This window comes from Rattus norvegicus, chromosome 3 (assembly GCF_036323735.1).
Source record: "Rattus norvegicus strain BN/NHsdMcwi chromosome 3, GRCr8, whole genome shotgun sequence".
Classification (NCBI taxonomy): domain Eukaryota; kingdom Metazoa; phylum Chordata; class Mammalia; order Rodentia; family Muridae; genus Rattus; species Rattus norvegicus.
The window spans coordinates 185,284,738-185,356,826 of record NC_086021.1 but is presented as its reverse complement, the minus strand read 5'-3'; the positions used below and the strand labels follow the sequence as shown (position 1 = coordinate 185,356,826).

At 39.8% G+C, this 72,089-nt stretch overlaps 2 protein-coding genes and 1 long non-coding RNA gene across 3 annotated transcripts in view; 1 reads left to right on the top strand and 2 right to left on the bottom strand.

Annotated features, from left to right (window-relative positions):
- The window catches only part of LOC134486511 (uncharacterized), a 5,958-nt gene extending 1,826 nt beyond the window's left edge, over positions 1-4,132 (top strand). The window contains exon 2 of the long non-coding RNA XR_010065559.1: positions 1-4,132. This exon is cut by the window's left edge and continues 654 nt beyond it. This is a non-coding gene — a long non-coding RNA (uncharacterized LOC134486511).
- A 29,873-nt stretch (positions 4,133-34,005) lies between these two features.
- LOC102551102 (zinc finger protein 120-like) lies at positions 34,006-40,137 on the bottom strand. The gene is made up of 4 exons (XM_063285224.1): positions 40,117-40,137; positions 36,983-37,109; positions 36,732-36,792; positions 34,006-34,851 (listed from the first exon to the last, which is right to left on the bottom strand). Exons 1-4 carry the CDS (start codon positions 40,135-40,137, stop codon positions 34,629-34,631), a joined length of 432 nt encoding a protein of 143 aa, XP_063141294.1. The 3' UTR covers positions 34,006-34,628.
- Positions 40,138-54,868: 14,731 nt separating this feature from the next.
- Zfp873l2 (zinc finger protein 873 like 2) lies at positions 54,869-61,999 on the bottom strand. Its single transcript, XM_063285223.1, has 4 exons — positions 61,967-61,999; positions 60,893-61,019; positions 60,630-60,690; positions 54,869-54,896 (listed from the first exon to the last, which is right to left on the bottom strand). The coding sequence occupies exons 1-4, from the start codon at positions 61,997-61,999 to the stop codon at positions 54,869-54,871; spliced, it is 249 nt and encodes an 82-aa protein (XP_063141293.1).
- Between the last annotated feature and the right edge of the window lie 10,090 nt (positions 62,000-72,089).

Here is a 72,089-nt window from a genome sequence, read left to right as displayed (position 1 = left end):
TTCAAGTTATTGGATATGGTTAAAAGGGTATAATATTGGTAACAGAAAGTTGACATAAAGCTAGTAATCTGGATGGAGTCATTTTAGATAGCGTGTGACATGGGCCAACCTAGGGAAACAGGTCTAAATTGAGGTAATGTTTTTATGGAATTCTTATGCTAGAAACCAGGCTTCTAAAAGAATTTAGGACATTGTCCCTGGTTGAGGTGTTGGAGGCCACACCTTTGTGAGTCCAAATGTAAGAATTGACAGTCAAACTTTGTAACATAATAGATAGACCTGTGGTGCCTTGGAGACTAGATTGTTTGTTGGAGGTTGAGTTTTGCTTTCCAAAGCTGTGGCTTGCCCAGAAGTTATCTGTATTTTAATGCTAATTCCACTGCCCCAAAAACAGCTGCCTAATAAGTTTTACTTTCCAAAGTTGTGGCTTGCGCAGAAGTTATCTGTATTTTAATGTTAATTTCCACTGCCGGGAGAACAGCTGCCTAGTCACGTACTCAGAATTCAGGTGACCTTGTGGCTGTGTTCTGGTGTTACAAAGAGAACTTAAAGATTGTGATTTAGGATTGCCAGTGTTACATTGACTAACTCAAACTTATTTTTAATTAAGGAAAAATCAAACAGGTAGAGATTGTTACAGGATTTATAAGGATTGATGAGGTTTTAGAACTTGTGAGAGCATTACAGCCAGTTTCCTTACTCCAACTGCCATTTCAAGACAGATTTAGAGGATTGATTTTATACAATTTGTTTTCGTCATAACAATTGTGAGTTTTCATTTCGTGAGCTTGCTTATAGTTTCAGAGAGCCCATAAAGTGATATCATTAAGAATGGTTAACAGCCTCATATTAGGTAATTTTGTTGCTTCTTCAGTGTAAGAAGTTAGAACTTAAATCTTTCTATGTATATGGAAATGTTTACTACAAACCTTTGCTCTCAAAATGAGCTTTAATATTTGGGGAGTAGCTGTTACCCTACTCCAGAAAAGAATATTTGAAGCTAATTTTAAGCTTCTAAAGATATGTTAATTGGCTAAGTACCTCACCTTACCAGAGGACTTAGGTCTTTGTTATGCACATTGGAGATAAAGCTTCAGCTGTGTTAGTACAGAGTTGTGGACTAGAGTCATGGAAGTATTTTAAATAGAAACCTGGTAAAACATATCTTATTCCAAACAACAATTAATTGGTTACTACTAAATACTGATATTTGGCCTATCACATATACAAATTTTTCAGACAAAATTGATAATTTTATTCTTTACATGTTTTTGTATTTCCTGTATATTTGTACGTACAACCCATAGGAAATGCGCTTACTGTATTTATAGGTGGTTCATCTAATGAAAAGGCTACATGTATGATTGGATCACTTGTTTATTCTCTTGAGTTTCTGTTGCTTCAGCACAGATTATTAGATTACGTCCTGTAGCCACTGTTTTTAAATCAAGCTTTCTATTCATATACTGATAGCCAATGTGTGGCTTGTGGTTTACAATTGATTTCAATTACTTAATGCTTTATTAGAGACAGGTTTTCTACTTGAAATCAGTGAGTGACGATTTCAATGTGAATTGTCTGACAACTCATTGTCCTTTCAGTGCTCTGGCTCAGACAACTAAACAAAACCATAGACGCTGCTCTTTAAAAATGGTAATAGAGTTGATAACACACCCTCACGAAAAGAGGAAGACTCCATTTGTTTACTTTCAACTCCCAGCCTCACCCTGCCAGCTCAGAGATTTCTAGTAAGACTAAATCTGGACAATATTTACAAGATTTGACATTTCTAATTAATGCTTATGTTTAGGTAAATAAAGTTTGTGAGGTGCTAGAAAAATGGCTTAGTGGTTAAGAGCACTATATACTGTTCCTTTATAGGACATTTAAAAACTCAAACTGGATTTTCTGGGCTCCTTAACAAGGGAGGACAAGATTCCAGACAGATTATAGGCCTTACATAGGAACAATTAGTCAAAAAATCTCATTCTTTATATATTCAATACAATTATGCTAGAGACAATAATTTGGTATACAAGTCAATTTATAAATACAAGTGCTCAGTGTCCTCAACTTAATCCTCGAGGACTTACCTTAATAAATAATATCTTTACTATATCTTTATAAATAAAAAGGGGGAGTTATCCCTGTATGCTAAATAATGCTCCTTTTATTTCAATTTTAAAATATTTCAATTTTAAAAATTTGGATGCCAAAGTTTATGGCACCCTACAACTAGGCATACTTCTGCCTAGGTGAAATAGAGAGATCCACTTATTGACATGTTCCTGTCCAGATATTTTATATGGGGAAGAGGGAATGTTTGTGTTTTTTCTACAGGATGCTACAGGAGTGTGCCAGCTGCCTGAGTGTCTGGTGAGACATGCTGATCCTGGGAGCATGAAGATTCAGCTCTCGTGGTTCGGGTCCCTGGAGTCATTCCTCTGCCCTGAGAGGAAGATAGAAGATTTCCCTTCATCCTTTGTCATCACAGAGACTTTGCCGTTGCTGCAGTCAGTGTTACCGCCACGTGTTCCCGTCCCATTGTGGCCTACGCTCAGACTCTGTACACTGCTGTTTCCTGGAGAAGACTGAACTCTAGCTGTTACCCCTGTCCTTTCATTTCCCTGGTGACTTTTGCTGCCTTAACTGGTAACTGGTGTTGTCATTTTACAGACTATAGCTTCACAGAAAGCTACCTGTGTAAAGCTACAGTGACTGGAGACCTCTGTCCTGGTTATACAGATCTCAGAAATGGTTCCATTGTCTGCTGGTTGTTCCAGAGAAAAATGACTGATCCTGAACTGTCCTGGAAAAGACCTTGACACTTTCGCTGCTATTGTAGCAGCCATTACTGCTGCAGACATTGTGTCTGCAGTGTCTGGAGTTATCCTCCCCCAATCTATTGTTAGACAAGTACAGTGGGTGAACTTTCTGGAGTAGTTACTAACAATTGGAAATTCTAAATTTCATTATAGGAGTGGCTTGACCATGGCCCTTGGTGGCAACAGCTGAGGAGGACCATATGAGGTGCCCACTACTTATCGGGAGTGGCTCTGTCTGATGCAGCCCTATGCTGTGGATCAGTGTTCATACTATGGTTGGTTTACAAACTCAGATCTCAACAGTAACATGACAAGGCCGTTATCACTCAAGCACTTGCAGCCATTTGAACAAAGGGCCTCACCTGGAATTTGGTTATCTTGTTCAGGATTTACTCTGTATTTGAGTTCCCTGCTCCTGCACCCCATGGACCTGTGGGTCCATTGCACTGGGAGGAGAGGGATACTCTCTGTATCTGAGTTCTCTGCTCCTGCACCCCATGGATCTGTGGATCCATTGCACTGGGATTGAGAGAGACTCAGTGATTTCCTTTGATCAGCCCTTGCACATCGCTGAGGTTTCCTCATTGCACGCGATAGGGTGATCATTTCTGCTATAAAATTATAATTATAAGGGTGAGATGTAGAGGGCCGCAATAACATGCGCGACCATTAGATGGCGCTGGCTTCCACTGCGCCCCACATGGAAGGCCAAGTCAGTCAAGATGGCGCCAGCCTTCCCTGCGCCAGCTGGCCCCCCTATCAGGAAGTTAACTATGCGCATGTGCAAGAGTGCCTTCCTGCCAGGTCTTTGCCCATTCCGGGGCGTGCCTGATGAGATCATGAGTAAACAACCAATCAGGCGTTGATGCGTGCCCGAGGGTTAAATAGGCGCGCCTGGCTGGCGCGCAGGGCTTCTCCATGAGATAGGAATAAAGTATCACTCATAGCAAGAATTTCTATGTCTCGCGTGCTTCTTGCCGGCGGAAAGTCACGCGCGGGACACTAGCTGACCATAAAGTTAGATTAAAATCTTAGAGAATAATCTTGAGAAGCAGGAAGCTTCTCCCAGGAACTGATGGACCATAAAGTAAACAATCTTGAGAAACAGGAAGCTCCTCCTTGTGATTTTTCATTAGTATTCTCGACACTTTCCAATGACACCACCCCTGCCCTCGGATTGTGGTTTCTCCCTTTAAATACCCTTTCTCCCAGCCTTTCAGTGTTGAACTCCACTGCCCCTGCGTGGGATATGAGTCTCGACCCCAGTGCACTGGTTCCTATCAATAAACCTCATGTTATTACGGCAAGGACGGTCTCACGTGAGCTCTTGGGGGGTCGCATCATCCCGAGACTTGAGTGAGGGTCTTTCCGCTCCACGGGTCTTTCATTAGCTCCTGCAACTTGAAAAGCTCAGGTTGAGAGGAGCCAGAAGGGTAGCATTGACAGAGTCAAGGGGTCAGGGCTGTGCTGTGCAGCAAAAGAGTGGCCTCCTAAAGCTTAGCAAGGGTGATGTGAATGCACTGGGGATACTGCAGCAGCATGGAGGTTGGTCAAAAGAGAGCAGGATTGGGCTTCCTCATAGCAGCAGGAAGCCCTGATCCAGGATCTTGGCTTTCCCTCCTCTAGCAACCCCATGCTGAGGGTGTGAAAGAATTCTGACACAAAATTTACTAGAAACAGGTGGAAGAGGCAAAAGCTTGTAAAAGCCTCTTGGACCTAGGCAGTGAGGGACACAGGGAGGGAGGGAGGGCCAGGGAGAGAGAGAGAGATAGATTGAGAGGGGGGGGGTATAGTACAGAATAGAGTTTATTCACGGGGGGGGGGGGGATGGGGAGGTGAGTTGAGAGGGTAGTAGGGACAGAGAAAGGCAGAGAGAAGTGGAGGCTGGCCAGGAGCATGCAGAGAGAGGATAGGAGGGGAATGGGGATAATGTCAGAAGTGGCAAGGGGATGGATCTAGAACAAGTAAGCCATAGTGCTAGAGAGAATGGAGGAAGCAAATGTCCCATTCATTGTGATTCAGGCACACCTGCCTGTTGACAGGTAACAGGGAGCTGGGGTGGCCTAGACCAAATGCTAACAGTCTGGATTCTGTGGTTGTGGTCACAGGTAAATTCCACAAAAACACATGCATACACACACAGGTTGAATGCATACATATATACATGATCGTGAATTATATTTAATATGAATGTAAACTGTACATTACTCTGACTGTGTTCTTTACCATGTTTTAGTCCCTAGTACCTGCATGGCACAACCTAGATTTTTGTTCAACTCAATAGCTGAGCAATTAAATCAATTCTTTACTTTTATGCTAATGTGGCTACCTTAAAAGATTCCTCTTTGCTGCCAGCACAGATGCTAACCTTCTCTCCTCCCTCTTCTTACAGGAAGTCTTATCTTGTTCTTTAATACTGTCCAGGCATTGGTTGATCAGCGTTTATTCACATCTCAGAGAATAGTAACTCAGACACCACTAGTAATTCCTCTGAGATCATTGTCCATTGTGCTGCGACAGTAAATTTTCCTTGTGTTTTTCTGAATTTTCCTTCTCTGTCCTTTGCAACTGTGAAAACTCTTACATGATCCACTTATTTGTTACATCACACATTATGATTAACGTGTAGGACTATTCCCTGAGCAATCTACTTTCATAATGTCATTCACTTGATTTTGAACTAAGTTTTTTTTTTTTTTGTTTTTTTTGTTTTTTTTGGTTTTTTGGTTCTTTTTTTCGGAGCTGGGGATCGAACCCAGGGCCTTGCGCTTCCTAGGCAAGCGCTCTACCACTGAGCTAAATCCCCAACCCCTTGAACTAAGTTTTACAGTACAAGATGAATATTCCAGAGGCATTTGTATCCACCATTTTTATCATTTTCATAGGTTGTGGAATGGCACTGAGCTATGAATACCCTTAAATATCTCTGCTTTTACATTTGACCATGCTCTAAGGATTTACCTTAGCATGCACAGGACTAGGAAAACCTATGTGTGAAGGCATCCAGATTTCCTAAGTAAAATCTCCATGCTTCATTGTTGGATAAAGGCATTGCCACAGAAAAAATCGTTCCGAGCTGTTCTGTCTTGTCTGTTGTGACAGCATTTCTTGGTAGTCAAAATAACTACCTTGGGGATTAACTAAAAGAAAAGGAGATCTGTACTTTGAGGGATTTTTCTTAATTATAATTTTGGATCTGTGAAAAGAGTTTGTAATCTGGGTCTTGAGAGGTGATAAGATCAACCTGTAATCCAGGATACAGCTTCTGGTGACACCCTACATGTATAAAAAGATGGTAGCTCTTGCTACTTTTCATCTGGACCTAAATCTGTGTAGCAATTATTTTTTTTGGACTTAGAATCTATTTATTCCAGAATTCAGAAATATACTGAAGACCAGCTGAGACATTCAGCTACATGGATTGAGCTACATGGATTCTTCAATTTTCTATTGTCAAAGAAACATTGTTCCAATAGTTGAACCACAACTTGTGAGCCAATGTAATGAATCCATTTTCTACATAATAATGAGAGATTCATTGTACCACCTTTGTTAATCTGGAGAACTTTTACTAATATAGTAGTATTACTATAACAATAGCAATAGCATTGTTATTGTTACATTTGGTTCCGTACCGAGTGAGGACAATATTCTGATTAACAAGAGTGCCTCACGGCATCTGTCATGTGTTTCCCAATTTTCTTTCAGGCTTCTCTAATAACCACCAGATCAAAAGTACTAGAGGTAATTTGCCAGGACCCAGCCTGAAGGCACAAAACAAAATTTTGTTTTCTGAAATCTTTTTTTATATGCATTCTTTACACCTGTTCCTTGGAGACAGACTTGGCATTCCCCAATAAGGTGAATACTGGGCTATGCAAGCTAAGTAGCTTGATCCCAGGAAGAAAAAGGGGAAATACCTACTGAGTGCTTTAATTGGTGCTCTGGCAAGCTCCAAATTAGTAAATTAGTAAATTAGTAAATTGAATACAGGGTAGAAGCAGGCAGTAGAAGAAGAGGGATCAGGAATCCTGTTTCCTTCTAGAGGCTTGGCAGTAAAATAGACCAGTAAGTAATTGGAGGAGAGGTACTAGTGGACTGAGCTGCAAATATGCACATCAGAAAGCAATTGGCCACGTGTGGAACCAGGATGGTATGTCTCTTCAGCAACCTCTATTCCTATCCGTGGTGCTAATGTCATTCAAGATTTAGTCTCCAATCAGAAACTCATAACAAACCTGCCAGTCAGAAAAGAAGGCTGCTATTCAGGCTATCAAGTATACAAGTTCCTTTTTTTTTTTTTTTTTTTTTTTTTTTTTTTTTTTTTTTTAGCTCAGTAGACATGAGTATTTCTTTATGATATTTTCTGAAATCCTCTGCTCAGTGCTGAAAGTGGAGCTTGGCAGAGTCTGAACTACAGACATGGTAAGTACAAACTCATCTCTCAAAAATGGGTGGAGCAAGCTGCTTACCATAATATGCATGTGTAGTGGGACTTCCCATCAGCTGAATGGTAAGGAGAAGGCAGAAAAAACTTTTGTGGACCTATTTTCTTCTCTCAGGTGGCTGTGGCCCCTGAATAACTTTATTATGGGGGCTTAATTTGCACAAAACATTTGTGGCAGGGCCTTTTGTTTAGAAATATACATGGCCGGAAGATAATTGGAGAAACAGTTTACCATGTATACTGTCATGAGAAACGGTGTGGACAGTAGGTAGATCACAGAGAAAAGTCTGCTGCAGGTGTCACCATTATGGAAAAGGACCTGAGTCAGGCAGTGTGAAGGACTTTACAATATCAGAGCATGAACTGATTTATGGGGACAATTAAATAAACATTTGATGGGTGTTTAATTCGGGCAGCTTGTTTGCTTACTCCAACTGCCATTTCAAGATAGATTTAGAGGATTGATTTTATACAATTTGTTCATTTTGTGAGCTTGCTTATAATTTTAGAGAGCCCATAAAGTGATATCATTAAAAATTTTACAAAAAAATGGCTAATAGCCTTATATTATGTAATTTTGTCACTTCTTCAATATAAGAAGTTACAACTTATGAATCTTTCAGTGTATAGGAAATTTTTACTACAACCCTTTGCTCTCAAAATGACCTTTAATATTTAGAGAGCAGCTATTGCTCCAGAAAAGACTCAATATTCATTTTTAATATTTAAAACTAATTTTAAGCTTCTAAGGATATGTTAATTGGCTAAGTACCTCACCTTACCAGAGGACTTAAGCCTTTGTTATCCTCATTGGAGATAAAGCTTCAGTTGTGTTAAAGTATTTTAAAAAGAAACCTGGTCAAACATACCTTATTCCAAACAGCAATTAAATTGGTTATTACAAAATACTGATATTTGGCCTATTACATATACAAATTTTTCAGGCAAAATTGATAATTTTACTCTTTGCATGCTTTTGTATTTCCTGTAAATTTGTGCATGCAACCCATAGAAAATGTGCTTACTGTATTTATAGGTGGTTCATCTAATGAAAAGGCTACATGTATGATTGGATCACTTGTTTATTCTCTTGATTTCTCCTTGTTCAGCACAGATTATTAAATTACGTGCTGTAGCCACTGTTTTTTAAATGTTAAAAAATCAAGCTTTCAATTCATATACTGAAAGCCAATGTGTGGCTTGTGGTTTACAATTGATTAAAAAGTTTTTCTTTTTTTAGATACTACTAACCCTTAAATTTTACAATTAGTTAATGCTTTATTGGAGACAAGTTTTCTACATAAAATCAGTGAGTGATGATTTCAGTGTAAATGTCTGACAACTCGCTGTCCTTTCAGTGCTCTGACTCAGACAACTAAACAAAACCATAGACCCAGCTCTTTAAAAATGGTAATGGAGTTGATAACACACCCTCAGGAAAAGAGGAAGACTCCATTTGCTTACTCTCAATGCCCAGCCTCACCCTGCCAACTCAGGGATTTCTAAATAAGGCTAAATCTGGACCTTGTTTACAGGATTTGGCATTTCTAATTAAAGCTTATGTTTAGGTAAATAAAGCTGGTGAGGTGCTGGAGAGATGGCTTAGTGGTTAAGAGCACTAAGTACTGTTTCTTTATAAGCCATTTAAGAACTCAAACTGGATTGCCTGGACCCCTTAGCAAGGGAGGACAATGATACCAGGCAGATTATAGGCCTTACATAGGAACAATTAGTCAAAAAATCTCATTCTTTATATCACCAAAACAATAATGCTGGAGACAATAATTTGGTATAAAAGTCAATTTATAAATACAAGTGCTCAGTGTCCTCAATTTAATCCTCGAGGACTTATCTTAATAAATAATATCTTAACTATATCTTAATAAATGAAAAAGGGGAGTTATCCCTGTGTGCTAAATAATGCTCCTTTTATTTCAATATTAAAATCTGGATGCCAAGGAACACTCTGAGTGTTTATGGTACCCTACAACTAGGCATGCTTCTGCCTAGGTGAAATAGAAAGATCCACATGATCCTGTCCAGGTATTTTTATGGGGAAGAGGGAATCTTTGTGTTTTTTTCTACAGGATGCTGCAGGAGTGTGCCAGCAGCCTGAGTGGCTGGTGAGACATGCTGATCCTGGGAGCATGAAGATTCAGCTCCCGTGGTTCGGGTCCCTGGAGTCATTCCTGTGTCCTTGGAGGAAGATGGAGACATTTCAAGATTTACCCTCACTGAGGTATCTGGGGTGGAAAGTTGTATTTTGGGGGGAACATATGCTCCCTCCTCACCAGCTGCTAGAAATATGCAACCATACCTTGGTTGTTAACAAACATCATGAGTACCTGCTCGCCCCAAACCATACCTATCTGGCATGTTCATCAGGGCTGACTACCTATGTAATAATATCTGATTTCTTACAGCAGCGTGATTATTGCGTATTACTACAATTACTCCCCAGAATCAGCATACTTGAGCCAGAGACTTTTCTTTTTTTATTTTACTTTTTTTTTTTTTTTTTTTTTTCGGAGCTGGGGACCGAACCCAGGGCCTTGCGCTTCCTAGGTAAGCGCTCTACCACTGAGCTAAATCCCCAGCCCCCTTTTTTTATTTTACAATAAGTTTCTTTTTTAAAAAAATTTTATTGGATTTTGTATTTATTTACATTTCAAATGTTTCCCTTTCCAAGTTTCCCATCCATAAACCCATTTTCCCATCCACTGTCCCTTCTTTTTTTTTTTTTTTTTTTATTAACTTGAGTATTTCTTATACACATTTCGAGTGTTTTTCCCTTTCCCGGTTTCCAGGCAAACATCCCCCTCCCCCTTCCCCTTCTTTATGGGTGTTCCCCTCCCCATCCTCCCCCTCTTGCCGCCCTCCCCCCAACAATCTGGTTCACTGGGGGTTCAGTCTTAGCAGGACCCAGGGCTTCCCCTTCCACTGATGCTCTTACTAGGATATTCATTGCGACCTATGAGGTCAGAGTCCAGGGTCAGTCCATGTATAGTCTTTAGGTAGTGGCTTAGTCCCTGGAAGCTCTGGTTGCTTGGCATTGTTGTTCATATGGGGTCTCGAGCCCCTTCAAGCTCTTCCAGTTCTTTCTCTGATTCCTTCAACGGGGGTCCTATTTTCAAATCAGTGGTTTGCTGCTGGCATACACCTCTGTGTTTGCTGTATTCTGGCTGTGTCTCTCGGGAGAGATCTACATCCGGCTCCTGTCGGCCTGCACTTCTTTGCTTCATCCATCTTGTCTATTTGGATGGCTGTATATGCATGGGCCACATGCGGGGCAGGCTCTGAATGGGTGTTCCTTCTGTGTCTGTTTTAATCTTTGCCTCTCTATTCCCTGCCAAGGGTATTCTTGTTCCCCTTTTAAAGAAGGAGTGAAGCATTCACATTTTGATCATCCATCTTGAGTTTCATTTGTTCTAGGCATCTAGGGTAATTCAAGCATTTGGGCTAATAGCCACTTATCAATGAGTGCATACCATGTGTGTTTTTCTGTGATTGGGTAACCTCACTCAGGATGATATTTTCCAGTTCTGACCCTTTGCCTATGAATTTCATAAAGTCATTGTTTTTGATAGCTGAGTAATATTCCATTGTGTAGATGTACCACATTTTCTGTATCCATTCCTCTGTTGAAGAGCATCTGGGTTCTTTCCAGCTTCTGGCTATTATAAATATGGCTGCGATGAACATAGTGGAGCACGTGTCTTTTTTATATGTTGGGGCATCTTTTGGGTATATGCCCAAGAGAGGTATAGCTGGATCCTCAGGCAGTTCAATGTCCAATTTTCTGAGGAACCTCCAGACTGATTTCCAGAATGGTTGTACCAGTCTGCAATCACACCAACAATGGAGGAGTGTTCCTCTTTCTCCGCATCCTCGCCAGCATTTGCTGTCACCTGAGTTTTTGATCTTAGTCATTCTCACTGGTGTGAGGTGAAATCTCAGGGTTGTTTTGATTTGCATTTCCCTTATGACTAAAGATGTTGAACATTTCTTTAGGTGTTTCTCAGCCATTCGGGATTCCTAAGCTATGAATTCTTTGTTTAGCTCTGACCCCATTTTTTAATAGGGTTATTTGTCTCTCTGCGGTCTAACTTCTTGAGTTCTTTGTATATATATAAGATGTATATATATGTATGGATATAAGGCCTCTATCTGTTGTAGGATTGGTAAAGATCTTTTCCCAATCTGTTGGTTGCCATTTTGTCCTAACCACAGTGTCCTTTGCCTTACAGAAGCTTTGCAGTTTCATGAGATCCCATTTGTCGATTCTTGATCATAGAGCATAAGCCATTGGTGTTTTGTTCAGGAAATTTTTTCCAGTGCCCATGTGTTCCAGATGCTTCCCTAGTTTTTCTTCTATTAGTTTGAGTGTATCAGGTTGGATGTGGAGTTCCTTGATCCACTTGGACTTAAGCTTTGTACAGGGTGATAAGCATGGATCGATCTGCATTCTTCTACATGTTGACCTCCAGTTGAACCAGCACCACTTGCTGAAAATGCTATCTTTTTTCCATTGGATGGTTTTGGCACCTTTGTCAAAAATCAAGTGACGATAGGTGTGTGGGTTCATTTCTGGGTCTTCAATTCTATTCCATTGGTCTATCTGTCTGTCTCTGTACCAATACCATGCAGTTTTTATCACTATTGCTCTGTAATACTGCTTGAGTTCAGGGATAGTGATTCCCCCTGAAGTCCTTTTATTGTTGAGGATAGTTTTAGCTATCCTGGGTTTTTTGTTATTCCAGATGAATTTGCAAATTGTTCTGTCTAACTCTTTGAAGAATTGGATTGGTATTTTGATGGGGATTGCATTGAATGTGTAGATCGCTTTTGGTAAAATGGCCATTTTTACTATATTAATCCAGCCTATCCATGAGCATGGGAGATCTTTCCATCTTCTGAGGTCTTCTTCAATTTCTTTCTTCAGATTCTTGAAGTTCTTGTTGTACAAATCTTTTACTTGCTTGGTTAAAGTCACACCGATGTACTTTATATTATTTGGGTCTATTAGGAAGGGTGTCGTTTCCCTAATTTCTTTCTTGGCTTGTTTCTCTTTTGTGTAGAGGAGGCTACTGATTTATTTGAGTTAATTTTATACCCAGCCACTTAGCTGAAGTTGTTTATCAGCTTTAGTAGTTCTCTGGTGGAACTTTTGGGATCACTTAAATATACTCTCATATCATCTACAAATAGTGATATTTTGACTTCTTCTTCTCCGATCTGTATCCCCTTGACCTCCTTTTGTTGTCTGATTGCTCTGGCTAGAACTTCAAGAACTATATTGAATAAGTAGGGAGAGAGTGGGCTGCCTTGTCTAGTCCCTGATTTTAGTGGGATTGCTTCAAGTTTCTCTCCATTTAGTTTAATGTTAGCAACTGGTTTGCTGTATATGGCTTTTACTATGTTTAGGTATGGGCCTTGAATTCCTATTCTTTCCAGGACTTTTATCATGAAGGGGTGTTGAATTTTGTCACATGATTTCTCAGCATCTAATGAAATGATCATGTGGTTTTGTTCTTTCAGTTTGTTTATATAATGGATCACGTTGATGGTTTTCTGTATATTAAACCATCCCAGCATGCCTGGGATGAAGCCTACTTGATCATGGTGGACGATTGTTTTGATGTGCTCTTTGATTCAGTTTGCCAGAATTTTATTGAGTATTTTTGCATCGATATTCATAAGGGAAATTGGTCTGAAGTTCTCTTTCTTTGTTGGGTCTTTGTGTGGTTTAGGTATAAGAGTAATTGTGGCTTCATAGAAGGAATTCGGGAGTGATCCATCTGTTTCAATTTTGTGGAATAGTTTGGATAAAATTGGTACGAGGTCTTCTATGAAGGTCTGATAGAATTCTGCACTAAACCCGTCTGGACCTGGGCTCTTTTTGGTTGGGAGACCTTTAATGACTGCTTCTATTTCCTTAGGAGTTATGGGGTTGTTTATCTGGTTTATCTGTTCCTGATTTAACTTCGGTACCTGGTATCTGTCTAGGAAATTGTCCATTTCCTGAAGATTTTCAAGTTTTGTTGAATATAGGCTTTTGTAGTATGATCTGATGATTTTTTGAATTTCCTCTGAATCTGTAGTTATGTCTCCCTTTTCAGTTTTGATTTTGTTAATTTGGATACACTCTCTGTGTCCTCTCGTTAGTCTGGCTAAGGGTTTATCTATCTTGTTGATTTTCTCAAAGAACCAACTTTTGGTTCTGTTGATTCTTTCCATGGTCCTTTTTGTTTCTACTTGGTTGATTTCAGCTCTGAGTTTGATTATTTCCTGCCTTCTACTCCTTTTGGGCGTATTTGCTTCTTTTTGTTCTAGAGATCTTAGGTGTGCTGTCAAGCTGCTGACATATGCTCTTTCCTGTTTGTTTCTGTAGGCACTCAGCGCTATGAGTTTTCCTCTTAGCACAGCTTTCATTGTGTCCCATAAGTTTGGGTATGTTGTACCTTCATTTTCATTAAATTCTAAAAAGTCTTTAATTTCTTTCTTTATTTCTTCCTTGACCAGGTTATCATTGAGTAGGGCATTGTTCAATTTCCAAGTATATGTGGGCATTCTTCCCTTATTGATATTGAAGACCAGTTTTAGGCCGTGGTGGTCCGATAGCACGCATGGGATTATTTCTATCTTTCTGTACCTGTCGAGTCCCATATTTTGACCAATTATATGGTCAATTTTGGAGAAAGTACCATGAGGAGCTGAGAAGAAGGTATATCCTTTTGCTTTAGGATAGAATGTTCTGTAAATATCTGTTAAGTCCATTTGGCTCATGACTTCTCTTAGTCTGTCTATGTCTCTGTTTAATTTCTGTTTCCATGATCTGTCCATTGATGAGAGTGGGGTGTTGAAGTCTCCTACTATTATTGTGTGAGGTGCAATGTGTGTTTTGAGCTTTAGTAAGGTTTCTTTTAGGTATGTAGGTGCCCTTGTATATGGGGCATAGATTTTTAGGATTGAGAGTTCATCTTGGTGGATTTTTCCTTTGATGAATATGAAGTGTCCTTCCTTATCTTTTTTGATGAATTTTAGTTGGAAATTGATTTTATTTGATATTAGAATGGCTACTCCAGCTTGCTTCTTCTGACCATTTGCTTGGAAAGATATTTTTTAGCCTTTCACTCTGAGGTAGTGTCTGTCTTTGTCTCTGAGGTGTGTTTCCTGTAGGCAGCAGAATGCAGGGTCCTCGTTGCATATCCAGTTTGTTAATCCATGTCTTTTTATTGGAGAGTTGAGGCCATTGATGTTGAGAGATATTAAGGAATAGTGATTATTGCTTCCTGTTATATTCATATTTGGATGTGAGGTTATGTTTGTGTGCTTTTCTTCTCTTTGTTTTGTTGCCAAGACGATTAGTTTCTTGTTTCTTCTAGGGTATAGCTTGCCTTCTTATGTTGGGCTTTACCATTTATTATCCTTTGTAGTGCTGGATTTGTAGAAAGATATTGTGTAAATTTGGTTTTGTCATGGAATATCTTGGTTTCTCCATCTATGTTAATTGAGAGTGTTGCAGGATACAGTAACCTGGGCTAGCATTTGTGTTCTCTTAGGGTCTGTATGACATCTGTCCAGGATCTTCTGGCCTTCATAGTTTCTGGCGAAAAGTAGTCTGGTGTAATTCTGATAGGTCTGCCTTTATATGTTACTTGACCTTTTTCCCTTACTGCTTTTAATATTCTTTCTTTATTTTGTGCGTTTGGTGTTTTGACTATTATGTGACGGAAGGTGTTTCTTTTCTGGTCCAATCTATTTGGAGTTCTGTAGGCTTCTTGTATGCCTATGGGTATCTCTTTTTTTAGGTTAGGGAAGTTTTCTTCTATGATTTTGTTGAAGATATTTACTGGTCCTTTGAGCTGGGAGTCTTCACTCTCTTCTATACCTATTATCATTAGGTTTGATCTTCTCATTGAGTCCTGGACTTCCTGTATGTTTTGGACCAGTAGTTTTTTCTGCTTTACATTATCTTTGACAGTCGAGTCAATGATTTCTATGGAATCTTCTGCTCCTGAGATTCTCTTTTCCATCTCTTGTATTCTGTTGGTGAAGCTCGTATCTACAGCTCCTTGTCTCTTCTTTTGGTTTTCTATATCCAGGGTTGCTTCCATGTGTTCTTTCTTGATTGCTTCTATTTCCATTTTTAATTCCTTCAACTGTTTGATTGTGTTTTCCTGGAATTCTTTCAGGGATTTTTGTGACTCCTGTTTATGGGCTTCTACTTGTTTATTTATGATTTCCTGGAATTCTTACAGGGATTTTTGTGACTCCTCTCTATGGGCTTCTACTTGTTTAATTATGATTTCCTGGAATTCTTTCAGGGATTTTTGCGATTCCTCTCTGTAGGCTTCTACTTGTTCTCTAAGGGAGTTCTTCACGTCTTTCTTGAAGTCCTCCAGCATCATGTTCAAATATGATTTTGAAACTAGATCTTGCTTTTCTGGTGTGTTTGGATATTCCGTGTTTGCTTTGGTGGGAGAATTGGGCTCCGATGATGGCATGTAGTCTTGGTTTCTGTTGCTTGGGTTCCTGCGCTTGCCTCTCACCATCAGATTATCTGTAGTGTTACTTTGTTCTTCTATTTCTGACAGTGGCTAGACTGTCCTATAAGCCTGTGTGTCAGGAGTGCTGTAGACCTGTTTTCCTGTTTTCTTTCAGCCAGTTATGGGGACAGAGTGTTCTGCTTTCGGGCGTGTAGTTTTTCCTATCTACAGGTCTTCAGCTGTTCCTGTGGGCCTGTGTCTGGTGTTCACCAGGCAGGTCTCTTGCAGCAGAAAGGTTGGTCTTACCTGTGGTCCCAAGGCTCAAGTTTGCTCGTGGGGTGCTGACTACGACCTCTCCGTGGTGGCAACAACCAGGAAGATCTGCGCTGCTCTTTCTGGGAGCCTCCGTGCACCAGGGTTCCAGATGGCGTTTGGTGTTTTCCTCTGGCGTCTGAGATGTGCGCAGAGTGCAGTCTCTTCTGGTTTCCCAGGCGTGTCTGCCTCTCTGTAGGTTTAGCTCTCCCTCCCACGGGATTTGGGTGCAGAGAACTGTTTATCCGGTCTGTTCCTTCAGGTTCCGGCCGTGTCTCAGGCACAGGAGTCCTGCTGCTCCTGGGCCCTCCCCCACAGGAACCCAGAGGCTGTATACAGTTTCCTCTTGGGCCAGGGATGTGGGCAGGAGTGGGCAGTGTTGGTGGTCTCTTCCGCTGTGCAGCCTCAGGAGTGCCCACCTGACCAGGCGGTGAGGTCTCTCTCCCACGGGGTTTGGGAGCAGAGAGCTGCTGCGGGCCAGGATCCGCCCAGAGACTTTTCTTAAATCCTGGGGAAAGGGCTTGAATATGCCTCACAAAGTAAAAAGAGAACCAGTAACTGCCATCACTCTCGTGGTTCTCCTAGGACTAGGGGCCACGGGTGCAGGCACTGGCATCGCTTCCCTTGTCACTTCCCATCAATACTATAACCAGCTTAGTGAAGCCATAGATAAGGATATTGCTGAATTAAGAGATGGATTAGCTAACTTAAAAGACTCAGTTGCCTCGTTGTCTGAACTAGTCTTACAAAATAGAAGAGACCTTGACAACAGAACTTTTGCTTGGTCTCCTTCTTCTCTTCACCCCCATTTGGCCCACAGGTAGAAAGCCTCTTCGGGACCCTGTATAACTGGGTCCCCGCTGACGGGGACACTGAGTTGTCTAGCTTCTAGCTACTATAAATAAGACTGCTATGAATATAGTGGAGATTGCATCTTTGCCATATGTTGGAGCAGCTTTTGGGTTTATGCCCTGGAGTGGTATATCTGGTTCCTCAGATAGAACTATTTCTAATTTTCTGAGGAACCACTGGAGTGATTTCCAGAGTGGTATCATCCTAAATGTGGTAACTCAGTCACGAATAAACGCACATGTTATGTGCTCCCTGATAAGTAAATATTGAGAAAAAGCTCAGAAAATCCACGATACCACTTATAGACTATATGAAGGTGAGGAAGAAGGAAGAAGTCCATAGTGTGCATGCTTAGGTTCTACTTAGGAGGGGAAACAAAATAATCATAGGTAGTAGAGGGAGTGAGGATTCTGGAAGTGAGATAGGAGAGGGACGAAAAGGGGATCGCATCAGGTTCCCCAATGGAGGAATGAGGTGTGGAAATAGGAGAACATTACCTAACAATTATATCAATGTTTATTCTTTCATGTTAATGATAAAATAACAGTAGTATTTCATTTTAAGTATAAATTAATACCATCTCTTCATGTTAAAAACAAAATAATATTATTACTGTAGGGGACCTGAAATACACTAAGTGTTGGTCAAATATCTTCTATCTCTAACATCACAGTTATGGAGCTAATACAGGACTTTTGCCGCACTTCACTTTTGTATATTTTCTTGTACACAGAAACTGCATGCCGTGCAGCACATGTAGGAAATATTTGGTAGTTAACCATATGTGCTCAGGCAAACGTAAATTGTTATAATATGCCATGGATTATGTCATGTTATAATATTTTAGAACCAACTTCTATCTCGGGAAAAGAAATTTTAAAAATTAACAAATAGCAAAAGATAGAAAAATGCTGGGAATGGTACAAAAATATTTCAAATGAAGATGGATTTGTATGATTAAATAAGATTTTGTCTTAACAATAATAATGTTCCTTTATGGCAAGTTTGAAAAGAGGTGGCGTATAAAAACCGATAGGAATATCTAATCCAAATATTTCCATTTTTGTTAGCTTTGTTACACTCTAACCACTTGAAAACTGAGTCATAACAAAATCAGGGATTATTTAAAATAGTTGTGGCTTTGAAAGGCATTTATTACATGGTGTTTTGTACATCTGTTCACAACATGTACTATCCTCTGCGGCCAGAAGAGAGCATTAGACCACTTGTGACTGGAGTAACAGATGCTTGTAAGACAGCTTGTGGGTGCTGGGAACCCAACTCAGATCTCCTGGAAAAGCAGCCAGTATTCTTGGCTGCTAAGTCACTGTTCTGTCCCACAGTTTGAATTTTTAATCTATGTTTTATCCATATGATACACAAAAGGTTATGTTTTAAAACCAGCAAAGATTTCATTCTAAGTATTCAACATTCTTAGAGGCATACACAAGCGAGGAAAGAGGACAAAAAAGGGACAGCTAATATTTTGTCCATGGCCCTTGGATGGTAGCCAGTCCCCAGAGGATGATGGGATCCCTTCTGGTTAAATCAGGTGACTTTTTGATAAAGTTTAAACAAATGGGAAAAAAAATCCTCAGTGTTTAATAAACCATGAGCCCCATCTGCAGCTTTGTTTTGAAGCTTGGTGACCTGGTCACCTGCTCCTTTAAACAATCCAAATGGAGACTCGTCCAGCACATCTGAGAAGGTCCTTAAGAAATGTTTTGATTATTCCATAACCTTTCTGCCCACCTTCATCAGAACTCCAGATACTGAACCATACAGGTAATATTCTATTTCCCCACTCATATTCCCTGCTTGCTGAGTCCTCTCAAACAAGCCAAGCTGCACTTATCAGTATCCTAGCCTAGGTAGGATCTCTACTCACCTTAATCAAACCTGGGGTTGTTGAGGCAGATCTGGAATCATACAGCCCAAGGATACCCATCAAAACTTCAACACATGAAGATCATCAAGGCAACATCCCATACCTACTATAATACCTACTACAATAGGAACATCCAGGGAATAAAGCCATTCACGTGGCTAAAGGCCCTCAAGAGAACACAATTAACAAAATTCTGGCAATAGGACAACTTCAGAGCACAGTTACTCCACTATAGCAAGCCCTAAATATACTAACAGAATCGAAGCACAGCACAATGACCTCAAATCCAATCTTATAAGGATGACAGAAGGCTTTAAAGGGGAAAGGAATGAATACAGTAAAAGAATACCAGATACTACAGTACATCTAGTAGAAGTATTTAAAGAGGAAAGAAATAAATCCGTAAAAAATGTACAATTAAACAGATAATGGCAATAAATTATACATTGCAAGATCTGAATGTAGAAATAGAAGCAATAAAAAAGCACAAATTAAGGAATTCCTGGAGATGGAAAACTTAGAGAAGAGAACAGCAAAAACTGAAGCCAGCCTCACCAACAGAATACAGGCATAGAAGAGTGAACCTCAGGATTGAAAAAGAGACTTTCAGGTATTGATACACCAGTCAAAGAAAATCTTAAATATAAAAAGTCCCTTATTCAAAATAACCAGGAAATTTGGGATACCACAAAAAGACTTGACATAAGAATAATGGGAATAGAGGAGGATGAAGCGTCCTAGCTCTAGATCCAAAAAAATATATTCAATGAAATCAGAGAAGAAAACTTTCCGAAAGAAAGAATGACTATAAACATACAAGAAGGCAATAAGGCAACACATAGACTAGATAAGAAAAGAAAATCCTCCTGCAATTTAATAACCATACAAAGAAACTATAGCAGAAGGAAAAAATATTAAAAGCAGCAAAAGAAAAAGGAAACATACAAAGGCAGACACATCAGAATTACAGCAGATTTCTCAACAGAGACTCCAAGAGCTAGGGGAGTTTGGGCAGATATCTTGCGATCTCTAAATAAACCGTAATTGACAACCTATAATATTATAGCCTGCAAAATTCTTAATCACCATTGATGGAGAAAACAACATATTCCAAGACAAACCTAAATTCAGAAAATACATAGCCACAAATCCAGCCATACAGAAAATACTAGAAGGAAAATTCCACACCAAGGAGAATAACTATGTACAAGAAAACACCTTAAATAAGTAATTCTGTGCTAGCAAAACCAAGAGAAGAACATAAAAACAAACAAACATACAGAATACACTAATACCACAAACATCAAAATAAGAGGAATAAAAAAATCACTCATCATTAATATCTCTTAACACCAATAGATCAACAAAACCCAAGAAATAGGTAATGCCATATCAGCAAAACTTTGGATGCAGAAAAAAACCAACAGAGCAACACATACACACACACACACACACACACACACACACACACACACACACACACACACACACACACCACTTTCTTATTTAGTGTTTTACTGCTGTGAAAAGACAATGTGACCAAGGCAACTCTCATAAGGGCAACATTTTAACTGATGCTAGCTTAAAGGTTCAGAGCTTCAGTCCATTATCTTCAATGCCAGAATATGGCAGCATGCAGGCAGGCCTGGTGCAGGAGAAAATGTGAGGTCTACATCTTAATCTGAAGGCTACTAACAGAATTGTTGTCTTCCTGGCAGCTAGGATGAAATTTTTTTATAGCCATCATCCCCAGTTACACACACACACACCAACTGGGCCACAGTTACACCAACAGGGCCACACTTTCCAATCATGCCCCTCTATTGGCCAACCATATGCAAACCATCACAACCTCTAATATCAAAATAACAGGAATTAGGAGTTACTGATCATTAATATCTCTCAACATCATTAGACTCAATTCCCCAATGAAACGACACAGGCTGAGAAAGCACATGCAAGGATCAAGTCTACTGTAAAGAAGAAACACACTTCATCCCGAAAGAAAGACATGACCTCAGAGGAAAGTGCTACAAAAAGAAGTTTTCCAATAATGAGACCAAAAATCAAACTGTAGTTGCCACTCTAATGTCTACTAAAATAAACTTTCAACCAAAATGAATCAAAAGGTACAGAGAAGGATACTTCATACACATTAGAGAAAAATTCGACCAAGATGATATCTTACTTCTGAACATCTATGTCTCAAACTCAAGGACACCGCACATCTGTAAAAGAAATATTGCTAAATTATAAATTGCACATCTAATCCCACTGATTAGCAGTGGGAGACTTCAACACCCCACTCTCACATATTGTTTTGTCCTTCTGATAAAATTAAATAGAGAGATAATGAAACTAATAGACTCTATGAATCCAATGGACCTAACACACATCTATAGAATATTCCACCCAAACATAAAAGAATGTATCAATACTTCATGGATCCTTCTTCACAATGGACCATATTGGCATTCACAAAGGAAATGACAACACATACAAGAACATTGACAGAATGCCCTGTATCTTATCAGACCACCATGTATTAAAGCTGGGCTTCAACGACAACAGAAATAATTAAATAGTTCAGACCTATTTCTTCTATGAACAGAGATGCAAAACTTCATAAAATTATTACAAAGAGAATCCATAACATGAAAGACATCATTTTCATGAACAATTAGGCTTCATCCCAGGAATGTTGGTTTGTTCAAAACCAAAAATCCATCAATTTTATCCACCATGTAACAAAATGAAAGGAAAAATTCACATGAGTATCTCACTAGATTTTAAAAAGTTCTTCGAAAAAATTCTACTCCTCTTTATGTAGAAGGTATTAGAGAAATCAGGGATATTGTGCACATACCTAAACATAACCAAAGCAATAAACAGCAAACTAATATGCACCATCAAATTAAATGGAGAGAAACTTGAAACAATTAAATTAAATCAGGGAAAAGATAAAGCTGTCCACTCTCCTTGTATATACTCATTATAGTACATGAAGTTTTAGCTACAAGAATAAGACATCTGAAGGACATCAAGGGAATACTATGTGGGAAAAAGTAGAAGCATAACTATTTATAAATGATAGGATAGTACACATAAGCAATCCCAAAACTTCTAACAGAGAACCCCTAATTCTGATGAATGCCTTCAGCAAAGTGGCTGCTTACAATGTTAACTTGGAGAAACCCACAGCATTCCTTTATACAAATGATAAACAGGATAAAATATTATGGAAACAACACTGGAAAATAGCCACAAAAATACAAACTATCTTTTTTTTTTTTTATTAACTTGAGTATTTCTTATATACATTTCCAGTGTTATTCCCTTTCCCGGTTTCCGGGCAAACATCCCCCTCCCCCTCCCCTTCCTTATGGGTGTTCCCCTCCCAACCCTCCCCCCATTGCCGCCCTCCCCCCATAGACTAGTTCACTGGGGGTTCAGTCTTAGCAGGACCCAGGGCTTCCCCTTCCACTGGTGCTCTTACTAGGATATTCATTGCTACCTATGGGGTCAGAGTCCAGGGTCAGTCCATGTATAGTCTTTAGGTAGTGGCTTAGTCCCTGGAAGCTCTGGTTGCTTGGCGTTGTTGTACTTTTGGGGTCTCGAGCCCCTTCAAGCTCTTCCAGTTCTTTCTCTGATTCCTTCAATAGGGACCTATTCTCAGTTCAGTGGTTTGCTGCTGGCATTCGCCTCTGTATTTGCTGTATTCTGGCTGTGTCTCTCAGGAGCGATCTACATCCGGCTCCTGTCGGTCTGCACTTCTTTGCTTCATCCATCTTGTCTAATTGGGTGGCTGTATATGTATGGGCCACATGTGGGGCAGGCTCTGAATGGGTGTTCCTTCAGTCACTGTTTTAATCTTTGCCTCTCCCTTCCCTGCCAAGGGTATTCTTTTTCCTCATTTAAAGAAGGAGTGAAGCATTCACAGTTTGATCATCAGTCTTGAGTTTCGTTTGTTCTAGGGATCTAGGGTAATTCAAGCATTTGGGCTAATAGCCACTTATCAATGAGTGCATACCATGTATGTCTTTCTGTGATTGGGTTAGCATACTCAGGATGATATTTTCCAGTTCCAATCATTTGCCTACGAATTTCATAAACTCGTTGTTTTTGATAGCTGAGTAATATTCCATTGTGTAGATGTACCACATTTTCTGTATCCATTCCTCTGTTGAAGGGCATCTGGGTTCTTTCCATTTTCTGGCTATTATAAATAAGGCTGCGATGAACATAGTGGAGCACGTGTCTCTTTTATAGGTTGAGGCATCTTTTGGGTATATGCCCAAGAGAGGTATAGCTGGATCCTCAGGCAGTTCAATGTCCAATTTTCTGAGGAACCTCCAGACTGATTTCCAGAATGGTTTTACCAGTCTGCAATCCCACCAACAATGGAGGAGTGTTCCTCTTTCTCCACATCCTCGCCAGCATCTGCTGTCACCTGAGTTTTTGATCTTAGCCAATCGCACTGGTGTGAGGTGAAATCTCAGGGTTGTTTTGATTTGCATTTCCCTTATGATTAAAGATGTTGAACATTTCTTTAGGTGTTTCTCAGCCATTCAGCATTCCTCAGCTGTGAATTCTTTGTTTAGCTCTGAACCCCATTTTTTAATAGGGTTATTTGTTTCCCTGTGGCCTAACTTCTTGAGTTCTTTGTATATTTTGGATATAAGGCCTCTATCTGTTGTAGGATTGGTAAAGATCTTTTCCCAATCTGTTGGTTGCCTTTTTGTCCTAACCACAGTGTCCTTTGCCTTACAGAAGCTTTGCAGTTTTATGAGATCCCATTTGTCGATTCTTGATCTTAGAGCATAAGCCATTGGTGTTTTGTTCAGGAAATTTTTTCCAGTGCCCATGTGTTCCAGATGCTTCCCTAGTTTTTCTTCTATTAGTTTGAGTGTGTCTGGTTTGATGTGGAGGTCCTTGATCCACTTGGACTTAAGCTTTGTACAGGGTGATAAGCATGGATCGATCTGCATTCTTCTACATGTTGACCTCCAGTTGAACCAGCACCATTTGCTGAAAATGCTATCATTTTTCCATTGGATGGTTTTGGCTCCTTTGTCAAAAATCAAGTGACCATAGGTGTGTGGGTTCATTTCTGGGTCTTCAATTCTATTCCATTGGTCTATCTGTCTGTCTCAGTACCAATACCATGCAGTTTTTATCACTATTGCTCTGGAATACTGCTTGAGTTCAGGGATAGTGATTCCCCCTGAAGTCCTTTTATTGTTGAGGATAGCTTTAGCTATCCTGGGTTTTTTGTTATTCCAGATGAATTTGCAAATTGTTCTGTCTAACTCTTTGAAGAATTGGATTGGTATTTTGATGGGGATTGCATTGAATCTGTAGATTGCTTTTGGTAAAATGGCCATTTTTACTATATTAATCCTGCCAATCCATGAGCATGGGAGATCTTTCCATCTTCTGAGGTCTTCTTCAATTTCTTTCCTCAGTGTCTTGAAGTTCTTATTGTACAGATCTTTTACTTGCTTGTTTAAAGTCACACCGAGGTACTTTATATTATTTGGGTCTATTAGGAAGGGTGTCGTTTCCCTAATTTCTTTCTCGGCTTGTTTCTCTTTTGTATAGAGGAAGGCAACTGATTTATTTGAGTTAATTTTATACCCAGCCACTTTGCTGAAGTTGTTTATCAGCTTTAGTAGTTCTCTGGTGGAACTTTTGGGATCACTTAAATATACTATCATGTCATCTGCAAATAGTGATATTTTGACCTCTTCTTTTCAGATCTGTATCCCTTTGATCTCCTTTTGTTGTCTGATTGCTCTGGCTAGAACTTCAAGAACTATATTGAATAAGTAGGGAGAGAGTGGGCAGCCTTGTCTAGTCCCTGATTTTAGTGGGATTGCTTCAAGTTTCTCTCCATTTAGTTTAATGTTAGCAACTGGTTTGCTGTATATGGCTTTTACTATGTTTAGGTATGGGCCTTGAATTCCTATTCTTTCCAGGACTTTTATCATGAAGGGGTGTTGAATTTTGTCAAATGCTTTCTCAGCATCTAATGAAATGATCATGTGGTTCTGTTCTTTCAGTTTGTTTATATAATGGATCACGTTGATGGTTTTCCGTATATTAAACCATCCCTGCATGCCTGGGATGAAGCCTACTTGATCATGGTGGATGATTGTTTTGATGTGCTCTTGAATTCGGTTTGCCAGAATTTTATTGAGTATTTTTGCGTCGATATTCATAAGGGAAATTGGTCTGAAGTTCTCTTTCTTTGTTGTGTCTTTGTGTGGTTTAGGTATAAGAGTAATTGTGGCTTCGTAGAAGGAATTCGGTAGGGCTCCATCTGTTTCAATTTTGTGGAATAGTTTGGATAATATTGGTATGAGGTCTTCTATGAAGGTTTGATAGAATTCTGCACTAAACCCGTCTGGACCTGGGCTCTTTTTGGTTGGGAGACCTTTAATGACTGCTTCTATTTCCTTAGGAGTTATGGGGTTGTTTATCTGGTTTATCTGTTCCTGATTTAACTTCGATACCTGGTATCTGTCTAGGAAATTGTCCATTTCCTGAAGATTTTCAAATTTTGTTGAATATAGGTTTTTATAGTAAGATCTGATGATTTTTTGAATTTCCTCTGAATCTGTAGTTATGTCTCCCTTTTCATTTCTGATTTTGTTAATTTGGACGCACTCTCTGTGTCCTCTCGTTAGTCTGGCTAAGGGTTTATCTATCTTGTTGATTTTCTCAAAGAACCAACTTTTGGTTCTGTTGATTCTTTCTATGGTCCTTTTTGTTTCTACTTGGTTGATTTCAGCTCTGAGTTTGATTATTTCCTGCCTTCTACTCCTCCTGGGTGTATTTGCTTCTTTTTGTTCTAGAGCTTTTAGGTGTGCTGTCAAGCTGCTGACATATGCTCTTTCCTGTTTGTTTCTGTAGGCACTCAGCGCTATGAGTTTTCCTCTTAGCACAGCTTTCATTGTGTCCCATAAGTTTGAGTATGTTGTATCTTCATTTTCATTAAATTCTAAAAAGTTTTTAATTTCTTTCTTTATTTCTTCCTTGACCAGGTTATCATTGAGTAGAGCATTGTTCAATTTCCACGTATATGTGGGCATTCTTCCCTTATTGTTATTGAAGACCAGTTTTAGGCCGTGGTGGTCCGATAGCACGCATGGGATTATTTCTATCTTTCTGTACCTGTTGAGGCCTGTTTTTTGACCAACTATATGGTCAATTTTGGAGAAAGTACCATGAGGAGCTGAGAAGAAGGTATATCCTTTTGCTTTAGGATAGAATGTTCTATAAATATCCGTTAAGTCCATTTGGCTCATGACTTCTCTTAGTCTGTCGACATCACTGTTTAATTTCTGTTTCCATGATCTGTCCATTGATGAGAGTGGTGTGTTGAAATCTCCCACTATTATTGTGTGAGGTGCAATGTGTGTTTTGAGCTTTAGTAAGGTTTCTTTTACGTATGTAGGTGCCCTTGTATTTGGGGCATAGATATTTAGGATTAAGAGTTCATCTTGGTGGATTTTTCCTTTGATGAATATGAAGTGTCCTTCCTTATCTTTTTTGATGACTTTTAGTTGGAAATTGATTTTATTTGATATTAGAATGGCTACTCCAGCTTGCTTCTTCTGACCATTTGCTTGGAAAGTTGTTTTCCAGCCTTTCACTCTGAGGTAGTGTCTGTCTTTGTCTCTGAGGTGTGTTTCCTGTAGGCAGCAGAATGCAGGGTCCTCGTTGTGTATCCAGTTTGTTAATCTATGTCTTTTTATTGGGGAGTTGAGGCCATTGATGTTGAGAGATATTAAGGAATAGTGATTATTGTTTCCCTTTATATTCATATTTGGATGTGAGGTTATGTTTGTGTGCTTTCATTCTCTTTGTTTTGTTGCCAAGACGATTAGTTTCTTGCTTCTTCTAGGGTATAGCTTGCCTCCTTATGTTGGGCTTTACCATTTATTATCCTTTGTAGTGCTGGATTTGTAGAAAGATATTGTGTAAATTTGGTTTTGTCATGGAATATCTTGGTTTCTCCATCAATGTTAATTGAGAGTTTTGCTGGATACAGTAACCTGGGCTGGCATTTGTGTTCTCTTAGGGTCTGTATGACATCAGTCCAGGATCTTCTGGCCTTCATAGTTTCTGGCGAGAAGTCTGGTGTGATTCTGATAGGTCTCCCTTTATATGTTACTTGACCTTTTTCCCTTACTGCTTTTAATATTCTTTCTTTATTTTGTGCGTTTGGTGTTTTGACAATTATGTGAAGGGAGGTGTTTCTTTTCTGGTCCAATCTGTTTGGAGTTCTGTAGGCTTCTTGTATGTCTATGGGTATCTCTTTTTTTAGGTTAGGGAAGTTTTCTTCTATGATTTTGTTGAAGATATTTACTGGTCCTTTGAGCTGGGAGTCTTCACTCTCTTCTATACCTATTATCCTTAGGTTTGATCTTCTCATTGAGTCCTGGATTTCCTGTATGTTTTGGACCAGTAGCTTTTTCCGCTTTACATTATCTTTGACAGTTGAGTCAATGGTTTCTACGGAATCCTCTGCTCCTGAGATTCTCTCTTCCATCTCTTGTATTCTGTTGGTGAAGCTTGTATCTACAGCTCCTTGTCTCTTCTTTTGGTTTTCTATATCCAGGGTTGTTTCCATGTGTTCTTTCTTGATTGCTTCTATTTCCATTTTTAATTCCTTCAACTGTTTGATTGTGTTTTCCTGGAATTCTTTCAGGGATTTTTGCGATTCCTCTCTGTAGGCTTCTACTTGTTTATTAATGTTTTCCTGTGTTTCCCTAAGTGTGTTCATGTCTTTCTTGAAGTCCTCCAGCATCATGATCAAATATGATTTTGAAACTAGATCTTGCTTTTCTGGTGTGTTTGGATATTCCATGTTTGTTTTGGTGGGAGAATTGGGCTCCGATGATGGCATGTAGTCTTGGTTTCTGTTCCTTGGGTTCCTGCGCTTGCCTCTCGCCATCAGATTATCTCTAGTGTTACTTTGTTCTGCTATTTCTGACAGTGGCTAAACTGTCCTATAAGCCTGTGTGTCAGGAGTGCTGTAGACCTGTTTTCCTCTCTTTCAGTCAGTTATGGGGACAGAGTGTTCTGCTTTCCGCGTGTAGTTTTTCCTCTCTACAGGTCTTCAGCTGTTCCTGTGGGCCTGTGTCTTGAGTTCACCAGGCAGCTTTCTTGCAGCAGAAAATTTGGTCTTACCTGTGGTCCCGAGGCTCAAGTTCGCTCGTGGGGTGCTGCCCAGGGGCTCTCTGCAGCGGCAGCAACCAGGAAGACCTGTGCCGCCCCTTCTGGGAGCTTCAGTGCACCAGGGTTCCAGATGGTCTTTGGCTTTTTCCTCTGGCATCCGAGATGTGTGTGCAGGGAGCAGTCTCTTCTGGTTTCCCAGGCTTGTCTGCCTCTCTGAAGGTTTAGCTCTCCCTCCCACGGGATTTGGGTGCAGAGAACTGTTTATCCGGTCTGTTTCTTTCAGGTTCCGGCGGTGTCTCAGGCAGGTGTCCTGCCGCTCATGGGCCCTCCCCCACGGGAGCCCAGAGGCCTTATACAGTTTCCTCTTGGGCCAGGGATGTGGGCAGGGGTGAGCAGTGTTGTTGGTCTCTTCCGCTCTGCAGCCTCAGGAGTGCCCACCTGACCAGGCGGTTGGGTCTCTCTCTCACCGGGTCTGGGAGCAGAGAGCTGCTGCGGGCCGGGATCCCAAATACAAACTATCTTGGTGTAACTAATCAAGCAAGTGAAAGATTTGTATGACAAGAAATTCAAGTCCCTGAAGCCAGAAGTTGAAGAAGTTATCAGAAGATGAATAGACTTCCCATGCTCATGAAGAATTATTTTAGCACAGTGAAATGGCCACCTTACCCAAAACAATCTACAGATTCACAACAATCCACATCAAAACTCCAAAACATTTTTTACAGACATTGAGAGAATAATTCTCAACTTAACATGGAAAAACTAAAACACCCAGGATAGTCAAAACTATATTCAGTAATAGAAGAATGTCAGGAGGAATTGCCATCCTTTATCCCAAGCAGTACTACAGAACAGTAGTGACAAACTGCATTATAGTGGTACAGAAACAGACATGTGATCAACAGAATGAATTGAAGACCCAAGAAAAAACCCACACACCTGTGGACACTTGAATTTTGATAAAGAGTACAGCTGGGAATGATTTCACATGTAGCAATGCCTTTCTTCAGTCATGAATCATGGATATTTTACTTAGGAAATCTGGATTCTTTCACACATAGGTTTTCCTACTCCTGTGCTTGCTAAGATAAATCCTCTTCTGAACATGGTCAAATGTAAAAGCAGAGATATTTAAGGGTATTCATAACTCAATGTCATCCAATAGCCCGTGAAAATGATAAAAATGGTGGATACAAATGCCTCTTGACATCATTTTAGACTCCAAATCTTTTTGTAATTCAAGTAAATGACATTGTGAAAGTAGTTTGCTCAGGGACAATCCTACATGTTAATCATGACGTGCGATGTGACAAATAAATGGATCATGCAAGAATTTTCACAGTGGTAAAGGACAGAGAAGAAAAATTCAGTAAAACTTAAGGATAATTTACTGTTTCAGCACTACGTACACTCTTCTTAGAGGAATTATTATTTGTCTCTGAGCTATGACATCATTGTGTCCCTCTGACACACACAAAATTTATTTAAATATGTATTTCTCTGTAACGTATCAAAAAATTGTGCATATATATACTACATAAATATTGTAATGATAGAGACATAGGAAATAATATTTTGAATTCGGAATTAAATTTAAACTTGTGTTAATTAAATGCCGATATATCTCATAGCCTGTTTCATTCAGGAAAAGGCACTGTAATGCTTGCACCAAGCATCTCCTGTTTCAAGTTAGTGTAAAGAGTTCTTAGTATTTATTTTATGAGTTGTGAATAAATGCTGAACAACCAATGCTTGGGCAGCATCAAAGGACAAGGAAAGACTTCCAGTAACAGAAGGGAGGAGGGAAGGATAGCCGCAGTGCTGGCAGCAAAGAAGAATTTGAGCTAGGAGAATGTTGTCTGAAGAACTAGATCAATAATAATAAGTAAGTATTTTGAGAAGGGTTTTGGAGGTAGCAACATTAGCATAGAAAATACGTTTGGATGATTTAATACAACAGCTATTGAGTTCCAAAAAAATCTAATTTTTGCTGTGCAGGTACCACGGTCTAAAACAAGGTAAAGAACATTGCAATATTAATGTTCTGTTTACATTCATAATAAAAATTATTCATGATCAGATATGTATGTATGCAATAAAACTGTGTGTGTATGCATGTGTGTTTATTGTATTTACATGTGTCTGAAACCGCACAGTCCATTCTGTTAGACTTTTCTCTAAGCTACCCCGCCCCCCCCCCCCATAACTTGGCAACAGCCAGATGTACCTGACTCACTATGAATGGGTGGTTTTCCTCTTCCTCTTTCTCTTGCTCTATTCCTTTCTTGTTCTAGATCCTTACCTTCTCCACTTCTGACATTCTCCACATTCACTTCACCCAATATGCTGCACGCTCCTGGCTGGCCTCTATTTCTCTAACATTTCTCTCTGCCTTTTCTATCTCTTCCACCCTCTCAATTCAACTCCCCATGTTCTGTATAAACCCTACTCTATACTATACCATCGTGTGGTTGAACCCTCATGGGACAGGAATGCCCCAGAATGGACCTAAATGGCACCCATTTCACCACAAGTGACTACACATGCAGCAACATATTCCTTCTCTCTCCTTCTTGTTTAAGGAAACACAATTTGGTTTCATGACTGAACATCCCTCCTGTTACCCAGTGGAGAGCCAAGGCTATCTGGCCAACTATGGGGCACCTGCTAACGTCCCCTACCACATGTGGTCATCATAAACATACACATGTCCTAGGGGGGAATTCTTGTTCTCCTAGCCACTGCTGTGCTGACATTGAGGACAGAGATATTCAGTCTTTATGACTAGCCTTTTCACTGCCCCTGTTTCTAGGTCATTTTTCATTGGGTGAGGTTTTGCTCTTTCCTCTAGGACAAGTCTTTTCTCGCTTCTGAGAACCTAGAGTTAGGTGACCTTCTCTCTCTCCATCACTCATAGCACAGGGTCAAAACTCAGCCTCTAATTCACCATGTGATGATTGGTGATCTGTCCTGGCTGCAATTGTCTAGTTATTTACTGCATCCTTTGGAAGATGTTGTGGCAATTTATAACCGTATTATCGATGAAAATGTTGATCTTAACTGCTTTGTGTCACATCCTACTGGGATCTCCCAGTCTATTTCATAGTATGCAGCAAGAAATGTCTCTGCATGGACACTCATCTGGCACATTTAAACAATTCAATCACTAGCAATCTGTAGCATACGTTTTCCCTCTCCCACTCCCATCCTATCCCCATTTGTTCTGCTCCAAGTTCACTGTAGCAGGTCTGACCCTGATACCTCGGTCTTGCAGGGGAGTCTACTGGGACATTCCTTTCTTGAGTGCATATAGCCTTGGGAAAAGCCGCTATGACCTACCCCATGTACTTCTAAGGCATTCTGGGCAAGAGGCTGCAATTTTCCTCTGACCAGCTTCAGGCTGGCACACGTGTGCTCCACAGCATAGCATTGAACCCTTCACTCTGTCAGTGCCGCCTTCTGCCTCCTCACAATCTGAGCTTTTCAGGCTGCAAGAGCTCCTCTCCTACTTGCCTACAAGGCACATACCTAGTGCTTTAGCCACAGAGGTTCAAGCTCTCCCTCTCCTGAGCTCTTCCTTTCCTAGGAATGCATTCCTGCACTCCACCCACCACAGCTGCTACAACTCTTGCCTGGACTCATGTTCTCCCACACCCATGGAAAAAGCAACTCTGGTGCTGTCACCATGCGCTTCTCATGCAATCTGGTGCAAGTGATTGCATTGCTTTCCCCTCCCCCACTGCATTTGTCTCTCTTCTCTTCTCTTCTCTTCTCTTCTCTTCTCTTCTCTTCTCTTTTCTTCTCTTCTCTTTCTCTGGCGCTCTCTCTCTCTCTCTCTCTCTCTCTGTCTCTCTGTCTCTGTCTCTCTCTCTCTCTCTCTGTCTTTCTCTTTCCCTCCATGTGATTCCATTTTCCATTTTCTTCTACTACAGTTTGTGTCAGAATTCTTTCATCCCACAGGCTTGGGGTGCTAGAAGACTTAATGCTGAATTCCTAAGTCGGGACTTCCTATTGATATGAGGAATGCAAACCCTGTTTCCTTTTGCCCTCCCTCCATGCTGCTACAGTTCCCCACTGCATATAATTGGCCTCAAAAGCCTGGACTACTTGATTTCATGAATATTTAAAAGCACTCACAGAATTAATTGTATCCATTTTACCCTTAACAACAATTAAACAATTCTCATTTATCTCTCTTCCTAGTTTATCTTATGCAGGCAGTTGCTACCACTGACCTCTCTCTCTGTCTTCAGAGCAGCCTGGATCTTTATGCATGAAGGGTTCCCAGCCTTCAGAGTTCAAACTCTAAGACACCCAGAATCCTTTGAGAAGGTCCTGGTATAATTCTCAGTCACCTGGCTTGATTGTGTGGCCTTGAAAAACTTTACTGTGTCCCACCACATGCCATGAACCCCAGAATTATAAATAGCAGTCCTGCACTCTATTTGTTCTAGTTCCAAGCTTGCACAGCTTGGTGAAAAACTATGTTCTTTAAGCAAATCCTGCAAATCTGCTAAGGAACTAATTTGCCCAATGTAATACTCTACCATCATGATGTGTGTTTTCCACTTGAAAATCTTCAGATAATGTTTAATACTCTGTGTAGGCCTACACATGGGGCACATTCTGGAGAGGTAGAATTTTGATCTTCTCTAATACCTCACTGCAACTGTCAGAGATCTTTGTTGCCCATTTAATTACCCTGGATTATCAAATCAAAGTCACAAATGCACATGCAGTTTCATTAATATGCATAAATTGCCTCAATGGCTGGATCAATCCCGAATTCCTCATTGATAACCACTTCTACCACATATGCCTGAATTATTACTTAGTAAAATCTGTGTCTTATCTTTACTTCCCTAGTCCCAGTAGGAAGGAGCAAAGAGGCCATACTCTCCCTGTACTTTCATGGCTGGTGTTCTCGCTTTCCGTGCTCTCCAGCCTGTACTACATTACTTTCTGGGCATAACAGTCCTGGATCAAAATCTTTTTGTTCCCTTTCCTTAGGATTCCAAAAGTAATGCCTCTCACTCCCTTCCTAGACACTGGGTGCTGGAAATTTTATTACCAATTATAAAACACCGGGGTCATGGATCTTCAGCATTTGAAATGAAGGATTCTCCTGCAATTTGGGAACTGACTTAACACAAGTAGGATCAGAAACAATCCAAAACAATTGGGAACAGACAAAAGAAACAAATCCTTAGAACTTCCTTTATGTTATCATCCCCAATTTTATTATATGGTGATCGTAAATTCAAGTTCTAATGAGGCGGTGGAGCTGGAGACTTCCCATTAGTGGAACATCTTCCTTTTTTCACCTTTTGTTCCTGTAAACAGGACTATTCCTAACAATGCCTTCTGTTGTTTATCTTGTGCTGTTCAATACGTGAGGCGTGCTCCTAACCACCAAAGAACAAAAGGATATGATTCTAAGACTGTTACACTCACTTCCCTAACAGTTGACTCAGTGAAAAAAACCTAAGGAAATTGCCATCACTAACTCCTGATTAGTGGGAGAATGTAGCTGTAACTTGGCACAGATTTACTTGTTGTTTTCAAACTTAAAAGCTCTATAACATTTAGCTCACAGTGCAGAGGTGGGTGCATGGCACGTCACACATTAGGGTGAGAGTGTGAGTTCTGGCCCTCATCCAGCAGGAGCTTGATTACAATACTTTTTTGTCATTTGCTTTAGGTGAGTTTAAGATGTCTTGGATTGCGAGGACCCCATAACACAACAGCTAGTACTCATAGACTTTCTTTCTTGTATAAATACTTTCATGATGATGAGTACTAGAAAACTGTGCAACGTGTTCAGCATATTGAATACATTCATAAGGGTTCTGTCTCGTGATGATGAAGACTTGTTAAATTTGATAGGGCTTCACCATATTAAATGTATTCATAGAGTGTACTCCACTATGGATGCTTTCATGAGGAACAAGACTATAAAAATGTACAAAGGCTTAACCATTTTAAATGAAGGCACATGAGTTCTCTACATCACAGTTTATTTAGTGCAACTGAATATGAAAAACATAGACAGGCTTTACCTCATTGTTTACATTTATAAGATTTGACTCCATAAACTGTTCAGTTACATATTCAAAGACAAACAGGATATGTAAAAGAATTGCCACATTGCTAACATACATAGGATTTCTCTAATTTTTGAGGGTTTTTTTTTGAAGACACATGAGACCAATTTTACAGGAAAAGCTTTTACCACTCTGACTACATCCATAGTTTCATCCATGTCTTCTCTATGCATCTGAGGATGATTGAAATGTTCAGGGCTTTATCCCACTGATGATACTCATAGGATTTCTCTTGCACATATCTTCTTTAACGTTCTTGCAGAGTATTGTGACTTGTAAAATTATTGACAAATTTCTTAAATTCACAGTGCTTCTCTCCAGGGAGTATTCTTTTAAGTGTCAGGGGATGAATGTTTGGTGCAAAGCCTTTGCCATAGTAGTTACTTTCAGAGGACTTCTCTACAGTATGTGTTCTTTCATGTTTTAATGATGACTTTGATGTTAATTACACTTAACACATTGATTACAGTGATCAAATTTCTTTCCTGAATGTGTTCTTTTCTATGTTTCGAGACCAATGCTTCATTAAAAAGTGTTGCCACATTTGTTAGATCCAAGGTTCTCTCCTGTATGTGTTCTTTTATGATATTGGTTACCACTCCTTCCTGTTAAGTCTTTACCACATTGACTATATCCATAGGGTTTCTCTCCTGTATGTGTTCTTCTATGATACTGGAGAGCACTGCTTCGTGCAAAGGCTTTACCACATTGATTACATTCATAAGGTTTCTCTCCTGTATGTGTTCTTCTATGATACTGGAGAACACTGCTTCGTGCAAAGGCTTTACCACATTGAGTACATTCATAGGGTTTCTCTCCTGTATGTATTCGTTTATGTATTTGAAGAACATTTCTATATGAAAAAGCTTTACCACATTGGTGACATTCATATGGTTTCTCTCCTGTATGTGTTCGTTTATGTATTTGGAGAGTACTGCTTTGAGTAAAAGCTTTACCACAGTGATTACATTCATACGGTTTCTCTCCTGTATGTGTTCCTTTATGTATTTGGAGACTACTGCTTTGTGCAAAGGCTTTACCACATTGATTACATTCATAGGGTTTCTCTCCTGTATGTGTTCGTTTATGTACTTGGAGATAACTGCTTCGTGCAAAAGCTTTACCACAGTGATTACATTCATACGGTTTCTCTCCTGTATGTGTTCCTTTATGTATTTGGAGACTACTGCTTTGTGCAAAGGCTTTACCACATTGATTACATTCATAGGGTTTCTCTCCTGTATGTGTTCGTTTATGTACTTGGAGATTACTGCTTCGTGCAAAAGCTTTACCACATTGAGTACATTCGTAGGGTTTCTCTCCTGTATATGTTCGTTTATGTATTTGAAGTTCACTGCTTTGAGCAGAAACCTCACCATATTTCATATCTCCAAACTGTTTTTCTCTAATATGAATAATTTCATGCTTTGGGGTATGACCTTGATATGCAAAGACTTTACCATGTTGAATAAACTCAGAGGGATGGTCTCCAGTTTGACGGCTTTTATCCCTGCAAATAAAATTGGCACATGTGAAAGATTTCTAACATTTACTATACTAATGAGTCTTTGTTTCATATAAATTCATTTTACAATTTGTTTTAATTGAACACAGCAATCTGACTGAAGTTAATATCACATTAAGTTAATGCTGCTCCCCTACATTACGGGCTTTTGCGTCTTTGAAGATATTTAGGATCGGAAGAGCATTGATTCCTGTAACACACTTGTAAAATTTTTTCCATGAGTTTATTCATATATTTGAAGAAAAAGGAGGAACTCAGAGCTTTATCACACTGATTCCAATCATAAATTTTGCTGTCATTTGAATGATACTAATTTGGAATGTGAACCATGGCAAACAGAAAAACTTTCACATCCCTGTTACTCATATCGATTTTCACCAGTTTGATTATGTCAAGGTACCCAATAATGTTGGAAAACTAATTATTTTAAAACTTATAGCATGTTTAGAAAGTATGATATATTTGACGATTAGTGCATCTCTTCTAATTATTCTGGAATAGAGGGAGGTATGTTGCTTCTTTCAATATCACCTATGTTCACTTTGATTATATACAGTGTGACAGAGGATATCACATTTAAAAGAATAAAAAAGAAAGGATTCCACATTACATTCAAATAGTTTGCAATTTTATATCATAGTGATGTGGTATATGGATTAATGATCTACCATATATGCATTCTTGAATCACAAAAACTATCCATCTCACTTATCTGAGCAATGTTATTAGAAGTATATGGTGAATAGCAGATTTAATATGGATTCTTTCCTCATACCAAAGTTATGGACAAATACATATGACCTAATCAATTGGTTTCCCATTTGTAATAGCCAAGTGGCATGACATTGAATCAACTGGTATTTCTATACCATAGCTATACTGGGCTATGATTCAAATAGTACAATGCCTATTTGACCATGTTTCTATATATTTGAACGAACACAAGTTAGATACCAGTCATTGACATATATTGCTGTGTGGGATTCATTTATCATCCATAACTTAAAGCATTTCTTCTTTTATAATATTGCGTTTCTTTAAACTTGTGAGACATTTTAAATTCCTTCAGAGGCATATATTTTCCACATGCAAGTGAAAATTACCTTCCATGACTTCTGGATTTTTGAAAATGTTCTTCAATTTTATGGTCTTCCCAAATGTAGCCTAAAGTGTGGTACCAGAGAAAGTATGTTACATTATTGGTGTATATGAAAAATTTAAGTTTTTAACTTGAGTGAACATTACTTCCATGACTATTCATTCACCTCACTCTCAACTGAAAATACAAAATAAATAACAATAACAAAATGTTGCCTCTACATTTTAGAAAGTAAAAATAAAATGACTGCATTACCTATAGCAGTGAGATTCCCATATGTCTCCAGCATCACATCTTTGTAGAGACTCTTCTGAGAAGGATCCAGCAAAACCCACTCTTCCTTGGTGAAGTTTACATGCACATCCTCATAGGTCACTACATCCTAAAAGACCCAATATATGAGTACAGAAGAAAGCATGGTACTGACAGAGGTGTAAATGTTTACTTCACAATGAATATTTGCTTATTCACCTGAACAACCACATCATATTTTCATATAATAACCAGACAGATAAACTATAAAAACCTAAGTTAATATAAGAGCAAATAAATGGTTCCGGGGAACCTGATGCCTCACTATTAATATATTGGGTATGTAATGATGTAGGGTGATGTCAGACCTTCCAACTTACTGTTCTCAGAGACTCAGTACTCAACAGTGACCTTAGGACTGAAGCTTCCTCTCACCTGTACATGACTCCTGTAATGCAATAGACCATTTCCATCTACCCTTTACTTCTTGACAAATATCTTTGTCTCAGCACCCAAAATGGGCAGAAACCCCATGCTCAAACTCAGGCCAGGTCTAGAACTCAACAGTCTGTCCAAAGAAATATCATACTATCTGTTACCCTAGATCCAATTCTCATTGTTACCCAAAAGAGTGAAAACCAATATCAAAAAATGCTTCTTCTGTCATTGTTCCTGTGACCAGTTCTCATCAAAATCCTGAAGGGAAGTTCACCAAGGACAATGTGAGCTTGAGCATTACCTAAGTTTGTATGTGTATATAAATTAAATAAACAAATAATTCAAAACTCCTACAAAAGTAACTAGACGTAAACCAGAAACAATTATATCTAACTCTCCAGCCACTATGATCTGTCTGTCTTCCAAAGAGAAAGGGCTCATGCTCTAGATCTCTGTCAGTAAACAGAACAGATGAGAAATGTGGGCTATGTTCTGCAGCTCTGCAAGACCCCTTGTGATTTCAGGAAAAACTAGTCCCAGGGCAGCCCACACATAAAACAATGTTGAACAATACTTAAATGTCTCTTTCCTGCCACATGGTTTATGTCACAAGATGTAGAATCTGCCCTATCCACCTACCCAACACTGTGCAGCCTTGAGAAATTTCTGCATCTCAAAAATTCCAAGTATATTCTAGAATTGAATATCTGTGAATCACTGCTTTGGGACTAGAAGTGAAAGGATTCTCTTCAAATACTTCTGAAAGATGATTCCTATCATCACTTTCTGAATAATATCTAAACTACTCATACAATTAGTAATAACAAAATGAATGTAGAAGGTTCAGAAATTCTATAAACCAAACCTTCAGGTTTTCCCATATCTCTTCCTAAATGCATACAGAAACAAAGTCTGTGTGTACACTCAGGACAATGACTTTTAAGTACCATAAGTTGTCACTGCCATAGATCCAGAACATCTGCCTTCCCTGGGAATCCATACTCTGGAAGGGTTAGAAGCCAGGGCCCAGCTGACCCACAGTCTGAACCATAATCCATTTCAGTCCCAGGTGATCAGACTCAGACAGATCAGCAGATATGCTCTTCCTTGTCTGACAATGGTGACCCCCCACAATCACAATGTCCTGGCTTTTGGTCTTATTTATAGCTTGCTACACATGCATCAGTGGAGAATCCTGTAAAGAACTTGCAAGCTACTTTCCACTAGTGCTCCTGTTTCTTAGGACAGCAAAGACTCCCTCATTAGCTTGAAAAACATGTGGGTCTCAGGAGAATAGCACCTCTTCTACTGGGGGATAACAAAGCAAATGAGTCAAACAATTCCATGCTCTACTGTTCTACCCAACATGTAGTCAGAGCCCTAGATTGGATGTCAAGTTGGGTAGGCTGGAAGGGGTGGGTGAAAAGGTGGCAGAACACCCTTAGAGAAGTAGGGCGAGGGAAAATGGGATAGAGGTTTGATGGATGGGAAACCGGGAATGGGAATGATACTATTTGAAATGTAAATGAACACAATCCAGTAGAATATGAAAAGAAACTTTGTTTACATATTTGATTAGACATGCAATATCCAGAGCAGACATCTCTGCCTCAGACTTGGAAAGACTTCCAGCCAAAGTGCAATCAAATTCAAACAGTTACAATGAAAAATTTAAAATGGTATGAATTTTGAAGCAAGAAGCAGGTAAGGGGAGGTGGGAAAAAATAAGGCACAAAAAGGTATGTAAATGACTGTTCTTAGTATGGTGGAGTAGAAAGTTTATTATATACAAAAGAAAAAACAAAAACAGAGCCAGGAATATCTGGGATAGTCTAGAGTAGACTTTACTATGTACATCGTGGAGAGAGGAACTATGGTTAAAGGAAGAGTCAGACAAAGAGATCAGCATGATTAAAGATACATGACAAACACCAGTTACCAAAACAGTTGGGTTACATAAGGATTGGCACCTGTGAGAATGGCAAGCCTACCCCTGGGCTAGAGGGTGAGGTAGGCCAGCATATGTGTTAACAGGTAGGGAGTGAGTCTGCTGAGGGAAGCTGACAACTTGGTGTGATTTCATGTGTGAACTAAGACCCACTGTCGTTTGTCCCAGGGTTTTAGATTAATAAGTGGCTGGAAGGAGAGGCATGACACGGTTAAATTATACTCTCAAATATTATGTTTGAAAGTTAAAATGCACCTTATAGTCCAATATTTTCAGTGACCAAATACATGCTCTAGAGGGCACCAAGTAGTACTGACATCTTTTCTCTTGCATTGTATTTTTTTCTTTCTTTTTTAAATTATTTATTTTTTGCATTTCAAATGTTGTGCTGATTCCTACTTATACTTCTTCAAACCTCCTACCACATTCCCTATACCCCTTTCTTATATGAGGGTGCTGCACCACCACTCATCCACTAGCACTGACCGCACTACCGTCCCTTTAGGCTTCAGCATCAAGCCACAAATCACCTAGAAGCCACTCCTCTCATTGAGACAGATAAGGAAATCTTCTTTGACAGATGCAGATGGAGCCCTGGGTCCCTCTATGTATAGTCTCTCTGGTTGGTGGTTTAGTCTTTTGGAGCGCTGAAGGGTCTGGATGGTAATCATCATTCTTTTTTGGGTTTACAAAACCCCTTTATCTCCTTCAGTCCTTCCCCTCATTCCTCCATTGTGGTCCCTGTGCTCACCTTGATGGTCGATATGTGCATCTCTATCTGTTTAGGTCAGGCTGGGACAAAGCCTGTCAGGGAAGAGTTATACTGGGCTCTTTGCCGCTAGCCCCAGCCCTCAACCCCATGCCACTATGACCCCTTGGATGGCTATTTCGGCTAACTTTACATGCAATGGGTCCTGGGAACTCTTGTTTCCCAGGCACCTGGGATTTTCTACTGGCTCCCCGAGTTCCCCTTTCCCCACTTGTACTCACCTTCATTCAATTTCCTGACCCTACCATATCTCTACCCACAACTGATCCTTTCCCCTTCTCTCCCTCTCTTCTGTCTCCCTCACAGGATCCTTACTCGCTCTACCTCCTATGCTTATTTAGTTTTCCCTCTTAAGTAGGACTGAAGCATGCACACTGTCGTCTTCCTACTTCTGAGCTTCATATAGTGTATACATTGTATCATGTGTTTTCTGAGCTTTTTCCAATATTTACTTATCAGGGAGTACATAACATGTGTATTCTTTTTGACTGAGTTACCTCATTTAGGACAATACCACTCTGGAAATCAGTCTAGTGGTTCCTCAGAAAATTGGAAACAGTTCTATCTGAGGAACTAGATATACCCAAAAGATGCTCCAACATCTAGCAAAAATGCACTCTCCACTATATTCATAGCAGTCTTATTTATAATAGCTAGAAGCTGGACACAACCCAGATATCCCTGAAGGGAGGAATGGATACAGAAATTGTGGTATATTCAAAAAATCAAGTAGTACTCAGCTACTAAATACAAGGACTTCATACATTGTGTACTTTTAAACAGGAAAAATAGCATTACTATAAGGCAAAGGGACAGCAATTGGACTAGATCTTGTGTTGCTTGACCAAGTGTAATTCAGAAATTTATTTCCTAGAAATAAGTTCAGTTTCGTGTTTATATTTGTGATTGCCCTGACCTGGGAATCACCTCAAGGTAACCAGTTTGGAATTTTACCGGTTGTCTAAAATTGATTACTTACAGAATCATGGTTAATGTCAACAATTGCTAAAGCAGAAAGGCCCCATCTTCCTTTTTCCTCTTCCTTCTCTCTCTGAGTTGAGATTATACCAGCTTCATAGTTGGCCAATGAACTCAGTTCTTAAAAGTCCCTCTTAATTTGCAATTTTTAACACCAAAGACATGGAGGTTGAGCAACATTCATTCACTTGTACTTATCTTCTCACTAAAGAGTCAGGGCCAACATTAAAAGAAGTTGCAGAACTGTCTTCCTAGAACATTCAGTGTTCAAAGTCAGCCTTAATTATGAAAGAGCGTACCCCAAAACGGGGAGCCGCGTCTCTCGCTCCGATCGCAGGGTGGGGTGCCCCCAGGAATCACGAGGAGCCATTCTTGATGTAACAGCAAGAGGTAGCTTTATTAACGAGATCCCAGGTCTTAGCGGGATCCCGGGTCGACACGTATCTCACACAGGAGACAGAGGAATCGACCCCGAGCTTCCAAACTCGGGGGTTTTTAAAGGGGAGGTAAGGGGCATTCGCGCATTTACACATGATTGGTCAATTCAAAAGGTGCACAGTTACTTTCGGCGCGAAATTACATCAGCAAGGAGTACGTGCTCACTAGCAGCTCGGCAGGCAGGTAGGGTGGCTCATCTCACTCAGGGGGGTGAAGGAAGGGGAGGGGGTAGCTATGGATGGTCAGTGTCCTTGGGGCTGATAGCTGGTTTGGCAAGTCCTATCTCTGGCTCTCCCTCAGGCACGTCCGGCCCTGCACATCGGACTCTGACAATGAGCAACCTTTATGAAACTCTAGTTCTGCACATTCGGGCTCTGACAATGAGTAACCTTTGTGAAACTCTAGTTCTACAATTACATGGCACAAAAAAAGGCAGAGCTATAGGAGATGTTGCTCTAGTCAGACAATTATGAAATCCCATTTAAAAAATGAATGAAATTCTGTGATTTATTTTTTTGGGGTTTGGTGGTGGTGAGGATAGTGGGGTTGAGAGACTAGTCTTTGACCACTGAGACATCTATCTTGCCCAAGAACTGAAATTACTTATCACTAGGAAAAACTGGAAAATAGAAACAAGTAAGAAATCAGAGCACATATAAAGTCTTTGGTCCTGTGAAGGCTTGTTTCCCCACTGTAAGGTAATGCCAGGGTGTTGAGGTTGGATTGGATGGGTGGGCATAAGAGCATACTCATATGAGCCAAGGGATGGGGGAGGAGTTTGGGAGAGAGGGGGAAAGGGAATAACATTTGAAATCTAAATATATAAAATATCCAAGAAAAATAAAATTGTAATAAAAAAGGAGGAACAATAAATATAATTTTAAAAACACATCAGTGATGTGACTTGTAAAAGAGCAGGCTCTACCTTGGTATAGGGAACGGCATAAATAAAATGGTGTTTGATCTTGCTCTTTTATGTAATGTTAGTTGATGAGAACTATAATGTGACACAGAAACCACAGTCAATGTCAGGTGTTTTAAATTTCTGAGCTGACTTAAAGGTGTCAATAAAGATTGTAGATATCTACATTAAGGCAGGTATTAAAATGGGAACCCATTATCCACTAGCTCAAGGTAACCTGTCCCAAGGAAACGCCCATCAAATGTTATATTTAATTGTATCCATAAATTAATACATGCTGAGATATTACAAAGTCATTCATCCTGCCTGAATCAGGTCCTTCTCCATAATGGTGATCCCTGCAGCAGAATTTTCTCTGTAATCTACCTATTTTCTGTACCATTTCTCACGACAGTATATGCAGTAAACTGTTTCCCCTGTTCTTTCCTGCCATGTATATGTCTACACAAAAGCCCTGCGACAAATGTTTTGTGCAGATTAAGCGCCAATAGGGATGTTATTCACAGGCCACAGTCAGGCATAAGAAGAAATTAGGTTCACAAAGGATTTTTCAGCCTGCTAGAGACCATTCAGTTGCTGGGAAGACCCCACTACACATGCATTTTAAGCTAAGCAGCTTGCTCCTCCCATTTGTGGGAGATGACTTTGTACTTACCATTTCTGGAGTTCTGAAGTTGCCAAGCTCCCCTCACAGAGAGTCGCAGAGGCTCTGTGAAAATATCACACAGAAATACTCACATCTTATCTGTTAAAAAAGGGAACACATGTGCTTGGTAGCCGGAAGAGCCGCCTTCTTCTTTGACTGGCAGTTCCATTAACAGGTTCTGATTGGCAAATAAATCTGGAGTGACATGAGCATCACCCTTAGGGATAGAGGTTGCTTTGAAGGGACTGACCAACCTGGTTCCACACCTGGGACAATCTTTTTGATGTGCAGATTTGCAGTTCAGGCCACTGTGCCCCTCCTCCAATTCCTTACTTGTCTGCTCTCCTGCCAATCCCCTAGGAGGAACTAAGATTCCTAATCCCTGCTGCTCAACTGCCTGCTTCTACCTTGTATTCAATGCTTTGCAAATTTGGAGCTTGCCTAAGCTCAAGTTCTAGCACTCAGTAGGTATTTCCCCCTTCCTCTTCAAGGGGAGGGTTCAAGCTGCCTAGCTTGTATATCCCAGTAATAGCTTACTGGGAACCTCGAAGTCTGTCCAGAAGGGGACAGGTGTTCAGAATATTGACAAATCGGGATTTTAGAAAACAAAATTTTGTTTGTGCCTTCTGGCTGGGTCCAGGGAAAGCGCTAGTACTTTTGAACTGGTGGTTACTGGAAAAAACTTAGAGAAAAATCAGGAAATACCTGACATGCTGTGAGGCACTTTGGTTAATCAGAATATTGTCCTCACTGGGTAGGGAACACAAACATAACATCGAAACAAGAACAAATCCACAGCTGTATTACTAAAGGTTCTTCAGACTAACAGAGCTGTTAGAATGAAACTGTATTATGTAAAACATGGATTCATTCCTTGGCTCACAGTCTGTCATTCAACTATGAGAACAATGGCTCTCTGCCAATAGAAAGGTGAGGAATCCACAATGGCTCAATTGATGAGACTGAATGTCTCAGCTGGTCTTCAGTATATTCCTGAATAAATAGACTCCAAAAATATCCTTGCTAGCCAGAGATAGGACAAGAACACAAATAGGAGGAACTATCATCCTCAATGTCCTTCATACCTGTAGGCTGTTACCAGAAGCCGTATCCTAGATGAAAGGTGGGTCTTATCACCTCTAAAGACACAGATTACAAACACTTTTCACAGGTCCAAAATTACAGTCAAGAAAAATCCCTCACAGTGCAGAACTCTTTGGCTTTAGTTAATTCCCAAGGTGCTCAATTTGACTACTAAGATATGCTATCACATCAGACAAGACAGAACAGTTGGGAATGATTTTTCCTGTGGCAATGCCTTTCTTCAACAATCAAGCATGGAGATTTTACTTAGGAATTCTGGATGCCTTCACAACATATAGCTTTTCTAACTCCTATGGATGATAAGTTATATCCTCTTCTGAACATGGTTAAATGTAAAAGCACAGATAGGCATGGGACAAGAGCTCTTGCAACCTGAAAAGCTCAGGTTTTGAGGAACCAGAAGGTGGCACTGATGGAGTCAAGTAGTCAGGGCTGTGCTGTGGAGCCCAGGAGTGGCCACCTAAACCTTGCCAAGGGAGATGTGAATGCAGTGGGGCACTGTACCATCATCCAGAGAGTTCCAACGGGAACAGGGTGGAGCTTCCTCACAGCAGCAGGAAGCCCTATCCCAAGACCTTGGCATTCTGTTTCCTAGCAACCCATGATGGCGGTGTGAAAGAATTCTGACACAAAATGTAGTAACAGACAGAAGTGGAATATGCAACAGCCTGCAGAAGTCTCTTGGAGGGAAGCAAGAAGGGAGGGAGGGAGGAAAGGACAGAGGGAGGGAGGGTTAGAGAGAGAGAGAGAGAGAGAGAGGGAGAGAGAGAGAGAGAGAGAGAGAGAGAGAGAGAGAGTTGGTATAATACAGAATAGAGTTTATTTAGGGGGCATGAGAGGTGAATGAGAGGGTAGTAGGGACAGAGAAAGGCAGAGAGAAATGTTAGAGAAGTGGAGGGTGATCAGGAGTATGCAGAGAGAGGAGGGCAGGGGAATGGGGAGAATGTCAGATGTGGCAAGGGCATGGATCTAGACCAAGTAGCAATAGAGCTAGAGAGAATGGAGGAGGCAAACATGCCATTCATAGTGATTCAGGCACACCTCGCTATGGCAGGTAATAGGGGAGCAGGGGAGGCTTAGACAGAACCCTAACAGAATGAAATCTGTGGTTGCAGACACATGTAAATACCACGAACACACATGCATACACAACTGGTTAAATGCATACATATATACATGATAATAAATTATTTTAATATGAATGTAAACAGTACATTACTCTAGCAGTACTCTTTACCATGTTTTAGTCTCTAGTACCTGCACAGCACAACTTAGATTTTGGTAGAACTCAATAGCTGAGTGATTACATCATCCATTCTTACTTTCTTTGCTGTTGTGGCTACCTCCAAAACCCTTCCCAAAATACTTGCATATTAATGTTGATCTAACTCTTCAAACAACCATTTCCTGGCTCAAAGTCCTCTTTCCTGCCAGCACAGCTGCTATTCTTTTCTTCTGCCTCTCGTTAGTGGAAGTCTGATCTTATTCATTGATTCTGCCCAAGCATTGGTTGATCAGCGTTTATTAATATCTCAGAGAATAGTAAATCAGAGACATATAGTAATTTCTCTAAGATCAATGTCCATTCTGCTGAAACAGTAAATTTTCCTTGAGCTCTTCTGAATTATTCCTCTCTGTCCTTTAATTCTATGAAATCTGTTGCATGGTCCATTTATTTGTTACACCACAGAGCATGAGTAACATGTAGGAATTGTCCCTGAGCAATCTATTTTCACAGTGTCATTTACTTGAATTTCACCTAAGATTTGGAGTCCAAGGTGAATATTCCAGATGCCTTTGCATCCACAATTTTGATCATTTTCATAGGCTGTGGGATGGTACTGAGCTCTGAATACCCTTAAATATTTCTGCTTTTAAGTTTGAATATGTTAAGAAGAGGATTTAACTAAGTATGCATAGGAGCAGGAAAACCTGTGTGAAGTCATTCAGTATCCTAAATAAAATCTTTATACTTCATTATTGAAGAAAGTCATTGCCACAGAAAAAAATCATTCCCAGCTGTTCTGTTTGGTCTGTTGTGATAGCATTTTTTGGTAGTTAAATTGAGTACTTTTGGGAATTAACTAAAAGCCAAAGAGTTCTGCACTGTGAGGAAATTTTCTTAACTGCAATTTTGGACCTGTGAAAAGTGTTTGTAATCTGTGTCTTTAGAGGTGATAAGACCCACCTTTCATCTAGGATACAGCTTCTGGTGACATCCTAAATGTATAAAGGACATTGAAGATGGTAGTTCTTCATATTTGTCTTCTTGCTGTTCCTCTGTCTAGCAAGTACTTTTTAGGCATTAGAGTCAATTTATTCCAGAATTCAGAAATATATTGAAGACAAGCTGAGACATCAAGCCATATGGATTGAGCCATTACTGGATCTTTCAACTTTCTATTTGCAGAGAGCCACTGTTCTACTAATTGAACCATAGCCTGTGAGGCATTCTTATTTCTCTCCTCCATCTTTATTAAATTGGGTATTTCTTATTGACATTTCAATTGTAATTACCTTTGCCAGCTTCCAGGCCAGGCCAACATCCCCCTACCCCCTCATACTTCCCTTCTATATGGGTGTTCCCCTCCTAACCTTCCCCCATTACTGCCCTGCCCACAACAATCCCGTTCACTGGGGTTCAGTCTTGGCAGGATCAAGGGCTTCCCCTTCCACTGGTGTACTTACTAGGTTATTCATTGCTACCCATGCAGTTGGAGCCCAGGGTCAGTTCATGTATATAATTGTTGGGTAATGGCTTAGTCCCTGGAAGCTCTGGTTGGTTGGCATTGTTGTTCATTTGGGGTCTCACGGCACTTTAAGCTCTTTCAGTCCTTTCTCTGATTCCTTCAACAGGGGTCCTGTTCTAAGTTCAATGGTTTGCTGCTGGCATTCGCTTATATCTTTGCCATATTCTGGCTGTGTCTCTCAGGAGAGATCTACATTTGGTACCTGTTAGTCTGCACTTCTTTGTTTCATCCATCTTATCTAGTTTGGTGGCTGTATATATATGAGCCACATGTGGGGCAGACTCTAAATGGGTATTCTTTCAGACTCTGTTCTAAACTTTGCCTTTCTATTCCCTCTCAAGAGTATTCTTGTTGCCCATTTAAAGAAGGAGTGAAGCATTCACATTTTGGTCAACCTACTTGAGTTTCATGTGTTCTGTGCATCTTGGGTACTCTGAGCATTTGGGGAAATATTCACTTTTTAATGGGTGAATAACACGTGCGTTGTTCTGTGATTGGGTTACCTCACTCAGGATGATATTTTCCAATTCCATCCATTTGCCTATGAATTTCATGAAGTCATTGTTTTTGATTGCTGATTAGTATTCTACTGTGTAGGTGTACCACATTTTCTGTATTTCTGCATTTCTGAGTTCTTTCCAGCTTCTGGCTATTTTTAAATAAGAGTGATATGAAAATAGTGGAGGATGTGTCTTAGTTATATTTTGAAGTATCTTTTGGTTATATGCCCAAGAGAGGTATAGCTGGGTCCTCAGGTAGTACACTGTCCAATTTTCTGAAAAACCTCCAGAATGATTTCCAGAATGGTATGTTGAACATATCTTTAGGTGTTTCTCAGTCATTCGGCATTCCTCAGCTGTGAATTCTTTGTTTATTTCTGAACCCCATTTTTAATAGGGTTATTTGTCTCCCTGCACTCTAACTTCTTGAGTTCTTTGTATATTTTGGATGTAAGCCCTCTGTCAGTTGTAGGATTGGTAAAGATCTGTTCCCAATTTGTTGGTTGCTGTTTTGTCCTAACAACAGTGTCCTTTGCTTAAAGAAGCTTGGCAGTTTTTTTTTTTAATATTTATTAACATTAGTATTTCTCATTTACGTTTCGATTGTTATTTCGCTTCTCTGTTTCCTGGCCAACATCTCCCTACTCCCTACACCTCCCTTTTTCTATGGATGTACCCCTCCTCATCCTCACCCCATTGCCACCCTCCACAAAACAATCACAGTCATTGGAGGTTCACTCTTGTGAGGACCAAGGGTTTCTGCTTCCACTGGTGCTCTTACTAGGCTATTCATTGTTACCTGTGAGGTTGGAGCCGAGGGTCAGTCCATGTATAGTCTTTGGGTAGTGGCTTAGTCCTGGAAGCTCTGGTTGGTTGGCATTGTTGTTGATATGGGGTCTCAAGCCCTTTCTAGCTCTTTCAGTCCTTTTCTGATTCCTTCAACGGGGGTCCCGTTCTCAGTTCAGTGTTTTGCTGCTGGCATTCGCCCATGTATTTGCTGTATTCTGGCTGTCTCTCTCAGGAGAGATCTACATCTGCTTCCTGTTGGCCTGCACTTCTTTGCTTCAACCATCTTATCTAGTTTGGTGGCTGAATATGTATTGGCCACATATGGGGCAGGCTCTAAATGGGTGTTCCTTCTGCCTCTATTCTAAACTTTGCCTCCCTATTCCCTGCCAAGGGTATTCTTGTTCCCCTTCTAAAGAAGGAGTGAAACATTTGCATTTTCGTCATCCTTCTTGAGTTTCATGTGTTCTGTGCATGTAGGCTAATTCAAGCATTTGGGCTAATATCCAGTTATCACTGAATACATACCTGTGTTTTTCTGTTGGGTTACCTCACTCAGGATGTTATTTTCCAGTTCCAACCATTTCTCTATGAATTTCATAAAGTCATTGTTTTTGATAGCTGAGTAATATTCCATTGTGTACATGCACCACATTTTCTGTATCCATTCCTCTGTTGAAGGACATCTGGTTTCTTTCCAGCTTCTGGCTCTTATACATAAGGCTGCTATGAACATAGTGGCGCACGTGTCTTTGTCATATGTTGTGGCATCTTTTGGGTATATGCCCAATAGTGGTAGAGCTGGGTCCTCAGGCAGTTCAATGTCCAATTTTCTGAGGAACCTCCAGATTGATTTCCAGAATGGTTGTACCAGTCTACAATCCCACCAACAATGCAGGAGTGTTCCTCTTTCTCTACATCCTCACCAGCATGTGCTTTCACTTGAGTTTTTGATCTTAGCCATTCTCACTGGTTTGAGGTGGAATCTCATGGTAGTTTTGATTTCCATTTCCCTTATGACTAAAGATGTTGAACATTTCTTTAGGCGTTTCTCATCCATACGCCATTCCTCAGCTGTGACTTCTTTGTTTAGCTCTGAACCCCAGTTTTAATAGGGTTATTTGACTCCCTGCCGTCTAACTTCACGATTTCTTGTAAATTTTGGATATTAGCCCTCTATCTGCTCTAGGATTGGTAAAGATATTTTCCCAATCTGTTGGTTGTCATTTTGTCCTAACAGCAGTGTCCTTTGCCTTACAGAAACTTTACAGTTTTATGAGATCCCATTTGTCGATTCTTGATCTTAGAGCATAAGCCACTGATGTTTTGTTCAGGAAATTTTCTCCAGTGCCCTTGTTTTCGAGATGCTTCCCCACTTTTTCTTCTATTGGTTTGATGTGGAGGTGCTTGGTCGACTTGGACTTAAGCTTTGTACAGGGTGGTAGTCCTGGATCAATATGCATTCTTCTATACTGACCTCCAGTTGAACCAGCACCGTTTGCTGAAAATGCTATCTTTTTTCCATTGGATGGCTTTGGCTCCCTTGTCAAAAATCAAGTGACCATAGATGTGTGGGTTCATTTCTGGGTCTTCAATTCAATTCCACGGGCCGATCTGTGTGTCTCTGTATCAATACCATGTGGTTTTTATCAGTATTGATCTGCAATAGTGATTGAGTTCAGGGATAGAGATTCCCCCAGAAGTCCTTTTATTGTTGTGCATAGATTTAGCTATCCTGGGTTTTTTTTATTCCAGATGAATTCGCAAATTGTTTTGTCTAACTCTCTGAAGAATTGCATTTTTTTATGGGGATTGCATTGAATCTGTAGATTGCTTTTGGTAAAATGTCCATTTTTACTATATTAATCCTGCCCGTCCATGAGCATGGGAGATCTTTCCATATTTGAGATTTTCTTCAATTTCTTTCTTCAGAGGCTTGAAGTTCTTATCATAGAGATCTTTCACTTGCTTGGTTAAAGTCACATCGAGGTATTTCATATTACTTGGGACTCTAATGAATGGTGGTATTTCACTAATTTCTTTCTCAGCTTTTTTATCTTTTGTGTAGAGGATGGCTACTGATTTCTTTGAGTTAATTATATACCCAGCCACTTTATCAGGTTTTTATACCCAGCGTTTATCAGGTTTGTCAGTTCTCTGTTGGAACTTTTGGGATCACTTAAATATACTATCATATCATCCGCCAATAGTAATATTTTGACTTCTTCCTTCCTATCTATATGCGTTTGATCTCCTTTTGTTGTCTGATTGCTCTGGCTAGAACTTTGAGAACTATATTGACTAAGTAGGAAGAGAGTGGGCAGCCTTGTCTAGTCACTGATATTACTGGAATTGCTTCAAGTTTCTATCCATTTACTTTAATAGTAGCTCCTGGTTTGATGTATATGTCTTTTACTATGTTTATGTATGGGCCTTGAATTCCTGTTCTTTCCAGGACTTTTATCATGAAGGTGTGTTGAATTTGATCAAATGCTTTCTCAGCATCTAATGAAATGATCATGTGGTTTTTACCTTTCAGTTTGTTTATATAGTAGATTACCTTGATGGTTTTCCATGTATTACACCATCCCTGCATACTTGGGATGTAGTCTACTTGATCATGATGGATGATTGTTTAGATGTTCTCTTGGATTTAGTTTGCAAGAAATTTATTGAGTATTTTTGCGTCGATGTTCATAAGGGAAATTGGTCTGAAGTTCTCTTTCTTTGTTAGGTCTTTGTGTGGTTTAGGTATAGGAGAAATTGTGGCTTCATGGAAGGAATTCTGTAGCGCTCCATCTGTTTCAATTTTGTGGAATATTTTGGGTAGTCATGGTATGAGGTCTTCTATGAAGGTCTGATAGAATTTTGCACTGAACCCATCTGGACCTGGGCACTTTTGGGTTCAGAGACCTTTAATGACTGCTTCTATTTCTTTAGGAGTTATGGGTTGTTTAAATAGTTTATCTGTTCCTGATTTAACTTTGGCACATGGTGTCTTTCTAGGATATTGTCCATTTCCTCCATATTTTCACGTACTGTTGAATATAGGCTTTCGTAGTAGGATCTGATGATTTTTTGAATTTGCTCTGATTCTGTTGGTATGTCTCCATTTTCATTTCTGATTATGTTAATTTGGACACACTCTCTATGTCCTCTCGTTAGTCTGGCCAAGAATTTATCTCTCTTGGTGATTTTCTCAAGGAACCAGCTTTTGGTTCAATTGAGTCTTTGTATAGTCCTTTTTGTTTCTACTTGGTTGATTTCAGCTCTGAGTTTGATTATTTCCTCCCTTCTACTCATCCTGGGTGTGTTTGCTTCTTTTTGTTCTAGAGCTTTTAGGTGTGCTGTCAAGCTGCTGATATATACTCTCTCCTGTTTCTTTCTCCAGGCACTCAGAAGTATGTGTTTTCCTTTTAGCCCAGCTTTCATTTCATCCCACAAGTTTGGGTATGTTGTACTTTCATTTTCATTAAATTCTAAGAAGTCTTTAATTCCTTTCTTTATTTCCTCCTTGACCAGGTTATCATTGAGTAGAGCATTGTTCAATTTCCCCTTATGTAGGTGTTATTTCCTTATTGTTCTTGAAGACCAGCTTTAGGCCATGCTGGTCTGATTGTACGCATGGGATTATTTCTATCTTCCTCTATCTGTTGAGGCCGGCTTTATGACCAATTATATGGTCAATTTTGGAGAAATTACAATGAGGTGGTGAGAAGAAGGTATATCCTTTTGTTTTAGGATAGAATGTTCTAAATATCTGTTAAGTAGATTTGGGTCATGACTTCTGTTAGTCTGTATTTGTCTCTGTTTAATTTCTGTTTCCATGATCTGTCCATTGATGCGAATTGGGTGTTGAAATCTCCTACTATTATTGTTGGAGGTGCAATGTATGCTTTGAGCTTCTCTGAGATTTCTTTTATGTATGTAGGTACGCTTGTATTTGGAGCATAGATATTTAGGATTGAGAGTTCATCTTGGTGGATTTTTCCTTTGATGAATATGAAGTGTCCTTCCTTATCTTTTTTGATGACTTTTATTTGACAATCGATTTTATTCGATATTAGAGTGGCTACTCCAACTTGCTTCTTCAGACCATGTGCTTGGAAAGTTGTTTTCCACCCTCTTACTCTGAGGTAATGTCTGTCTTTGTCTCTGAGGTGTGTTTCCGGTAGTCTGCAAAATGGTGGGTCCCATTGTGTACCCAGATTGTTAATCTAAGTTTTTTTATTGAGGAATTGAGTCCCTTGATGTTGAGAGATATTAAGGTGTAAGCGTAGGGTCCGGGGGGTGTACCTGGAAGAGAATGTTGGACAAGAGACACGAAGAAGGATGCCAAGACAAGAGTCTGATCAAGGTGACAATTTTATTTTTCTCCAAAGCTGAATTTATACCATACATAGCTAACAGAGGGAGGGGGGAAATATTAAATATTTATGCAGGTCAAGGACACAGTATTCGTGTGGTCAGGGAATAGGCTGCTGTTGACAAGTTGTCAGAAAGGTCACAGGTTTTTCATATCTCTTAGTCAGCAGGATGTTGGTTTTAGCTTTATAATATCATTCATCCTGACCACAAGATTTGTATTAGTCTTCTGCAGCTGTCTGGGGGTTTTCCATGAACCCAGTCATACTTAATTCTTACCATAATAACAGCGTCAACAATGGAGGGATTCAAGAGCATTGTATGTAGGCTCTAAAGGTCAACAATAGCTGAACAATTAGTGGTGTTAACAAGGTGGATATGAGGGTGGTTATCAAAGGGGATGAGTTAAAGCATGCTTTGAACCATCCCTGAGTGTTTTCACTCTTCCTTTTGGTTATCCCTTCTCTCATCTTGAGCATGATATCACAATTTGTACAACCTGAGTCCCCAAGTTTTCTCTTTATCCATCACATTAGTCCTTTGCCTTTCTGAGTGGATCTGATTATTGGTTTATAGGTAGCATTTGCACAGAAATAATCTCCTTGTGTTCCCTGGTAGAACTCCTCAGTAGTATAATTCATTTACCGAGGTCTAGTCCCATGAGGAGGAAGGGTTGTTATACGTTGCTCCTATAGTCTTAAATCTCTAAGCAGGGCAACAAAACAAAACTGGTGTTGAACCCCACATCAATGAACTCCTACCCTGTTTCTTCCATTGATGGTTAACGTATGCTTGGGGTCTCCTGCAAGTGACACCTCTGGTCATGGAATGTACATTTTATCACAACCCTCCCAGCCCAGGGACCTCTTTCTCCCATATGGGCAGTTTGCTTTCACCAGCACTACCATCATGGGTTCAGATGTCCCACAACTCAAGTCGTGCTGCCAACTGACACAAATCAAAAGCCAGGTTGGGCCACCCGAGGTTGAGCATTTTGGAGGAACCCAGGGAAGTGACCTCATCTACAGATCCGGTAGAAACCACAGTCCAGGTGTGACAGACCTGCACCAGGGGGCACAGGAGTCCCCAGGGAGTGAAGAGTCTGCAGATTTCACATGGGATGTATGCCCCAGGCCTGCAATACTCTCCACCATAAGGACTATCTGAGCTATTAACTGTAGCAAGAAGGGTACCTTCCTCCAGGATTCCAGTGACTGTGCCTGATGCCTCTAGATGTATATCCAGTCAACAGTCTGGAAATGGTTAGGGGTCTTTGGCTTTCCTGGAGCTTATGAGACAGACGGTTTGTGTCAAATCTCATATTGAATTGATTGACGGGTTTGGAGCCTGAAAAACAGATTCCTATCAGTGAGTTGGCATTCCTATAGCGAGGGCCCAGTGAACAACAGGGCCTTTGGATATCAAACAGGATCTCAAAGCGGTTTGGTTTAAGTGGTAGGGTAGGGTTTTTTGGGTTTTTTTGTTTGTTTTTGTTTTTTTTTGTTGTTGTTGTTTTGTTTTGTTTTTTTTTGTTTTTGTTGTTGTTGTTGTTCAGAACAGGGCCAGGGGTAAGACCATCATCCAGTCAGACCCAGTCTCCAAGGCCAATTTAATTAAGGTTTTTAATTTTAGGTTTCTGTTCATCCTATCTGCCCTGAGCTCTGGGGACTGTTCGCACACTAGAGCTTCCAATTAGTGCCCAGTATCTTTGCAGTTGAATATTGCTGCAGGATGTTCTTTAGAGAAGCATTGGTCTCTACAGTGTTTTTCTTCAAGTCCAGGACCTGTGAGAATATTGGAGACAAATTGCTTTTAACCAAGAGGGTTGGGGGGTATTTCTTGAGTAGATCCTTGCAGGTAAGTATAAAAGGCCCTTAGACTGAGTACCCAATGGAACCTGACCTAAAGGATTATTCCTCTACTACTTGATCACCTGCAAGTCTTAGGTTCCTATGGGTGACCACCCTACTCTGAACATAGGCAATTTGGAGAAGCAGAGAGTAACTAACCTGCCCTACAGAGAATTCCTGTGGAGTCTATGATTAAAGAACCCAAGTCTCTGCCCTTTCATAGACATTTTCAAATTTTCTTTAAAATATTTTGCGATTCATTCTCCATTGTATGGAGATTAATAACTCTAATCATTATTTGTTGAGATTGGCTTTCTCTCTAACTCTATGTCTCTGCTTCCTACATTTGTGGTCAAAAGCCTGGACTACTTGATTTCATGAATATTTAAAAGCACTCACAGAATTAACTGTATCAATTTTACCCTTAACAACAATTGAACAATTCTCATTTTTCTCTCTTCCTAGTTTATCTTATGCAGGCAGTTGCTACCACTGACCTTTCTCTCTGTCTTCAGAGCAGTCTGGATCTTTATGCATAAAGGGTTCCCAGGCTTCAGAGTTCAAACTCTAAGACACCCAGAATCCTTTGAGAAGGTCCTGGTATAAATCCCAGTCACCTGGCTTGATTGTGTGGCCTTGAAAAACTTTTCTGAGTCTCACCACATGCCATGAACCCCAGAATTATAAATAGCAGTTCTGCAGTCCAATTGTTCTAGTTTCAAGCCTGCACGGCTTGGTGAAATATATGTTCTTTAAGCAAATCCTGCAAATCTGCTAAGGAACTAATTTGCCCAATGTAATACTCTACCATCATGATGTGTGTTTTCCACTTGAAAATCTTCAGATAATGTTTAATACTCTGTGTAGGCCTACACATGGGGCACATTCTGGAGAGGTAGTTGTGTAATCTTCTCTAATACCTCACTGCAACTGTCAGAGATCTTTGTTGCCCATTTAATTACCCTGGATTATCAAATCAAAGTCACAAATGCACATGCAGTTTCATTAATATGCATAAATTGCCTCAATGGCTGGATCAATCCCGAATTCCTCATTGATAACCACTTCTACCACATATGCCTGAATTATTACTTAGTAAAATCTGTGTCTTATCTTTACTTCCCTAGTCCCAGTAGGAAGGAGCAAAGAGGCCATACTCTCCCTGTACTTTCATGGCGGCTGTTCTCGCTTTCCGTGCTCTCCAGCCTGTACTACATTACTTTCTGGGCATGACAGTCCTGGATCAAAATCTTTTTGTATCGTTTCCTTAGGAATCCAAAAGTACTGCCTTTCACTCCCTGCTTAGACTCTGGCTGCTGGAAATTTTACTTACCAATTAGAAAACACTGGTGTCATGGATAATCAGCATGTGAAATGAAGGATTCTCCTGCAATTTGGGAACTGACTTAACACAAGTAGGATTAGAAACAATCCAAAACAATTGGGAACAAAAAAAAGAAACAAATCCTTAGAACTTCCTTTAAGTTGTCAGCCTCCATTTTATTAAATGGTGAAACTAAGTTCAAGTTCCTATAAGGTGTTGGAGTTGGAGACTTCCCATTAGTGGACCATCTTCCTTTTTTCACCTTTTGTTCCTGTAAACAGGACTATTCCTAACAATGCCTTCTGCTGTTTATCTTGTGCTGTTCAATACGTGAGGCGTGCTCCTAACCACCAAAGAACAAAAGGATATGACTGTAAGACTGTTACACTCACTTCCCTAACAGTTGACTCAGTGAAAATAACCTAAGGAAATTGCCATCACTAACTCCTGATTAGTGGGAGAATGTAGCTGTAACTTGGCACAGATTTACTTGTTGTTTTCAAACTTAAAAGCTCTATAACATGTAGCTCACAGTGCAGAGGTGGGTGCATGGCATGTCACACGTTAGGGTGAGGTGTGATTTCTGGCCCTCATCTAGCAGGAGCTTGATTACAATACTTTTTTGTCATTTGCTTTAGGTGAGTTTAAGATGTCTTGGATTGCGAGGACCCCATAACACAACAGCTAGTACTCATAGACTTTCTTTCTTGTATAAATACTTTCATGATGAGGAACACTAGAAGCTGTGCAACATGTTCAGCACATTGAATACATTCATAAGGGTTCTGTCTCGTGATGATGAAGACTTGTTAAATTTGATAGGGCTTCACCATATTAAATGTATTCATAGAGTGTACTCCACTATGGATGCTTTCATGAGGAATAAGACTATAAAAATGTACAAAGGCTTAACCATTTTAAATGAAGGCACATGAGTTCTCTACATCACAGTTTATTTAGTGCAACTGAATATGAAAAACATAGACAGGCTTTACCACATTGTTTACATTTATAAGATTTGACTCCATAAACTGTTCAGTTACATATTCAAAGACAAACAGGATATGTAAAAGAATTGCCACATTGCTAACATACATAGGATTTCTCTAATTTTTGAGGGTTTTTTTTGAAGACACATGAGACCAATTTTACAGGAAAAGCTTTTACCACTCTGACTACATCCATAGTTTCATCCATGTCTTCTCTATGCATCTGAGGATGATTGAAATGTTGAGGGCTTTATCCCACTGATGATACTCATAGGATTTCTCTTGCACATATCTTGTTTAACATTCTTGCACAGTATTGTGACTTGTAAAATTATTGACAAATTTCTCAAATTCACAGGGTGAATTCTTTTAAGTGTCAGGGGATGAATGTTTGGTGCTAAGCCTTTGCCATAGTAGTTACTTTCAGAGGACTTCTCTACAGTATGTGTTCTTTCATGCTTTAATGATGACTTTGATGTTAAATAGACTTAACACATTGATTACAGTGATCAAATTTCTTTCCTGAATGTGTGCTTTTCTGTGTTTCAAGACCAATGCTTCATTAAAAAGTGTTGCCACATTTGTTAGATCCAAGGTTCTCTCCTGTATGTGTTCTTTTATGATATTGGTTACCACTTCTTCCTGCTAAGTCTTAACCACACTGACTATATCCATAGGGTTTCTCTCCTATATGTGTTCTTCTATGATACTGGAGAACACTGCTTCGTGCAAAGGCTTTACCACATTGAGTACATTCATAGGGTTTCTCTCCTGTATGTGTTCGTTTATGTATTTGGAGATCACTGCTTCGTGCAAAGGCTTTACCACATTGATTACATTCATAAGGTTTCTCTCCTGTATGTGTTCTTCTATGATAGTGGAGAACACTGCTTCGTGCAAAGGCTTTACCACATTGAGTACATTCATAGGGTTTCTCTCCTGTATGTGTTCGTTTATGTATTTGGAGATCACTGCTTCGTGCAAAGGCTTTACCACATTGATTACATTCATACGGTTTCTCTCCTGTATGTGTTCTTCTATGATACTGGAGAACACTGCTTTGTGCAAAGGCTTTACCACACTGGTTACATTCATAGGGTTTCTCTCCTGTATGTGTTCTTCTATGATACTGGAGAACACTGCTTTCTGCAAAGGCTTTACCACATTGAGTACATTCGTAGGGTTTCTCTCCTATATGTGTTTGTTTATGTATTTGGAGACTATGACTTTGTGCAAAGGCTTTACCACATTGAGTACATTCATAGGGTTTCTCTCCTGTATGTGTTCGTTTATGTATTTGGAGAGTACTGCTTTTAGCAAAAACTTTACCACATTGATTACATTCATAGGGTTTCTCTCCTGTATGTGTTCGTTTATGTATTTGCAGACTACTGCTTTGTGTAAAGGCTTTACCACATTGATTACATTCATAGGGTTTCTCTCCCGTATGTGTTCGTTTATGTATTTGCAGACTACTGCTTTGTGCAAAGGCTTTACCACATTGATTACATTCATAGGGTTTCTCTCCTGTATGTGTTCGTTTATGTACTTGGAGATTACTGCTTCGTGCAAAAGCTTTACCACATTGATTACATTCATAGGGTTTCTCTCCTGTATGTGTTCTTCTATGATACTGGAGAAGACTGCTTTCTGCAAAGGCTTTACCGCACTGAGTACATTCGTAGGGTTTCTCTCCTGTATGTGTTCGTTTATGTATTTGGAGACTGCGGCTTTGTGCAAAGGCTTTACCACATTGATTACATTCATAGGGTTTCTCTCCTGTATGTTTTTGTTTATGTATTTGGAGACTACTGCTTCGTGCAAAGGCTTTACCACATTGAGTACATTCATAGGGTTTCTCTCCTGTATGTGTTCTTCTATGATACTTGAGCACACTGCTTTCTGCAAAGGCTTTACCACACTGGTTACATTCATAGGGTTTCTCTCCTGTATGTATTCGTTTATGTATTTGAAGAACATTTCTATATGAAAAAGCTTTACCACATTGGTGACATTCATATGGTTTCTCTCCTGTATGTGCTCGTTTATGTTTTTGGAGATCACTGCTTTGGGCAAAAGCTTTACCACATTGATTACATTCGTACGGTTTCTCTCCTGTATGTGTTCTTCTATGATACTGGAGAACAGTGCTTTGTGCAAAGGCTTTACCACATTGAGTACATTCATAGGGTTTCTCTCCTGTATGTTTTCGTTTATGTATTTGGAGAGTACTGCTTTGAGCAAAAGCTTTACCACATTGATTACATTCATACGTTTTCTCTCCTGTATGTGTTCCTTTATGTATTTGGAGACTACTGCTTTGTGCAAAGGCTTTACCACATTGAGTACATTCATAGGGTTTCTCTCCTGTATGTGTTCGTTTATGTACTTGGAGATTACTGCTTCGTGCAAAAGCTTTACCACATTGATTACATTCATAGGGTTTCTCTCCTGTATGTGTTCTTCTATGATACTGGAGAACACTGCTTTCTGCAAAGGCTTTACCACATTGAGTACATTCGTAGGGTTTCTCTCCTGTATGTGTTCGTTTATGTATTTGAAGTTCACTGCTTTGAGGAGAAACCTCACCATGTTTCATATCTCCAAACTGTTTTTCTCTAATATGAATAATTTCATATTTTAGGGTATGACTTTGATATGCAAAGACATTACCATGTTGAATAAACTCAGAGGGATGCTCTCCAGTTTGACGGCTTTTATCCCTGCAAATAAAATTGGCACATGTGAAAGCTTTCTAACATTTACTATACTAATAAGTCTTTGTTCCATATAAATTCATTTTACAATTTGTTTTAATTGAACACAGCAATCTGACTGAAGTTAATATCACATTAAGTTAATGCTGCTCCCCTACATTACGGGCTTTTGCGTCTTTGAAGATATTTAGGATCGGAAGAGCATTGATTCCTGTAACACATTTGTAACATTTTTTCCATAAAAGTTTATTCATATATTTGAAGAAAAAGGAGGGACTCAGAGCTTTATCACATTGGTTCCAATCATAAATTTTGCTATCATTTGAATGATACTAATTTGGAATGTGAACCATGGCAAACAGAAAAACTTCCACATCCCTGTTACTCATATCGATTTTCACCAGTTTGATTATGTCAAGGTACCCAATAATGTTGGAAAACTAATTATTTTAAAACTTATAGCATGTTTAGAAAGTATGATATATGTGACGATTAGTGCATCTCTTCTAATTATTCTGGAATAGAGGGAGGTTTGTTGCTTCTTTCAATATCACCTATGTTAACTTGGATTATGTGCAGTGTGACAGAGGACATCACATTTAAAAGAATAAAAAAGAAAGGAATCCACATTACATTCAAATAGTTTGCAATTTTATATCATAGTGATGTGGTATATGGATTAATGTTCTACCATAAATGCATTCTTGAATCACAAAAACTATCCATCTCACTTATCTGAGCAATGTTATTAGAAGTGTATGGTGAATAGCAGATTTAATATGGATTATTTCCTCATACCAAAGTTATGGACAAATACATATGACCTAATCAATTGGTTTCCCATTTGCAATAGCCAAGTGGCATGACATTGAATCAACTGGTATTTCTATACCATAGCTATACTGGGCTATGATTCAAATAGTACAATGCCTACTTGACCATGTTTCTATATATTTGAACGAACACAAGTTAGATACCAGTCATTGACATATATTGCTGTGTGGGATTCACTTATCATCCATAACTTAAAGCATTTCTTCTTTTATAATATTGCGTTTCTTTAAACTTGTGAGACATTTTAAATTCCTTCAGAGGCATATATTTTCCACATGCAAGTGAAAATTACCTTCCATGACTTCTGGATTTTTGAAAATGTTCTTCAATTTTATGGTCTTCCCAAATGTAGCCTAAAGTGTGGTACCAGAGAAAGTATGTTACATTATTGGTGTATATGAAAGATTTAAGTTCTTAACTTGAGTGAACATTACGACCATGACTGATTCATTCACCTCATTCTTCCTCATTCTCAACTGAAAATACAAAAACAAATAACAATAACAAAATGTTGCCTCTACATTTTAGAAAGTAAAAAAAAAATGACTGTATTACCTATAGCAGTGAGATTCCCATATGTCTCCAGCATCACATCTTTGTAGAGACTCTTCTGAGAAGGATCCAGCAAAACCCACTCTTCCTTGGTGAAGTTCACATGCACATCCTCATAGGTCACTACATCCTAAAAGACCCAATATATGAGTACAGAAGAAAGCATGGTACTGACAGAGGTGTAAATGTTTACTTCACAATGAATATTTGCTTATTCACCTGAACAACCACATCATATTTTCATATAATAACCAGACAGATAAACTATAAAAACCCAAGTTAATATAAAAGCAAATAAATGGTTCCGGGGAACCTGATGCCTCACTATTAATATATTGGGTATGGAATGATGTAGGGTGATGTCAGACCTTCCAACTTACTGTTCTCAGAGACTCAGTACTCAACAGTGACCTTAGGACTGAAGCTTCCTCTCACCTGTACATGACTCCTGTAATGCAATAGACCATTTCCAACTACCCTTTACTTCTTGACAAATATCTTTGTCTCAGCACCCAAAATGGGCAGAAACCCCATGCTCAAACTCAGGCCAGGTCTAGAACTCAACAGTCTGTCCAAAGAAATATCATATTATCTGTTACCCTAGATCCAATTCTCATTGTTACCCAAAAGAGTGAAAACCAATATCAAAAAATGCTTCTTCTGTCATTGTTCCTGTGACCAGTTCTCATCAAAATCCTGAAGGGAAGTTCACCAAGGACAATGTGAGCTTGAGCATTACCTAAGTTTGTATGTGTATATAAATTAAATAAACAAATAATTCAAAACTCCTACAAAAGTAACTAGACGTAAACCAGAAACAATTATATCTAACTCTCCAGCCACTATGATCTGTCTGTCTTCCAAATAGAAAGGGCTCATGCTCTAGATCTCTGTCAGTAAATGGAAGAGATGAGAAATGTGGGCTATGTTCTGCAGCTCTGCATGACCCCTTGTGATTTCAGGAAAAATTAGTCCCAGGGCAGCCCTCACATAAAACAATGTTGAACAATACTTAAATGTCTCTTTCCTGCCACATGGTTTATGTCACAAGATGTAGAATCTGCCCTATCCACCTACCCAACACTGTGCAGCCTTGAGAAATTTCTGCATCTCAAAAATTCCAATTATATTCTAGAATTGAATATCTGTGAATCACTGCTTTGGGACTAGAAGTGAAAGGATTCTCTTCAAATACTTCTGAAAGATAATTCCTATCATCACTTTCTGAATAATATCTAAACTACTCATACAATTAGTAATAACAAAATGAATGTAGAAGGTTCAGAAATTCTAAAAACCAAACCTTCAGTTTTTCCCATATCTCTTCCTAAATGCATACAGAAACAAAGTCTGTGTGTACACTCAGGACAATGACTTTTAAGTACCATAAGTTGTCACCGCCATAGATCCAGAACATCTGCCTTCCCTGGGAATCCATACTCTGGAAGGGTTAGAAGCCAGGGCCCAGCTGACCCACAGTCTGAACCATAATCCATTTCAGTCCCAGGTGATCAGACTCAGACAGATCAGCAGATATGCTCTTCCTTGTCTGACAATGGTGACCCCCCACAATCACAATGTCCTGGCTTTTGGTCTTATTTATAGCTTGCTACACATGCATCAGTGGAGAATCCTGTAAAGAACCTGCAAGCTACTTTCCACTAGTGCTCCTGTTTCTTAGGACAGCAAAGACTCCCTCATTAGCTTGAAAAACATGTGGGTCTCAGGAGAATAGCACCTCTTCTACTGGGGGATAACAAAGCAAATGAGTCAAACAATTCCATGCTCTACTGTTCTACCCAACATGTAGTCAGAGCCCTAGATTGGATGTCAAGTTGGGTAGGCTGGAAGGGGTGGGTGAAAAGGTGGCAGAACACCCTTAGAGAAGTAGGGCGAGGGAAAATGGGATAGAGGTTTGATGGATGGGAAACCGGGAATGGGAATGATACTATTTGAAATGTAAATGAACACAATCCAGTAGAATATGAAAAGAAACTTTGTTTACATATTTGATTAGACATGCAATATCCAGAGCAGACATCTCTGCCTCAGACTTGGAAAGACTTCCAGCCAAAGTGCAATCAAATTCAAACAGTTACAATGAAAAATTTAAAATGGTATGAATTTTGAAGCAAGAAGCAGGTAAGGGGAGGTGGGAAAAAATAAGGCACAAAAAGGTATGTAAATGACTGTTCTTAGTATGGTGGAGTAGAAAGTTTATTATATACAAAAGAAAAAACAAAAACAGAGCCAGGAATATCTGGGATAGTCTAGAGTAGACTTTACTATGTACATCGTGGAGAGAGGAACTATGGTTAAAGGAAGAGTCAGACAAAGAGATCAGCATGATTAAAGATACATGACAAACACCAGTTACCAAAACAGTTGGGTTACATAAGGATTGGCACCTGTGAGAATGGCAAGCCTACCCCTGGGCTAGAGGGTGAGGTAGGCCAGCATATGTGTTAACAGGTAGGGAGTGAGTCTGCTGAGGGAAGCTGACAACTTGGTGTGATTTCACGTGTGAACTAAGACCCACTGCCATTTGTCCCAGGGTTTTAGATTAATAACTGGCCGGAAGGAGAGGCATGACACGGTTAAATTATACTCTCAAATATTATGTTTGAAAGTTAAAATGCACCTTATACTCCAATATTTTCAGTGACTAAATACATGCTCTAGAGGGCACCAAGTATTACTGACATCTTTTCTCTTGCATTGTATTTTTTCTTTCTTTTTTAAATTATTTATTTATTTGCATTTCAAATGTTGTGCTGATTCCTACTTATACTTCTTCAAACCTCCTACCCCATTCCCTATACCCCTTTCTTATATGAGGGTGCGGCACCACCACTCATCCACTAGCACTGACCGCACTACTGTCCCTTTAGGCTTCAGCATCCAGCCACAAATCACCTAGAAGCCACTCCTCTCATTGATGACAGATAAGGAAATATTCTGTGACAGATGCAGATGGAGCCCTGGGTCCCTCCATGTATAGTCTCTCTGGTTGCTGGTTTAGTCCTTTGGAGCGCTGAAGGGTCTGGATGGTAATCATCATTGTTTTTTTGGGTTTACAAAACCCCTTTAGCTCCTTCAGTCCTTCCCCTCATTCCTCCATTGTGGTCCCTGTGCTCACCTTGATGGTCGATATGTGTATCTCTATCTGTTTAGGTCAGGCTGGGGCAAAGCCTGTCAGGGAAGAGTTATACTGGGCTCTTTGCCGCTAGCCCCAGCCCTCAACCCCATGCCACTATGACCCCTTGGATGGCTATTTCGGCTAACTTTACATGCAATGGGTCCTGGGAACTCTTGTTTCCCAGGCATCTGGGATTTTCTACTGGCTCCCCGAGTTCCCCTTTCCCCACTTGTACTCACCTTCATTCAATTTCCTGACCCTACCATATCTCTACCCACAACTGATCCTTTCCCCTTCTCTCCCTCTCTTCTGTCTCCCTAACAGGATCCTCACTCGCTCTACCTCCTATGCTTATTTGGTTTTCCCTCTTAAGTAGGACTGAAGCATGCACACTGTCGTCTTCCTACTTCTGAGCTTCATATAGTGTATAAATTGTATCATGGGTTTTCTGAGCTTTTTCCAATATTTACTTATCAGGGAGTACATAACATGTGTGTTCTTCTTTGACTGAGTTACCTCATTTAGGACAATACCACTCTGGAAATCAGTCTAGTGGTTCCTCAGAAAATTGGAAATAGTTCTATCTGAGGAACTAGATATACCCAAAAGATGCTCCAACATCTAGCAAATATGCACTCTCCACTATATTCATAGCAGTCTTATTTATAATAACTAGAAGCTGGACACAACCCAGATATCCCTGAAGGGAGGAATGGATACAGAAATTGTGGTATATTCAAACAATCAAGTAGTACTCAGGTACTAAATACAAGGACATCATACATTGTGTACTTTTAAACAGGAAAAATAGCATTACTATAAGGCAAAGGGACAGCAATTGGACTACATCTTGTGTTGCTAGACCAAGTGTAATTCAGAAATTTATTTCCTAGAAATAAGTTCAGTTTCGTGTTTATATTTGTGATTGCCCTGACCTGGGAATCACCTCAAGGTAACCAGTTTGGAATTTTACCGGTTGTCTAAAATTGATTACTTACAGAATCATGGTTAATATCAACAATTGCTAAAGCAGAAAGGCCCCATCTTCCTTTTTCCTCTTCCTTCTCTCTCTGAGTTGAGATTATACCAGCTTCATAGTTGGCCAATGAACTCAGTTCTTAAAAGGTCCCTCTTTATTTGCAATTTTTAATGCCAAAGACAGGGAGGTTCATTCACTTGTATTTTACTTCTCACTACCACGTCAGTGGCAACATTAAAAGAAGTTGCAGAACTGTCTTCCTAGAACATTAGGTGTTCAAAGTAGCCTTAATTACATGGCACAAAAAAGGCAGAGCTATAGGAGATGTTGCTCTAGTCAGACAATTATGAAATCCCTTTTAAAATATGAATGAAATTCTTTGATTTATTTTTTTGGGGGTTTGGTGGTGGTGGGGATAGTGGGGTTGAGAGACTAGTCTTTGACCACTGAGACATCTATCTTGCCCAAGAACTGAAATTACTTATCACTAGGAAAAACTGGAAAATAGAAACAAGTAAGAAATCAGAGCACCTAAGAAAGTCTTTGGTCCTGTGAAGGCTTGTTTCCCCACTGTAAGGTAATGCCAGGGTGTTGAGGTTGGATTGGATGGGTGGGCATAAGAGCATACTCATATGAGCCAGGGGATGGGGGAGGAGTTTGGGAGAGAGGGGGAAAGGGAATAACATTTGAAATCTAAATATATAAAATATCCAAGAAAAATAAAATTGTACTAAAAAAGGAGGAACAATAAATATAATTTTAAAAACACATCAGTGATGTGACTTGTAAAAGAGCAGGCTCTACCTTGGTATAGGGAACGGCATAAATAAAATGGTGTTTGATCTTGCTCTTTTATGTAATGTTAGTTGATGAGAACTATAATGTGACACAGAAACCACAGTCAATGTCAGGTGTTTTAAATTTCTGAGCTGACTTAAAGGTGTCAATAAAGATTGTAGATATCTACATTAAGGCAGGTATTAAAATGGGAACCCATTATCCACTAGCTCAAGGTAACCTGTCCCAAGGAAACGCCCATCAAATGTTATATTTAATTGTATCCATAAATTAATACATGCTGAGATATTACAAAGTCATTCATCCTGCCTGAATCAGGTCCTTCTCCATAATGGTGATCCCTGCAGCAGAATTTTCTCTGTAATCTACCTATTTTCTGTACCATTTCTCACGACAGTATATGCAGTAAACTGTTTCCCCTGTTCTTTCCTGCCATGTATATGTCTACACAAAAGCCCTGCGACAAATGTTTTGTGCAGATTAAGCGCCAATAGGGATGTTATTCACAGGCCACAGTCAGGCATAAGAAGAAATTAGGTTCACAAAGGATTTTTCAGCCTGCTAGAGACCATTCAGTTGCTGGGAAGACCCCACTACACATGCATTTTAAGCTAAGCAGCTTGCTCCTCCCATTTGTGGGAGATGACTTTGTACTTACCATTTCTGGAGTTCTGAAGTTGCCAAGCTCCCCTCACAGAGAGTCGCAGAGGCTCTGTGAAAATATCACACAGAAATACTCACATCTTATCTGTTAAAAAAGGGAACGCATGTGCTTGGTAGCCGGAAGAGCCGCCTTCTTCTTTGACTGGCAGTTCCATTAACAGGTTCTGATTGGCAAATAAATCTGGAGTGACATGAGCATCACCCTTAGGGATAGAGGTTGCTTTGAAGGGACTGACCAACCTGGTTCCACACCTGGGACATTCTTTTTGATGTGCAGATTTGCAGTTCAGGCCACTGTGCCCCTCCTCCAATTCCTTACTTGTCTGCTCTCCTGCCAATCCCCTAGGAGGAACTAAGATTCCTAATCCCTGCTGCTCAACTGCCTGCTTCTACCTTGTATTCAATGCTTTGCAAATTTGGAGCTTGCCTAAGCTCAAGTTCTAGCACTCAGTAGGTATTTCCCCCTTCCTCTTCAAGGGGAGGGTTCAAGCTGCCTAGCTTGTATATCCCAGTAATAGCTTATTGGGAACATCCAAGTCAGTCCAGAAGGGGACAGGTGTTCAGAATATTGACAAATCGGGATTTTAGAAAACAAAATTTTGTTTGTGCCTTCTGACTGGGTCCAGGGAAAGCGCTAGTACTTTTGAACTGGTGGTTACTGGAAAAGACATAGAGAAAAATCAGGAAATACCTGACATGCTGTGAGGCACTTTGGTTAATCAGAATATTGTCCTCACTGGGTAGGGAACACAAACATAACATCGAAACAAGAACAAATCCACAGCTGTATTACTAAAGGTTCTTCAGACTAACAGAGCTGTTAGAATGAAACTCTCTTATGTAAAACATGGATTCATTCCTTGGCTCACAGTCTGTCATTCAAGTATGAGAACAATGGCTCTCTGCCAATAGAAAGGTGAGGAATCCACAATGGCTCAATCCATGAGACTGAATGTCTCAGCTGGTCTTCAGTGTATTCCTGAATTCTGGAATAAATAGACTCCAAAAATATCCTTGCTAGCTAGAGATAGGACAAGAACACAAATAGGAGGAACTATCATCCTCAATGTCCTTCATACCTGTAGGCTGTTACCAGAAGCCGTATCCTAGATGAAAGGTGGTTCTTATCACCTCTAAAGACACAGATTACAAACACTTTTCACAGGTCCAAAATTACAGTTAATAAAAATCCCTCACAGTGCAGATCTCTTTGGCTTTAGTTAATTCCCAAGGTGCTCAATTTGACTACTAAGATATGCTATCACATCAGACAAGATAAAACACTGGGAATGATTTTTCCTGTGGCAATGCCTTTCTTCAACAATCAAGCATGGAGATTTTACTTAGGAATTCTGGATGCCTTCACAACATATAGTTTTTCCAACTCCTATGGATGATAAGTTATATCCTCTTCTGAACATGGTTAAATGTAAAAGCACAGATAGGCATGGGACAAGAGCTCTTGCAACCTGAAAAGCTCAGGTTTTGAGGAACCAGAAGGTGGCATTGATGGAGTCAAGTAGTCAGGGTTGTGCTGTGGAGCCCAGGAGTGGCCACCTAAACCTTGCCAAGGGAGATGTGAATGCAGTGGGGCACTGTACCATCATCCAGAGAGTTCCAATGGGAAGAGGGTGGAGCTTCCTCACAGCAGCAGGAAGCCCTATCCCAAGACCTTGGCATTCTGTTTCCTAGCAACCCATGCTGGTGGTGTGAAAGAATTCTGACACAAAATGTAGTAACAGACAGAAGTGGAATATGCAACAGCCTGCAGAAGTCTCTTGGAGGGAAGCAAGAAGGGAGGGAGGGAGGAAAGGACAGAGGGAGGGAGGAATGGACAGAGGGGGTGAGAGAGAGAGAGAGAGAGAGAGAGAGAGAGAGAGAGAGAGAGAGAGAGAGTTGGCATAATACAGAATAGAGTTTATTTAGGGGGGCATGAGAGGTGAATTGAGAGGGTAGTAGGGACAGAGAAAGGCAGAGAGAAATGTTAGAGAAGTGGAGGGTGATCAGGAGTATGCAGAGAGAGGAGGGCAGGGGAATGGGGAGAATGTCAGATGTGGCAAGGGCATGGATCTAGACCAAGTAGCAATAGAGCTAGAGAGAATGGAGGAGGCAAACATGCCATTCATAGTGATTCAGGCACACCTCGCTATGGCAGGTAATAGGGGAGCAGGGGAGGCTTAGACAGAACCCTAACAGAATGAAATCTGTGGTTGCAGACACATGTAAATACCACGAACACACATTCATACACAACTGGTTAAATGCATACATATATACATGATAATAAATTATTTTTAATATGAATGTAAACAGTACATTACTCTAGCAGTACTCTTTACCATGTTTTAGTCTCTAGTACCTGCACAGCACAACTTAGATTTTGGTAGAACTCAATAGCTGAGCGATTACATCATCCATTCTTACTTTCTTTGCTGTTGTGGCTACCTCCAAAACCCTTCCCAAAATACTTGCATATTAATGTTGATCTAACTCTTCAAACAACCATTTCCTGGCTCAAAGTCCTCTTTCCTGCCAGCACAGCTGCTATTCTTTTCTTCTGCCTCTCGTTAGTGGAAGTCTGATCTTATTCATTGATTCTGCCCAAGCATTGGTTGATCAGCGTTTATTAATATCTCAGAGAATAGTAAATCAGAGACATATAGTAATTTCTCTAAGATCAATGTCCATTCTGCTGAAACAGTAAATTTTCCTTGAGCTCTTCTAAATTATTCCTCTCTGTCCTTTAATTCTATGAAAACTGTTGCATGGTCAATTTATTTGTTACACCACAGAGCATGAGTAACATGTAGGAATTGTCCCTGAGCAATCTATTTTCACAATGTCATTTACTTGAATTTCACCTAAGATTTGGAGTCCAAGGTGAATATTCCAGAGGCCTTTGCATCCACAATTTTGATCATTTTCATAGGCTGTGGGATGGTACTGAGCTCTGAATACCCTTAAATATTTCTGCTTTTAAGTTTGAATATGTTAAGAAGAGGATTTAACTCAGTATGCATAGGAGTAGGAAAACCTGTGTGAAGTCATTCAGTATCCTAAGTAAAATCTTTATACTTCATTATTGAAGAAAGTCATTGCCACAGAAAAAAATCATTCCCAGCTGTTCTGTTTGGTCTGTTGTGATAGCATTTCTTGGTAGTCAAATTGAGTACTTTTGGGAATTAACTAAAAGCCAAAGAGTTCTGCACTGTGAGGAATTTTTCTTAACTGTAATTTTGGACCTGTGAAAAGTGTTTGTAATCTGTGTCTTTAGAGGTGATAAGACCCACCTTTCATCTAGGATACAGCTTCTGGTGACATCCTAAATGTATAAAAGACATTGAAGATGGTAGTTCTTCATATTTGTCTTCTTGCTGTTCCTCTGTCTAGCAAGTACTTTTTAGGCATTAGAGTCAATTTATTCCAGAATTCAGAAATATATTGAAGACAAGCTGAGACATCAAGCCATATGGATTGAGCCATTACTGGATCTTTCAACTTTCTATTTGCAGAGAGCCACTGTTCTACTAATTGAACCATAGCCTGTGAGGCATTCTTATTTCTCTCCTCCATCTTTATTAAATTGGGTATTTCTTATTGACATTTCAATTGTAATTACCTTTGCCAGCTTCCAGGCCAGGCCAACATCCCCCTACCCCCTCATACTTCCCTTCTATATGGGTGTTCCCCTCCCAACCTTCCCCCATTACCGCCCTGCCCACAACAATCCCGTTCACTGGGGTTCAGTCTTGGCAGGATCAAGGGCTTCCCCTTCCACTGGTGCACTTACTAGGCTATTCATTGCTACCCATGCAGTTGGAGCCCAGGGTCAGTTCATGTATATAATTGTTGGGTAATGGCTTAGTCCCTGGAAGCTCTGGTTGGTTGGCATTGTTGTTCATTTGGGGTCTCACGGCACTTTAAGCTCTTTCAGTCCTTTCTCTGATTCCTTCAACAGGGGTCCTGTTCTAAGTTCAATGGTTTGCTGCTGGCATTCGCTTATATCTTTGCCATATTCTGGCTGTGTCTCTCAGGAGAGATCTACATTTGGTACCTGTTAGTCTGCACTTCTTTGTTTCATCCATCTTATCTAGTTTGGTGGCTGTATATATATGAGCCACATGTGGGGCAGACTCTAAATGCGTGTTCTTTCAGACTCTGTTCTAAACTTTGCCTCTCTATTCCCTCTCAAGAGTATTCTTGTTGCCCATTTAAAGAAGGAGCGAAGCATTCACATTTTGGTCAACCTACTCGAGTTTCATGTGTTCTGTGCATCTTGGGTACTCTGAGCATTTGGGGAAATATTCACTTTTCAATGTGTGAATAACATGTGTGTTGTTCCGTGATTGGGTTACCTAACTCAGGATGATATTTTCCAGTTCCATCATTTGCCTATGAATTACATGAAATCATTGTTTTTGATTGCTGATTAGTATTCTATTGTGTAGATGTACCACATTTTCTGTATCCATTCCTCTGTTGAAGGGCATCTGAGTTCTTTCCAGGTTCTGGCTATTATAAATAAGAGTGATATGAAAATAGTGGAGGATGTGTCTTAGTTATATGTTGAAGTATCTTTTGGTTATATGCCCAAGAGAGGTATAGCTGGGTCCTCAGGTAGTACACTATCCAATTTTCTGAAAATCCTCCAGAATGATTTCCAGAATGGTTGTACCAGTCTGCAAGCCCACCAACAATGGAGGAGTGTTCCTCTTTCTCCAGATCCTTGCCAGCAACTGCTGTTGCTGGAGTTTTTTATCTTAGCCATTGTGACTGGTGTGAGGTGGAATCTCAGGGTTGTTTTGATTTGCTTTTCCCTTATGATTAAAGATGTTGAACATTTCTTTAGGTGCTATTCAGCCATTCAGCATTCCTCAGCTGTGAATTCTTTGTTTAGCTCTGAACCCCATTTTTAATAGGGTTATTTGTCTTCCTGCGGTCTAACTTCTTGAGTGCTTTGACTATTTTGGATATAAGTTCTGTATCAGTTGCAGGATTGGTAAAGATATTTTCCCAATCTGTTGGTTGCCATTTTGTCCTAACAACAGTTTCTTTCCCTTACATAAGCTTTCCAGTTTTATGAGATCCCATTTGTAGATTCTTGATCTTAGAGCATAAGCCATTGGTGTTTTGTTCAGGAAATTTTCTCCAGTGACCATGTGTTCGAGTTTCTTCCCCATTGTTCTTCTATTAATTTGAGTGTATATGGTTTGATGTAGCGGTCCAAGAATCACTTGTACTTAAGATTTGTACAGGGTGATAAGCATGGATCAATCTGCATTCTTTCTCATGCTTACCTCTAGTTGAACTAGCACCATTTGCTGAAAATGCTATATTTTCCATTGGATGGTTTTGGCTGCCTTGTCAAAAATCAAGTGACCATAGGTGTGTAGGCTCATTTCTGGGTCTTCAATTCTATACAACTGATCGATCTGTGGGTCTCTGTTCAAATACCATATAGTTTTTATCACTATTGCTCTGTTATCCTGCTTGAGTTCAGGGATAGTGATTCTCCTGGAAGTTTTTTTAGTGTTGAGAATAGTCTTAGCTATCCTGGGATTTTTGTTATTCCAGATGAATTTGAAAATTGTTCTGTCTAACTCTATGAAGAATTGGGTTGG

Excerpts from the sequence above, each read along its gene's own strand:
- LOC102551102 (XM_063285224.1), bottom strand. The coding sequence starts at position 40,137 with ATGCACATATCGACCATCAAG. Across the intron at positions 37,110-40,116 it reads TGCACATATCGACCATCAAG|GATGTAGTGACCTATGAGGA; the intron begins GTGAGCACAGGG and ends TGGGTCTTTTAG. Across the intron at positions 36,793-36,982 it reads TGGGAATCTCACTGCTATAG|GCTACATTTGGGAAGACCAT; the intron begins GTAATGCAGTCA and ends ACCACACTTTAG.
- Zfp873l2 (XM_063285223.1), bottom strand. The coding sequence starts at position 61,999 with ATGCAGAAATTTCTCAAGGCTGCACAGTGTTGG. Across the intron at positions 61,020-61,966 it reads TCAAGGCTGCACAGTGTTGG|GATGTAGTGACCTATGAGGA; the intron begins GTAGGTGGATAG and ends TGGGTCTTTTAG. Across the intron at positions 60,691-60,892 it reads TGGGAATCTCACTGCTATAG|GCTACATTTGGGAAGACCAT; the intron begins GTAATACAGTCA and ends ACCACACTTTAG.